At 44.0% G+C, this 72,089-nt stretch overlaps 1 protein-coding gene across 2 annotated transcripts; it reads right to left on the bottom strand.

Annotated features, from left to right (window-relative positions):
- Positions 1–22,342: 22,342 nt before the first annotated feature.
- Positions 22,343–29,002, bottom strand: EOMES (eomesodermin). 2 transcript variants are annotated; one of them, XM_019810823.3, is made up of 6 exons: positions 27,687–29,002; positions 26,517–26,671; positions 25,720–25,841; positions 25,116–25,274; positions 24,968–25,029; positions 22,343–24,143 (listed from the first exon to the last, which is right to left on the bottom strand). In XM_019810823.3, exons 1-6 carry the CDS (start codon positions 28,589–28,591, stop codon positions 23,462–23,464), a joined length of 2,085 nt encoding a protein of 694 aa, XP_019666382.2. In that variant the 5' UTR covers positions 28,592–29,002; the 3' UTR covers positions 22,343–23,461. The 2 variants fall into 2 exon arrangements, with proteins under 2 accessions (XP_019666382.2, XP_019666381.2); XM_019810822.3 differs by having other exon boundaries at positions 22,343–24,200; positions 27,687–29,001.
- Positions 29,003–72,089: the final 43,087 nt, after the last annotated feature.

Here is a 72,089-nt window from a genome sequence, read left to right on the forward strand (position 1 = left end):
CACATCATACAACTACAAAAGTCCTAGTTCCTAAGGACCTCCAGCGCCCAACGTGTTAGTAACAGCCTTTAAGGGACCTTAAAAGAGCAGCCTAAATTCCCAGCTCCCAGGACACATCCACCCGGCTCCCTGGTCCTCTCTGCACAGAACGTGCCGTGAGTCACCTGTTGTTTCCCCTGATAACTTTTGTATTTAAACAGATGAGGGTATGGGGCGGGCCATCAGACATAAAGATTTGAGCTCTGAGAAGCAGGGTGCTTGGAACAAACAGAACCAGAAGAATGTCACATACGTTCCAATGACGGAGGTGAGCCCAAGTTCCACTGCCCCAAGTAGGATGCAAATAGCACCTGTGCTTGGGAATGGAGTCACAAAGAAAGACCCATTCTTTCTACCTAGATACACAGACATTTAGTCCCAAAGACCGTGGTTTTGCTTTTGCTCTTAATTTTGTTTTTCTTAAACTGTTTCTACTTCCAGTTCTGGAGGAGAGAATGATGCCCTTGCATTCACCCTGACTGTACTTGGAGACCTTGTGGTCAAGTTCAACTATAAGCCACTTAGAAAAGCCTGTGAGAGAGAGAAGCTCCAGGCTTCCGGCACCTTCAGAAAGGCAGCTCATGTAGCTGGATCATTCCTCTCCCCTCCCCCACCCCTCCCAAATCCAAGTAGCTTATAATAGGAACCAGAGCCTGCCAGACTGACAATGACACAGACATGGGCACTTGCCTTATCCTGTTGGGGCTCGTCAGGGCTCCAGCTGCCTGTGGAGCAAGCACGCTCAGCAAGCCAGGCCATGGACGACGGCCCCACAGCTGTCCACTGGAACTTTCCTGGGAACAGATTGCATTCGTGTGCACTTGAGCACAGGTGCACAATTATAGCAGCACATTGCCTTATTATTCTCAACACCGGGCCGGAGAACTCTAAGCCAGCGGAAGAACTCACCCTGTTCCCAAGCCTTTTGTTAGTGGCTCCTGACTCCCTTGTCTCCTGGTCAAGGAGACCAGGAGTGGCCGGAGATTTCAACAGTAGAGGAAACAGGAACAGGTATTCCCAAATCATCATTTCCTTCACTTTCCGCAGAAGTAAGAAAGTGATCGCAGTGCATGAGGTGCTCTAAAACACACTTAAGACTTTTTCCTGACCTTCCATCTCATCACTTTCCTACCAAAGAGGTGAGATCACCCACATTTTCAGGGCAATGTCTGCCCTCAGCCTGTGGTTCTGCTGCTGGACTGGGCATCATGTTTCCTCTCTCAGAAGAGAAAGTAGTGACACAAATCTGCCCTCTAGTGGGTGACGAGAAGAATGTAAAGCGTGGGGAAAAAGTGAGCTCCCAGAGCAGTGGGATGCTTGAGATTTTACCGCATTCCCCCAAACTGACCAGCACATCAAGATTTTGCCAATACTGCTCAGATCGAATATGCAGAACACATCTACCAAAAGTTGACTTGTTCCTCTATAAATGGAGTGGCTTGTGGGAGAGTAAAGAAATGGCATCAAGAAGTGGGAAATCATCGGGTTTGGAGTCAGCTTTGCGGGGCACCGAAGTCGTGTGACTTTTAGGTCACTCAGTCATCGACAATCTGTCAAATTGGGATAATGGTAGCTAGCTCATGAGAATCAAGGACATTCTGGCGTACGTTATTTGTGTTACGGTTGCACTTCATGGACCCACCCCATGCATGGCACAGTGTTTAATCACGTACATTCAGCAGCCTGACTGCCTGGGTTGAAATTCAGCTCTGCCATTTGCTAGATGTATGATCTGGGCATGTTTTCTGACTCTCTGAACTTCAGTCGCTCCTGCTAGCCAAGGATAACACACTTTCCTCATGGAGTCATTTTGAGCAATTAGTGAATCAATATTTGCAATGTGGTTATAACAGTTATCTAACACAATATTTGCGAATGCTTTTTTTTAAAAAAAATTATTATAGTCTACAGTTAAACTAAAAATGTATTTTGACCACCTATTAGTGCACAGAACAGAGTTAGAGGTACAAACTGCTTATAATCGAGCCAGGGAATAACAGTAAAAATAGCAAGGATTTATTAAGCACTTACAACATGACAGGCTTAGAACTATGTATTTCCTTATCTAATATTAATGTGAAACAGAAGCTAGATACAATCAAATATACACTGTATGACTCGTGTATGTGAAATTGTGGAAAGATAAAAGGATGGGACACACATTGGCGGATACCTTGGGGCTCCACTGGTAAAAGACACAAAGAAATCTTCTGAGGTCAGAGAATGTTTCATGGGTACACATTTGCTAAGACCCATTCGACTGCATACTCAAAATGCATTCATTTTATTTATGTAAGTTTTACTTCAGTAAAGTTGGTTTTAAAAAAAGAAACATAGGGCGCCTGTGTGGCTCAGTCGGTTAAGTGTCCCACTCTTGATTTCAGCTCATGGTCATGATCTCGGTTCATAAGATTGAGCCCTGCATCAGGCTCTGTGCTGTTAGAGTCTGCTTTGGATGCTCTCTCTCCCTCTCTCTCTGTCCCTCCCCTGTTTGCTGCTCACTCTCTGTCTTCCTCAAAATAAATAAACATTTAAAAAAAATTTTTAAAAGAAACTTGAGAAACATCAACAAATTAAAATGTAAGAATTTAGCTGAGTCTAGAACAAAGCTGAAAAAATATTTAAGACAATCAGATACTTATAAAAAAATGTAACCTTAAATGCTTTTATCAGCAAAAATTAAAAACTGAAAATAAGTGAACAAAGTAGGCATTTGTATAAATTATGAATAGTATAAACCCCCAATTAGGAGAATTTAATAAAAAATAAAATTAGGACTTAATTAAATAGAGAAAAACCAAACACTGATTTTAAAAAAAAAATAGTATGTATGTAAAACTCTGAAAACCATGGGAAAACAGGGAAAAATTTAAAATACACAATATTAGAAATTATTTTAAAAAGCTATAAACACAGGCATATCTGAATATAAAATGGTTATAAGGTAATAGTGAAAGAAATGAATGGTTTTAGTAAACTATCACTAGAATAAACCCAAAGAGAGGTAGACATTTTGAAAAAATTTTTAAAAGAATAATATACAAATAAGCTGTTTGGTAAAAAGCCAGTGTCTTCCAGATGCCCCCAACTGCCACAGCCTCTTCCCTAAGGACCCCCTAGGAACACACGCACACACACACACACACACACACAGACACACACACACATAATCCATCATCAAAGGGTTAATGGCTAGCACAGCGGCATCCATCTGGTTGGTCAGCACCTCCCTTATCATATCACACTACGTGTAAGAGAACACCCTTTTTATAACAACCTGAGCCTAGGACCTAATTCCATTTTACATATAAAAATGGTGTTATCCTGATACCAAAACCAGATGAAGACTCCACTAAAAAAGAGAACTACAGGGGCGCCTGGGTGGCGCAGTCGGTTAAGCGTCCGACTTCAGCCAGGTCACGATCTCGTGGTCCGTGAGTTCGAGCCCCGCATCGGGCTCTGGGCTGATGGCTCAGAGCCTGGAGCCTGCTTCCGATTCTGTGTCTCCCTCTCTCTCTCTGCCCCTCCCCCGTTCATGCTCTGTCTCTCTCTGTCCCAAAAATAAATACATGTTGAAAAAAAAAAATTAAAAAAAAAAAAAAAAGAACTACAGGCCAATATCCCTGATGAACATGGGTGCAAAAATTCTCAATAAAATACCAGCAAGCTGAATCCACCAGTACATTTAAAAAATCATTCACCATGATCAAGTGGGATTTATTCCTGGGTTGCAGGAGTGGTTCAAATCAATCAATGTGACACACCACATTCATAAAAGAAAGGATAAGAACCATATGATCTTTTCAATGGGTTCAGAAAGAGCATTTGACAAAGCCCATCTATTCATGATAAAAATCCTCAACAAAGTAGATTTAGAGGGAACAGACCTCAACATAATAAAGGGCACATATGAAAAACCCACAGCTAACAGCATCCTCAATGGGGAAAAGCTGAGAGCTCTTCTTCTAAAGTCAGGAAGAAGACAGGGCTGTCCACTCTCACCACTGTTATTTAACACAGTACTAGAAGTCTTAGCCACAACATCAGACAACATGAAGAAATAAAAGGCATCTAAATTGGTAAGGAAGAAGTAAAAAAACTCTATTTGCAGATGACATGATACTCTGTATAGAAAACCCAAAAGACTCCACCGAAAAGTTGCTAGAACTGATACCTGAATTCAGTAGTTGCAGGATACAAAATCAATATACAGAAATCTGTTGCATTTCTATTCACCAATAATGAAGCAGCAGAAAGAGAAATTTAGGAATCACTCCCATTTACAATTGCACCAAAAACAATAAGATACCTAGGAATAAACCTAACCTAAGAAGTGAAAGACCTATACTCTGAAAACTGTAAGACATTGATGAAAGAAAGTGAAGACAATACAAAGAAATGGAAAGAAATTCATGCTCATGGATTCGAAGAACAAATATTTTTAAACTGTCTATACTACTCAAAACAATCTGCACATTTAATGCAATCCCTATCAAAATGCCACCAGCAGTTTTCACAGAGCTAGAGCAAACAATCCTAGAACTAGTAACATTTGTATGGAACCATAAAAGACACCACATGGCCAAAGCAACCTTGAAAAAAGAAAAGCAAAGCTGGAGGCTTCACAATTTCAGACTTCCAGTTATATTACAGAGTTGTAGTGATCAAAATAGTATGGTATGGGCACAAAAATAGAAACATAGATCAATAGAGCGGAATAGAAAACCCAGAAGTGAACCCATACTACACGGTCCATTAACCTTCCAAAAAGCAGGAAAGAATATCCAATGAGAGAAAGACAGCTTGTCCAACAAATGGTGTTGGAAAAACTGTACAGCAACATGGAAAAGAATGAAAGAGGACCATCATACACAAAAATTAATTCAAAATGGATTAAAGACCTAAATGTGAGACCTGAAACCATCAAAATCCTAGAGGAAAACACAGGCAGTAACCTCTTTGACACTGGCTGAAGCAATAACTTTCTAGATATGTCTTCTGAGACAAAGGAAACCAAAGCCAAAATACACTACTGGAACTTCATCAAAATAAAAGGCTTCTGCACAGCAAGGGAGGTAATCAACAAAACTGAAAGGCAACTACTGAGTGGGAGAAGATATTTGCAAATAACATATCCGGTAAAGGATTAGTATGCAAAATCCATAAAGAACTTATAAAACTCAACACCCCAAAAATGAATGATCCCATTTAAAAATGGGCAGAAGGCATGAATAGACATTTTTCCAAAGAAGACATACAGATAGTCAACAGACAAATGGAAAGATGCTCAATATCACCGATCATCAGGGAAATGGAAATCTAAACTACAGTGAGAAATCACTTCACACTTGTCAGAATGGTTAACGTGTAAACCAGAAAAGTTGGTAAGAGAGATGAGCATAAGTTACATAATGAAGAATCAAGAGCTTTTAAAATATCACTGGTAAGTTTTAAAATGAAAAATAAAACATTCCTCTTTCATGATTAATCCATATAATACATAGGAACAAATATGCAACAACATATTAGGATCTACACGGCTCTTTCTGCCTATGAGTATTGTCCCCATGCTTTAATAAAATCACGTTTAGGGGCGCCTGAGTGGCTCAGTCATTTAAGCGTCCAACTCTTGATTTAGGTTCAGGTCACGAACTCACAGTTGGTGGGATGGAGCCTCACCTCGGGCTCCATGCACTGACCTCATGGAGCCTGCTTGGGATTCTCCCTTTCTCCCCCTCTCTGCCCCTCCTCTGCTCATGCTCTGTGTTTCTCAAAACAAACAAACAAACAAACAAACAAACTTAAGGGGCGCCTCAGTGGTTCAGTCCACTAAGCGTTCGACTTATGCTCAGGTCGTGATCTCATGATCTCACAGTTCATGGGTTTGGGGTGCCAATGGGCTCTGGGCCAACAACTCAGAGCCTGGACCCTGTTTCAGATTCTGTGTCTCCTTCTTTCTCTGCCCCTCCCTGCTCATGCTCTGTCTGTCCATCTGTCTCTCTCTCTCTCAAAAATAAATATTTAAAAAAAAAACTTAAAAAAATATTTTTAAAAAACCACCTTAAAAAAAAAACAAATTAGGATCTACAAAGGAAAAGCATAACATATTATTAAAAGATACAAAATAAGATTTCAGTAAGTAGACATATCCTGGATAGAAAGCCTTAATATCTCAAAAATATAAATCTGACCCAAATTAATACAGCTAAAAATCACAACCCATTTTTTTTTTCCTGCGGAGGAGTAAGGAGAAAGGTGTAAAACTTTTAAAGATTGGTATCTCCCCCGTTCCATGGTTTGTCTTTGTATTCTCTTAACAATGCCTTTCAAAGAGCAGAAGTTCTTACTTACTTATTTTTGATAAAGTCCAATTTATCAATATTTTCTTCTACAAATAGTACATTTGATGTCAGACCTATGAAATCTTTGCTTGACCGAGATCACAAAGTTTTCTCCTACGTGTTCTTCTATAAATGTTCTAATATTAGGTTTTATAGCTAAGTCTATCACCCATTGTGGACTGACACTTGAAGACAATGTGAAGTATTTGAATACAATGCGAAGTATAGCTTGCATATGATTATCAGGTATCTTACTACCTTTTGCTAAGAAGACTACTCTTCCTCCACTGAATGGTTTTGCACTGTTGCGGAAAGTCAGGTATCGGTTGTAAGGGTCAACATTTAGACACCTTATGAGTGCCATTGGTCTGTCTTTATGCCAACTATCCCTGTACTATCTTGGTTAGTGCAGCCTTATAATAAATCTTAAAGACATTATCTTTCTTTTTCAAAATTGTTTGTTTCTTTGTTTTTTGGGGGGCTATTCTAAGTTTTTTCCATTTCCAAGGGAATTTCAGGATCAGCTTGTCAATTTCTACCAAAAAAATCCTGCTGAATGTATGTATCATTTTGGGAAGAATTGACTTCTTAACAATATTGAGCCTTTTGATCTATGAACACAATATAACTCCCTGTTTATTTAGGTCTTTAATTTTTCTCATCGACGTTTTATAGTTTTTAGAGCATTAGTCTTCTACATCTTTTGTCAGGTCTCTACCTACGAATTTCATATTTTTGACACCATTTAAAAAAAAATTTTTTTACATTTATTTATTTTTGTTAGAGAGAGACAGAGCACAAGTGGAAGAGGGGCAGAGAGAGAAGGAGACACAGAATCCGAAGCAGGCTCCAGGCTCCGAGCTGTCAGCACAGAGCCCCACGTGGGTCTCGAACCGAGGAACCGTGAGATCATGACCTGAGGTGAAGTCGACGCTTAACCAACTGAGCCACCCAGGTGCCCCTTTTTGATACCATTTTCAAGGAACAATTTTAAATTCAATTTCTGATGGTTTGTTGCTGGTATGTAAAAAATACAATAAATGTGTATGTATTGATCATTTACACTTATCCTACAATGCTACTAAAATAATTTATTTTTAATGGCTTCTTCATAGAATTTTTGTCTGTATATGATCATGTTACCTGAAAACAAAGACAGTTTTACTGTGACCTTTCTAATCTAGAACCTCTGGTATCATGTTGAGTAGAAACGAGGAAACATCCTTGCCTCGTTCCCAATCTAGAGAAGAAAGCATTCTACTTTTCATTATTTAAAAAAATTTTTTTTAATGTTTTCATTTTTTGAAGAAGAGGGAGACAGAGCATGAGCAAGGGAGAGGCAGAGAGAGAGGGAGACACAGAATCCGAAGCAGGCTTCAGGCTCTGAGCTGTCAGCACAGAACCCAATGTGGGGCTGGAACCCACGAACTGTGAGAACATGACCTGAGCCTAAGTTGGACACTTAACTGATGAGCCACCCAGGTGCCCCTACTTTTCTCTATTAAGTATGATGTTAGTTTAGGTTTTTCGTGGATGTCCTGTAGCAGGTTGAGGAAATTCAGTTCTATTTCAAGGTTGCTAAGAGGTTTTTCAGGAATAAATGTTGGAGTTTATCGAATGCTTTTTCTGCGTCTATAGAGATAATCATGGTTTTTCATTTTTGGTCATAAACCTGAGATAAATCTTTGTTATTAGATTTATAAACACTTAGGATTATTCTGACCTATTGATAAATTTATTTCATTATCTTTATGGAATAACCTGTTTTATTCTTTACTCTAAAGTCCACTTTGAGGGGCGCCTGAGTGGCTCAGTCTGTGAAACGTCCAACTTTTGTTTTGGCTCAGGTCATGATCCCAGGGTTGTGGGATCTAGCCTGGCATCCAGCTCCATGCTGAGCTTGGGGCTTTCTTAAAATTCTCTCTCTTTCTCCCTCTGCCTCTCCTTCACTCATGTTCATCTTCTCTCTCTAAAAATAAGATTTTAAAAATTAAAAAAATTAAGTCTACTTTGATATTAATATAGCCACTCTAGATTTGTTTGATTAGTGTTAGCATGTATATATTTTTAATCTTTTAAATTTTTACTTAGGTATGTCTTTATATTTCTTATAAGCGGCATATAGTTATGTCCTGCTTTTTAATCCAATATGACGATCTCTGAATTTTAACTGGGGTGGTTAAACCATTTATGTTGAATGTGATAACTGATATTTTGGATTTAAACCTACCACATTGTTATTTGTTTTCTATTTGTCCAATTTGTTCTTTGTTTCCTTTTTCTTCTTTTTGTGCCTTCTTTGGATTAATGAAATATTTTTTATGATTCCATTTTATCTCTTTTGTTGGCTTATTAGCTATAATTCTTTTTTATTTTATTTATTTATTTATTTATTTTTTGAGAGAGAGAGAGGACACAAGTGAGCAAGGGGCAGAGAAAGAGAGGGAGAGAGAGAGAGAGAGAGAGAATCCCACCAGAGGTAAAGAGACAAAGAGGGAGAGAGAGAGAAGCAGGGCTCACCCAAAGCAAAGCTTGAGCTCATGAACTGCAAGTTCATGACCTGAACTGAAGACAGGTGCTTAAATGACTGAGCCACCCAGGAGCCTGATATAATTATTTATTGTGCTATTTTTATGGTTGCTTTAGGATTTTTAGTAAATATCTTTAACTTATCACAGTTTACCCTCAAGTGATATTATATCACTTGTATGGATACTATATTATACTGTACAAATATTACGTAATTTATTTTATAGATACTATTATACTATATAGGTATTATACCACTTGTACTCATAATAATATACTTCATTTCTCTCCTCCCAGCCTTTTTTCTATAATTGTCATATATTTTACTTCTATATGTTATAAATACAATAATATCTTTTCTTTTTTTTTTTAAGTTTATTTTTTTATTTTTGAGAGGCAGAGAGAGTGTGCAGGCAGGGAGAGGCAGAGAGAGGGGGAGAGAATCCCAAACAGGCTCTGTGCTATCATCAGGCAGGCCTATGTAGGCCTCCATCTCACCAACGGTGAGATCATGACCTGAGCTGAAATCACGAGTTGGACCATTAACCGACTGAGCCAACCAGACGCCCAAATACAACAACATCATATTTTCCATTTAAACCATTGATTTTCTCTTAAAAGGACTTTAGAAATAAGGAAACAAGTATTTTAAATTTACGCAGGTATTTACCAGTGCCAAGGGTCTTACTTAATTCCTTTATTTAGATCTCAGATTTCCATCTGGTATCAGTTTCCTTCTGCCTGAAGCATTTCTTTCAACATTTTTTTCTTAATGTTTATTTATTTTGAGAGAGAGAGAGCGTGCGTGCGCGCGTGGGGGGGATGGGCAGAGAGAGGGGAAGACTGAGGATCTGCACACTGATAGCAGAGAGCCCAATGCAGGGCTTGATCTCATGAACTGTGAGATCATGACCTGAGCTGAAGTCTCAGGCTTAACCTACTGAGCCACTCAGCTACCCCTCTTAACATTTCTTCTAGTGCAGATCTGCTGGTGATGAATTCTTCAGCGCCCATGTGTCTGAAAAGTCTTCACGTCACTTATTTTTGAAAGCTTTTTCATTGGATATAGAATTCTAGGTTGATGGTTTTATCCCTTCTGTACTCTGAAGATGTTTCACTGTCATTCAGTGTACCTATTTCCTGCCGTTATTCCAATCTTTGTTCTTTTGTACATGACGTGTCTTTTCTCTTTCCCCTAGCTGCGTTTGCATTTTCCTTGTTATCATCGGTTTTAAGCAACTTGATTAACGTGAGGCTTTTTGTTTTCGTCTTCATGTTTCTGTGATTGGCCACATCGAGCCATTTGGATTGGTGGATTTAAAACTTTCATCAAATTTGAGAAATTTGATGATTATCTCTTTAAATATTTTTTTCCGTACCATTTTGTTAATTCCAATTACATGTAAGTGAGGTCGTTGAAATTTTCCAGAGTTCGCTGAAGCTCTATTCCTTTTTTTTTTTTTTTTTTGGTATTTAAAAAAAATGTTTCAGTTTTATTCATTGACAGAAAAAATTGGAAGATATTTAAAATATACGTTGTAGTAATTTGATGTGCATATACATTGTGAAAGAACCCCCCCCCATTGAGTTAGTTAACAAATCCATTTATCTTTTTGCGTGTGAGAAAACATTTAAGTTCTACTCTTTTAGCAAATCTTAATTATACAATACAGTGTCATATCAACTATAGTCACCATGCTTTACATTAGGTCCTCAGAACTTATTCATCTTACAGCTGAAAGTTTGTATCCTTTTATAAACCTCTTTCTATTTCCCCTGCCTGTCAGCCTCTGGCAACCACATTTCTACTCTCTGTTTCTATGAGATTTACTTTTTCCTTTCTCTCCTTTCCTCTCCTCTCCTCCCCCCTTCCTCCTCTTCCCCTTCTCCTTCTCCTCCTCCTTCTTCTTTTTTTTTTTCTTTTTCTTTCTTTCTTTCTTTCTTTCTTTCTTTCTTTCTTTCTTTCTTTCTTTTCTATTTTCTTTCTTTGATTCCACATTTAAGTATTGTCACATAGTAATTGTCTTTCTCTGTCTGGCTTGTTTCATTTAGCATAATGCCCTCCAGGTCCATCCATGTTGTTACAAATGACAGGATTTCCTTCTTTCTCGTGTCTAAATAAGATTCCATAGTGTGTGTGTGTGTGTGTGTGTGTGTGTGTGTGTGTGTATCTCATATCTTGTTTATCCATTAATCCATTAATGGACACATAGGTTGTTTCCATGTGTTGGCCATTGTGAATAATGCTGCAATGAACACGGGGTGTAGGTATCACTTTAGCATCTTATTTTCAGATATATACCCCAAAATGGGATTGCTGGATCATATGGTATTTCTATTTTTAATTTTTTGAGGACCCTCCAAACTGTTTTCTGTAGTAGCTCCACCAATTTAGTCTTTTTTCTTTCTGTGTTTCATTTTGTAGTTTGCGTTGCTATGCCTTCAAGTTCACTAATCTTTTCTTCTGCAAGGCATAATACACTAAATACACTAATCTCCAGTGTATTTTTCATTTTAGACACTATAGTTTTTACCTCTAGAAGTTCCATTTGGTTCTTTTTTGTATCATTTTTGTCTTTACTTGGCATGTTCAACTTTTTTTTAGCTTCTTGAACATATGGAATAAATTATAATAATAGTAATAATTAATATTCTTAACTACTAATTACATCATCTGTGTCACTTTGTGTTGGTTTTGACAGTTTTTATTTTCTCCTTCTTCTGGATCATATTTTTGGGCTACTTTGCATGTTTGGTATTTTTTCTTAGGTGCCACAATTTTTTTTTATTTTTTTATTTTAAATTTTTTTTTTAATTTTTTTCTTTTAAATCATTTACTTATTTTTTTATTAAAAATTTTTTTTTAAATCTTTATTTTTGAGAGAGAGAGAGAAAGAGTGAGAGCAGGGGAGGAACAGAGAGAGAGGGAGACACAGAATCAGAAAATCCGAAGCAGGCTCCAGGCTCCGAGCTGTTAGCACAGAGCCCAACATGGGGCTTGAACCCTCCGACTGCGAGATCATGATGGGAGCCAAAGTCAGACGCTTAACCAACTGAGCCACCCAAGCGCCCCACCACAATTTTTTTTTAAGTTTATTTATTTGTTTTGAGAGAAAGAGAGAGGGAGAGTGAGGGGAGGGGCAGAGAGAGAGAGAGAGAGAGGGAAAGGGAGAGAGAGAATTCCAAGCAGACTCTGCACTGTCAGTGTGGAGCCCCATGTGGGGCTCGAACTCACGAACCATGGGATCATGACCTGAACCGAAATCAAGAGTGGGACGCTTAACCGACTGAGCCATCCAGATGCCCCTACATGCCACAAACTTTTAATTTTTTGCTTGTTATGTGCTGGTTGTTATGTTCACTACTATAAATATAGCTGAGCTTTCTTCTGGGATGTAGTTAAGTGTCAGATTTTACTCTTTGAGTTTACTAGAAAGACCGAAGCAGCATTTAGTCTAGGGCTACTTTAGCCCACTACAGAGACAGGACCTTTTCGAGTCCTCTTCCCAACGCCTCATGAATCATGAAGTTTTGTGCTCCAGCTGGTGGGAACAGGAATTATTCCAGCTGAGGGGATGCTGAGGGCCAGTGGTTCTCAGTTGGGGGCAATACTGCCCCAGAAAGGACATTTGAAAGTGTCTGGAGACACTTTCGGTTTTCACAGCTCGGGAAGGGAGTGTTGCTGCTGACCTGTCGTCAGGAAAAGCCAAGATGCCATTAAACATCTTATCATGCAGCCCCTCAAATAAAGAAATCTCTGCCCAACGTAGCGTTAAGGTTGAGAAACCCTGCTTTATCCTCTTGGGTGGTTTTTCCCCTGGGCTTCGGGTAGTTTCTTCACATGCACGTGCTCATCAGCACTCTGAGAGCTCAGGGGGACCCTGCTCAGCTCTCGGCTGTTTCTCTGGGCGGCATTCTCCCTTCTGAAACTCTGCCCCGAGGACTCTAGCCATCTTGGTAGCCCAGCCTCACAACTCGGTGTCCTCAACTCGAGGAGACTGCTGGGCTCTGTCCGGGCCCCTAACCCTACCCTGAACTGCAGCCTGAAAACTCTCCAGGCAGTAAGTTGGAGCACTCTTAGGCCTTTCCTCATTTATTTTTAATCTTCTCTAACAGATGCTTATTCCACCCTGCCTGATGTTCAATGTCTCTGATATTTTGCCTGGTTTTCAGTTAAAAATTGTTTTTTCCAGGCATAATGATAAATCATATCCTTGTTACCCCATCTTGTCTTGGAGCAGATGCCCTGCTTTTGACATTTTTCAGATTTAATTGGAATTAAATCTTGGGGCGCTTGGGTGGCTCAATCTGTTAAGCGTCCGACTTTGGCTCAGAACTGATCTCGCAGTTCGTGGGTTCCAGGCCCATGATGGGTTCTGTGCTGACAGATCAGAGCCTGGAGCCTGCTTCAGGTTCTGTGTCTCTCTCCCTCATTCTCTAAAAAAAAAAAGAAGAAGAAGAAAGAAAGAAAGAAAGAAAGAAGAATAAACATTAAAAAGTTTTTTTGTTTTTTTTTAAATTCAGATCAGGGATCAAGAGCTAGCTGTTCCGTAGCTGAATCTTTTCCAAGAGTGTTTGGTTGTTCAGTGTTGTCAAATAAGTTGTCGATCCTGAGCAATAATGCAACTGCCATATAAGAATCCAGATTTCCAGCTCTTCTTGACATACCTTTTCTAGAAATACTGCAAATCAACTGTAGGGAATCGAGAAATGTAACTCAGTAATCAAGGCATTGTGGGTAGGTTGGGGAGGGTGAGAGCTGGGCTGCACATCTTCCTCATTGCCGCCATTTGCACTCTCCACTCTTCTCCATCCTTCCTCGTGCCCAGAAGGTTGACCTATATGACTGCATCAAAAGATTGCCCGGCTCTCTGGCTTCTCAGTGGGTTCAGCCTATTATGGACACTGGCAAGGGATCAGGGTGGAAGGACGGAAGACAAGAGACAGGCTTCCTCGTTGCTGGCTTAATGAAGTTTGACCAAGCCCCTCTTTGTAAGGCTGCAGCTTCTGACAAATGGCCTTATCCATACTGTTCTCTCTCTCTGGGTTCTAATGACCCTGCCTAAGTACAAGGGGGCTAAAAAACATAGATAAACCGATGATATACTTGGTGGACATTATTGCCCTGACTCTCTAGAGACTCCTGCAGGAACCTTTCTTCCTTAGCGCCAAACTAAATCCTTTTGGCTGAAAGGGAAAGAGTAATGGGAAGGAGTTATTTAAAGCATCCACCTCCAGATTAGGATTCAGTTGTATTCCTAGAGACCCTCTTCTGTTTACGTTCTTTCAGATGAGTATTTCATCAGTAGGACTAGGGTCACCTTCCTTGGTATAGTCTAGTTATACAATCTGTTTTGACAGCTCTGAGCAGAGGAATCCCTAAAGGAAATTTTAGATGTCACCAAATCATTCTATTCTAATCATATTTTATATTCTGTAATCTCAGCTTAATGATATTTCGCTCCGGAGCACAAATACACACTCCCACATAAAAGCACGCACGTGCATATTTTTGTACGCTACGTCAATTCACATTTCCCTGGGCTTTTCTGCAGCAGCTACGTGGTCCCTATCTGCAGCCTTCCTTTTTAAACCATTTTTTAAATGTTTATGTGTTGGGGCGCCTGGGTGGCGCAGTCGGTTAAGCGTCCGACTTCAGCCAGGTCACGATCTCGCGGTCCGTGAGTTCGAGCCCCGCGTCGGGCTCTGGGCTGATGGCTCAGAGCCTGGAGCCTGTTTCTGATTCTGTGTCTCCCTCTCTCTCTGCCCCTCGCCCGTTCATGCTCTGTCTCTCTCTGTCCCAAAAATAAAATAAAACGTTGAAAAAAAAAATAAATAAAAAAAATAAATGTTTATGTACTTACTTATTTTCAGAGAGAAAGAGAGGGAGAAGAGGGGAGGTCCAGAGAGATAGGAGAGAGAGAATCTCAAGAGCAGAACCCCACGCAGGGTCTGATCTCAAAAACCGCGAGATCATGACCTGAGCTGAAATCAAGAGTAGGACACTTAACCCACTGAGCCACCCAGGCGCTCCTCTATCTGCAGCCTGCTAAGTACTTAGTGATGAACAGTCTAACTAGTTGATCCATTATCACCTTCTCTTTGCACAGGAAAAAAACTGGAATCCTGGAAGAAGTAAAATTCCAGAGAACGTTCTTGGATTTTAGATTCATAAGATAAAGATGAAACCTGCCTGCCAAGATTAAGAACACCGGCAAATATGTAGGATAGAGGACGTAGATTCTGTGGCTTCTCTACCGCAGGCAGGGCTGAGTGTAGGTCAAAGTGCAGGAAGAAATAGATGCCATTTCATGACAGGGTCAGATTTTAGCAAAAAATAAAGAAGAAAGATTAATTATTGCTCCACTTAGATTTCAAATCTTGTTCATTCCCTGAAAAACAATAATGAAAGCTACGCTTTACAATGTTATGTTTTCATTACTAAATATTTTACATTTATGTTCCATTACTATAATATTTTATATTATTTATATAAATATTACATATTTTTATATAAAATATATATTTATAATATTTTACTGAAATATTTTATGTTTAAAGTATAGTGTCCAACTGACAGTATCCTGCAGAGCTCATGGACCCCTTAGGGGGCAGGGCATGCCCCAGAGCACTGTGACCCTTGTCCTACCTCTGTGTGATGGGATGGACAGAGCAGTCTCCAAGGTGCCTCCTAGCTCTCCAGTGCAGTGACTCGAGGACCGACGATTGGTTTGGGGACTTAGGAAGAAGTCCTATCTGACAGAAGGCCATATTCTCAGGGCATTAAAACTGGGCATTATGAAAAGAAATGGTGACAATCACAGACTGTTGGAGCCTGCCTGGTGGCCTGTGGAGTAGGCTCCAATACTGTGTCTGGGATGAGGAAGGGGACAGGATCATAGCAATGGCATCTCCATCTTAAAATCGATGCTTGTTCTTGTTAGAATCACCATGATATTCTCAGTTACCCCTTCCACCTCTGTTCCAGCGGTCCTGGGCTGGGAACTGTGAATCCTGGCAGTCCCAAGGACTCTCCCCCACCTCCTCCCTCACACCCCCTCCTCAAACCTTGCTTTCACTCCAAACGAAACGGTAGAAACCACTTTTCTTTACTTGTCATGGCTGGAATCATCACCTCCCTCGAACAACCATCAAGGTTTTTTGATAGTCCTTTTTATCACTTACGATCCGCATGTGATGCTTCACCTTATGGATTCTTGAAATATACCTGTAAGGGGATTAGGAGATTGACGGTTTGCCCTGGGAGTACAAAAGCAAATAAAAACATATTTCATCACTTTGTTATGCACTGGTTTTATGATTTCTTAGCAACTTGTGTTTAGCAAACTGTTTCAATAAAAGTATATCATCTGCTAAATTTTACCAATTTATGCACTTTGTCCATTTTCTCACTTAATTTTCTCTCTTTTGCTAATGTTTATTTTTGAGAGAGAGAGAATGCTTGGGGGAGGGGCAGAGAGAGAGGAGGACAGATGATCTGAAGCAGGCTCTGTGATAGAGGATCTGAGGTGGGCTCTGTGCTGACAGCAGAGAGCCCAATGCGGGGCTTGAACTCACGAACCGTGAGATCATGACCTGAGCTGAAGTCAAACACCGACTAAGCCACCCAGGCACCCCACTCACTCAATCTTCTATGGCCCATGTTCTCCAGAGGGCCACAGCTGTTTTCTTGTGATGATATATAAAGGGCAGAGACCTTGGCTTTTTGGTTTACTCTGCTTGTCACATTCAAAGTGTCACTGAGAATCACTATCCTGAAGAGATACTTGCACGCATGTTCATTGCAACATCATTCACAATAGCTAAAACATGGAAATAGCCTAAGTGTACGTTGATGGATGAGTGGAGATATGTATGTATATATATATGGTATAATCTATGTATCTATATATCTATATATATGGTATAATCTATCTATCTATCTATCTATCTAGTGTAATATTAAAAAATAAAATAAAATCCTGCCTTCTGTGACAACATGGATCGACCTTGAGAGTGTTATGCTAAAGGAAATAAGTCAGATAGAAAAAGACAAAGACCATATTATCTCACTTATACGTGGAATCTAGAAAAGCCGAACTCATAGAAATAGACAACAAAATGGTGTTTGCCAGGAGCTGGGTGCAGGGACACAAGAAAAATGGGGAGATGTTGGTCAAAGGGTAGAAGATTATAAAGGTCCAGTTATAAGATGAATAAGTTCTGAAGATGTAATGCATGGCATAATGACTATAGTTAACAATATGGTATCACATACCTGAAAGTTGCTAAGAGAGTAGATCTCGAATATTCTCCCCATACACAAAGAAGTGGTTACTATCTCATGTGATTGAAGTGTTAACTAACCTCACTATGGTCATCATTTCACAATATATACACGTATTAAATCATCAGGTTGTACCCCTTAAACTTACACAATGTTACATGTCGATTATATACCAATAAAAATGGGAAAAAAATACATGGTAAAAAAAAGTGTCATTGACTTACACTTTCTATGTATGTATCATTGGTGATAATAGATATGCTGAAATTTATTTCCTTTGTCAAATCCTTAATGAATTAACAGATCTAGTGGACAGTACTCAGTGGACAATGGCATGCCCCGAGGAAAGACAATCCGGACAACACAAGCCTCCTCGTGGAATGCTATCACCGATGAAATACTGTTATCAAAAAATAGAACTTGAACCAGATCCAGTCTTTCTATTTAATTACCACTTTACTGCAAATGCAAGGGTCAGAGGATCATGTTATCACCGTGAGAATGCAGCCAGCAAAATCCAGAACCTGGACAATTAGACAGAAGGAATGCTCAGACTTTTTCATTTTTCAGTACATTGTAAGGAAAACTAAAAGAAAAGAGCAAGGGGAAGACTTCTTGATTAAGAGAATCCAGTGACACATCAACCAGATGTGTGGGACTTGTTTGGATCCTGACTCAAACCAACCAACTGTAAAAAAAAAAAAAAAAAAAAAAAAAAAAAAGAACAACAAAAACTATGAGACAATAAAGGACACAAGCTTGGCTGTCTCATGATATTAAGAAATTATTGTTAATTCCGTAGGTGTGATAAATTATATATATAAACATATATTTTTTTAAGAATCCTCATGTTTTAGGGCCATGTATGGAAATCATTGTGGTTTAGGTGTCAGAATTCCTAGGATGTGTGAATGAGGTGAGGATTATAGAATGAAACAAGAACAGCCATGAGTTGATGATTGTTTGTAGCTGGAAGACAGATAAATGAGGGTCCATTGTTCTCTACTTTGGTGTACGTTTGAAATTTTCTGTAGTTTTTTTTTTTGAACTAATAAAGAATCTTTCATTTGCCAATGCATTTGGGCTCACCAACACACATCATGTATAAAGTAAGTAATTAATAATGCCTACGAATACTGGGAGTCCCTCGACAGTTTACAAAGCAGCTAATTTATAGTCTCATGTCTCCCTCCTGGGTACTACTAGGCGAGATCTGTGTTGTTTCAGTCCCCACTTGGCAGAAAAGAATGAAGAAGCTCAAGGAAGCCCAGGGCAACTGCCGCCAGGAAGCCGCGCGGACCAGAGCTAGAACGCCGCGTCTTACAAATTCCACGTTCTGGGCTCCTCCCCCCACACCGGGAAGCTTTAAAAAGGTAGAGTGGGAGTGGGATAACGGAAAGAATTGTTTACCGGACGCTTCAGGACCGTACACAACCGCGGCTTCTGGAGTGGAAGGGAGCCCTGCGCGCCCGGGCAGATACTCTCCGCGGCCACCAGATGGCGAAGGCTGCTCGCAGCCCGGGGGAGAAAGGCTCCCGCGTCTTGGCGCGGAATCTGCGGCGAGACTCCAAGGCCAAGGGCAAGGCGCTCCGCCCGTGCGCGGAAAGATGCGGCGAGCCTAAAGTGACAGAAGTTGCTATGGGAGTCCACAAGTTTATGGGAGCAAGTTTAGGGCTTTTCAAGGAGGCCGGGGCGTGAGGGGATTAAAGTGGGGGGGGGGGGTGCACGCCGTGCTGCCTAAAATAAACAGTGACTCGCGCTCCGGGGTTGGTCCACGGATCCCTCAGAAGCCCTTTGGGGACCATCGCCCAGGGCCTGCTCTGTATGTGGCGCGGCTAATCCTTCCCCCGGGGAACTTGATGCGATTCTTTGGCCAAGCTCAAAGGATTCCGAGGGCCAAGGAGAAAGGGGGGAAGGAGTAAATGAATCTCCAGGAGAGGAGGTTTATTTTTCTTTTAAGCCGTAATAACGGGAAATTCGGTGGCCATCAAGGTGAGAGTCCCCATCATGTTAAAAAAAAATGCCCATAAGTTTCAGGAGCTTTCAGGTTCCAGCGGGGGGGGGGGACCCCAACAGTGTGGGCTGGGCCCAGGCCTCTTCCAGTCGCCCGCTGGAGTGCGACCCCGACGAGAGTGGGAGCAGGTGGACAGATTCGGCGCGTCTGAGTCCACGCGGGCCGGAGCTCACCTGCTCGAAAGCTAAACTTGAGGGGTGGGGGACAGAAGGATGGGGATTTTATGGCAGGTATGGAAGGGGACTCAGTCGGGCTCACCAACCGTTTTGCAAATTGTCTTTTGAAAGCGCCTCCCGATGATGCCGGCATCTCCGCGAGTGAAAGCCAAACTTTTGGAGTCGGCGTGCAGTGGAGTGCGGGACCTTGCGGCGCGAACACGAGAAAAGGGATGCGGCCGGCGTCCAGGCCAATGGAAAATGAGTGGCTTTAATTCCTGCCCCTACTGGAGTCTCAATTTCGATTAAACTCAAGGGGCATGCGAGAACGTTCTTACTCCGGTGCGTTTTTGTGACACCTGCATTTTTTTTTTTAACTGCATCATCACCCCCCACCCGCCCCCACCCCCAGTCGTTTGGTTCAGAAAGAAGGCAGGCACTGTGGAGGAAAGGGAAAACCGTGAGTCTGCCTTTACACCCAGGTTTAAAGCTAATCAAGGGTGTCTGGAAAAGCAGGAGCCTAGGATCCAAAGCTGATCTGGAGCTTGAAAGTCTCCATTCCGGGGTCGGGAGATGCTTTGCTGCAGACTCGGAAAGGGCTCCGAACCTCGGCCCTGGTTCGGAGTTTGGCGCGCGGGTCTGCGGCTTTCCAACCCCCCCCCCCCCCGCCCCGCGCACCCCTTTTCGTACTTACTCTTCCTGCCTTTCCCAGCGGGCCGCCCCCCACCCCACCCCCAGGAAAACTACCCGAGGGGCCAGCGGAGTTCGCAGCTTCGGCACCGAGAAGGAATCTTGGGACCACGGGGAGAGAACGCGTGCCGGGGCTGAGTGGCGAGCGGAGGAAGGCCCAGCCCCGAGTTCTTCCCCAATCAGCAACCCTTCCAGGGTCTAGGAGAGAGAGGGCTGTTTGTTTGTTTGCCTTTTTTTTTTTTTTTTTTTTTTTTTAATGTGTGACTATGTAAAGGACAGCGTGGAAAATGGCAAACAACAGCATTTCCACTTCGGAGTAGGGTCCTTTAGGCCCTTCGTTTTCCTCTGGGCGTTCGTTGGGGTTTCTTCGCTTCACTGTGCGCTTTTGTCTGGGGGCAGGAACCGAGGTGAAGCGCACCCCGGCGGAGCAGCAGCCCCGCAGGCCAAGGGTCTCCACCCTGCGCCGGGAAGGCCGCCCGCCCGGGTGCACACGCGGGGACCCTGGCGGCGAATGTCAACAAACGGGGCGCCGAGCCCTTGATCTTTATTTAAATAGAGGCTTGTTTATCGGTGTCATCCCGGGAGGATTAATTAGATACATCTCTTCACAATTTGAAGTCTGACACTCCATCTTAGGAATGCCTTATCACAAGGTGTTAATTGGGGCCACTCAGCCACTTACGTTTCTATTAAACACTGTGAGGGACTTTTCACAAGTACCAGGTTCGTTTTGCCGTGCGGTGCAAAAATATACAGGACTCGAAATAGACCGGGGCCAGAGTCTGCTGCAGCCCGGCGGTGATTAGCATCTTCCGGCTTTCTAGAGGGCAGAGCGCTGTCCCTCGCCATCCCGTCGCATCTCCCAATACGTTACGGTTCCTCGGGGTGGGGCGGGGGGCGCTGACCAAGCGAGGGGGGGCTGCGAGTCCTCCCGCCAGAGTCTGACGCCGTCATCCACCATAAGCGTGCATAAAACAGATTTCAAGCTTTCGTTTCTAGCGTCGTCAAATTCCGGGGGGGCTTTGGCAAAGCGTTTGGAACAAGCACCATCGTAGACACGTGGGGCTAGTAGCGGCCGGGTCCCCAAGGCCACGGGCGGCGCGGGAAGAAGTCGGGCCCACGAAGGGTGCAGGGAATGGGAAAGTGGGGGGAGGCTCCTGGCGGCCTTAATTGGGCGCGGAAGAGGAGGAGGTCCCGGCTGATGGCTCGCCTCCCAGCGGCTAATCCTCTTAGCGGCTGCATTTCCGCGCCACGCAGTTTAGCAGAAAGACCCTCCTGGCCAGACCTTTACCCCGGGAGGGTCAGGAAGGGGCTGGAAAGGTTTGCAAGCCGGGCCAGAAGCCGTCTGCTGATAAGCCTGGCGGGACGTCTGGCAGGGGGACAAAGGGCCCTCCGCCCCACTCCTGGGTTTAACGTTTCGGCGGGCCCGAGGCTCAGCCAGGGGACGGGGTGGCCTTCGCCCTCCTGGGGAATGGGAGGCAAAGAAACGGAGCTAAACTCTGGGCGAACCGCTCCCAGGCTGCTGTTCGTCGAGCGGCACTGCACGGGACCACTGGAATCCTCATTTGTAAGCGTCGCGCGCTCCCCTAGCCCGCGCCGCAGCCCCAGCGTCCCCAGAGTCGCCGGCCAAGTTTGGCTGCCCGCAAAGCGCCCCAGCCAGCAGCGACCCAGGCGAGCCGCCCGCGGCCGGGGCTGCGCCTCGGGGCTCCGCGTAGAAAAAAAAAGCCGCAGGTCGGAGCAGAAACTGAGCCGTGGGCGGCCCCGCTTCCCGCCGCGCTTCAGGGACCAGTAACTCGTGGGCGCCCCAGGGGCCGCGGGGGTTCCCGGGGAGCCCACATGGGTCCAGGGATGGGTGGCCCCAAGAAAGCCTAGGAAAAGGCGCAGAGAACGAAGTGGTCCCTGGCCCAGGCAGGTCCGGGAACCCACGGGCTGGGGGGCTGAGGTTTTTCCAGGCTGGGGCCCAGCATAGGCAATCCAGCCTCTCTACATCCTCCCCTCCTCCCCACCCCCACGGGCCCAATACCCATTGTCCAGACTTCCCAGTGGGGCGAGGAAATAATCCCATTCATCTTCAAGAAAAAAAAAAAAAAAGAAGATAAACAAAAGCAATCCCACCCCCTCATGACTACTGTGTCCACTTACAGATTCTAGAACATGGGGGTGGGGCTGGGGGAGGTAGGGAGGTAGGGAGGGGAACAGTGTTCATGCTGGAGAAGAGTGGAGGAAGAAGCAAAATAAGGTCTTTAGAACAAAAAGTAGAACTGTACAGAAGACGGAGCTATGCCGGTTCCCTTAATGAACCACATTTATTAAAAATGACTAAGACTGTACATAAAAATCCAAGATCTCTAAAAAGCCTATAGGAGCTGTGGCATCAGGTTTTAGTTTCTTCACATTACCGAGTTGGGTAGGGGGATGGCAAGAGGGTGAAATAGTTTTCCTTAAACACGTTTCAAGTTAGTACAGAGTAGCTGGATACATTCTTAACTATCTAAGAAGTAAACAGAATATTCCCAAACATCAGGGATGATGAGAGAACCAATCCCCCTGCCCCTGCAACTGTTGTCAGGTGATCTGGAAATTCTTTACAAAGCCAAAGCACCAACGTTACATAATCTCAGACACGTATGTAGACTATTTGTACAATATATCCCACATTATTCTACGGTGTATCTAAGCACACACAAAATTGTACACTTTAAAATTCTCTCTTTTTTTTCTTTTTTGGCGACTCCCTCTTGCCTGCCCTCTCCTGAGTCCTACTGGCCACCCCGGCACGCAGCAGAGGCCTGGCAAGTGAGGCGATCCTGAACTAGGGCAAACATGGCTTGTTTCCAAAGCCTAGGAGGAATCCAAGTCAGGTAAAACCAGCACCTTCAGGAAAGTTTTTCTCACCTCCTAGGCCTAGCATCTTTTGTCCCCAGCAGAAAGTAACAGCAAAAAGTCCCTTGTTGAAGCTTAAGGCCCAGCCCTTTTCTTCCAGAAGCAAAACATCTTACCACTCTGGGATTCTCTTTGCTTACAGATTCACAAATAGAAATGAGAACCGAGGCTTTCAACTCATCGGATAGCGCTCAGCACTCAATCTTCGCAGCCCGATTCTCTGAATGTTTAGTGCCTCCAATAAATAGATCCAGAACCTCAAATAACCTTGGAATTTTAAAACACTTTAAAGTCCTTCCTTAATTTCATTTAAAAAAGAAACAAAAAATTGCCAGGCTTGTTTCAGTTACCTGCAGCAATCAAAAAGCTTTGGCACCTTCTTTTAGAGGATTGCACAAAACAGGATGCATCATGGTGGAATGCAAACGTCTTTTTGGCAAACCTAGGCAAAGAAGACAACAAAAAACACCACCAAGTCCATCTGCAAAGAGTTAGCTCATTTTTACGAAGTTGAAGTAACTCTTTAGGGAGTGGTGTAAAAAGCATAATACCCCCCCATGCCTTTTGAGGTGTCTTTGCTGTACTCTTCGGCGTTAATGTCCTCACACTTTATGGAGGGAGAATTTTCATTGCTAGAGGTGCTAGGAGACAGCCGCCTTCGCTTACAAGCACTGGTGTATACCCCAGAATCATTGGAATCGAGAGACTTGATGGAAGGGGGTGTCTCTATCCAGGAAGAGCTAATTTCTTCTTTGACTTTTTCCTTGGAGAGCTGATCTTCGGAGAACACAGGGGGGCTGGTTCTGGAGGTCCATGGGAGTCCAGCGGCCATCTTCCTCTGATAAGAACCTCGACCTCCCCACCCTGCCATGGCAGGGAAGGTTGGGTCAGGGTAATACCCCAGGGCGTGGGACGTCTGGAGGGGCAAGGATTTAATACCATATGGGAGCAAGGTGCTGGAAGTATATTCAGACTCATAGGAACCGATGTCTAGTTTGTTGGTCCCAGGTTGCTGGACAGGCGTGACAAGCCACCGCTGGGGAGGGTTGGCCACCTCTTCGCTCTGTTGGGGTGAAAGGAGGCCGTTGGTCTGTGGCACGGTTCTCTCGCCATTATAATACCGGGCTTGAGGTAAAGTGTTGACAAAGGGCTCCGGGAAGAAGGACTGAACGCCGTACCGACCTCCAGGGACAATCTGATGGGATCTAGGAGAATCCGTGGGAGATGGAGTTAACCTGTCATTTTCGGAAGCGGTGTACATGCTACAATATAAAGAGAAACACTTAAAAAAAAAAAAAAACCCTAATGTTGCCCCAAATAACCACCTCCCAGAAATCAAAAAGGCTCACTTAGTGGGTTGCACTGGGAGCACTGGTCTGCTGGAGTGGAGGGACGGAGGTAGGAGGCACATTGGCCCATTTCTGCTGGACTCTTGGCTCATGGGGGAAAAGTTTCCTGCCAAGCATTTAAGGACTGAAACTATAGAGAATCCACCTTTCTAAGTGCTGGGAGTTAAAGAAGGTGCAACTCTCCTTCGTCAATGTCAGGGGAGGGGCGCTGGTTGTGGTGTTAGAAATTCCAAATTTAAAAAGTATTGTGGGGTCTTGCTGTTTAAGGTGAAAATTACATCCTCTTAGTTTTCAGTTTTTCTTATGTAAAATGATCATAATAATAATAATAATAAAAGAAGGGGAGTAATAATACCTGTTCCTTAGAGGATAAAAAAAAAGTTGGCTCACATGAAAAGGAAGGTATATAAATGCAGATTATGAAAATTTCAAATCTCCACTCAAGTGTTAAAAAAAAAAAAAGCTCCTCATTTTTCAGCCCTTAACTTCCTTTAGAAATTAACAAAACCCTTCTGTGAAAATTCTAAAGCAAGATTAGCTGAGGGAAAACTATGCAAAAAATAAAAATAGATAAAAATCCCAAAGATGAAAGCTCTTCCTAGAATGTTCTCTGAAAGTGTCTGGTTATGTATATCCTGTTCAAAGGTGACCATGCAAATATGAACAAAAGTTGCACTTACGAATCATAGTTGTCCCTGAAGCCTTTTGCAAAGGGGTTATGGTCAATCTTTAGTTGAGTTATCTAGATAGGGGAGAAAAATAGTCGTTGAGTGCATTATCACACCGGACCTGGCTGTAGAGGTTCTTGGGACAGTGGGGGACACTCACGTCAGTGTTCTGGTAGGCAGTCACTGCAATGAACTGTGTTTCCGAGAAGGTAAAGGTCTGAGTCTTTGAGGGCTCATTCAAGTCCTCCACACCATCCTCTGTAACTTCAACAATGTGCAGCCGGGGTTGGTACTTGTGTAAAGACTGTAAGACTATCATCTGGAAATGGTATAGAAAAAGTGTCGCCAAATCCCAGAAGTCTCTTAGAGGCTCAGCAAAAGTAAATCTTGACAAACTACATAGTTTTGCGATGGGACTCCCGCTTGCTCCCCATGACCGCGACATTTTTCTATTGTCATTTTTCAGATCTTATCCTTGCTGCTTTTGAAACCTAAAAACACAGCCCGGCATGCATATTTGATAAACACTCTTTCCTCTTAGTTTATGAAGTCCCCCAAAGCTTTTAGTATTTCTTTTCCTAACGGTCAATTCACTGTTACTGACATCTAGTGAAAATGAGAAAGGTCAAAAGGAAAAAAAAAAGGTTAGAAATAGGCGAGCAAACAGGGAACAAGTGCACATATTACAAATACAGTGAAGGGTATGGAAACTCGTTAGGAAAGGGATCTATCGCCAGAAGACACCCCATCCTCTGTCACTCTACCTGGGTGTTGTTGTTGTTTGCGCCTTTGTTATTGGTGAGTTTTAATTTCCCAAAAGAAATCTCCTGTCTCATCCAGTGGGAACCAGTATTAGGAGACTCTGGGTGAACATACATTTTGTTGCCTAAGAGAAAATGAAACAAAACACAAAACCCAAGCATACAGGGCTGATTACAAATGGACACACGGGGAGGGATGTCTGTTACCTCTGGGCAAGATTTAAGAGCTACTCTTCCAGCCTAGTTTTCCCTGTGCTAGCTCTCCAACTAGACTCCACCCACAGCCCACCCAGGGCGCCTGTGCCTCCAGACTTCCCTGGACAAGGCAGTCATCTAATGCGAGCTCAAAATATAAAAATAGAACCACCAGGAGGTGTCTCTTGAAGGTCATTTTGGGGCCTTCTAAAGATGGAAGGGCAAACGTCTGCTGGAAAGTGGCTGGGTTTTCATGGGTGGATTCGACCTTGGCAAGGCTTTCTCAAGGCTTCGAAGACTGGAGCCCTTGCCCCCACCCCACCCCCACCCCAGGACAGAGGGTGGGGGGTAGGGGAGATTTAGTAGGAATTGGTAGGGGAGGGGCGGAAGGAGTAGGGCACGGTAAAAGTACCAAAGTTTATGTGGACAGGCAAGAAATCGTGGCTTGGCAATTCTCTCCCTCTCTCCAGATTCAAACAATATGAAGAAACTCATACTAACACCTCTGCAGATCAGGGGAAAGTATTTGATTTAAATGGGAGTTATCTGAGTCCAGGGTCCCCCGCTGGCCCGCTCCTCCCTGCCCGGGCCTCCTCTCTCCTCACCCTGCATGTTATTGTCCGCTTTGCCACAGGTCACCCACTTGCCCCCCTGGAATCGCCAGTGATTGGGGTCCGCCAGCACCACCTCTACGAACACGTTGTAGTGGGCAGTGGGATTGAGTCCGTTTATGTTGAAGCTCAAGAAAGGAAACATGCGCCTGCGCAAGGGAACAGAACCAGGGAAAACAATTTACATTCCGACGCCCGGGAGCAGGCCCATTCTAGGCCGGGTTTGCGGCCACCTGGGGGTAGGTCGGAGCAGGACATTTAGAAGTCTACAGAAAGAACAGAAAGCCCCCACATAACGTGGCCCTTATTCTGCAAAATATTTCTGACTTGGCAACTCTTGGAACATCTCTTTTCGGAGACAATCGACCCCAAAGTCAGTATTTCCCCAGTTCCCTCTCTCCCCACTCAAGTCCTTAATTTTTCTTCCAGGATGTGAAAAACTCTTTCATTTTTCTACGTACAAGTACCAGAGAACGACAGTCAGTTGTTCGTCTTAAAATTTTTGCAATTTTACTCGTCAGGCTCCAAGTTCCGCTTGAGCGCCCCTCTCCCAGCACCCACGCCTCGCTTTCCCCGTTAGTACCCACTATTAGCAGTTGAAAGTGTATCAGAACTTTCTCGCGCCCGGAACCCCACCAGGTCTGGCTCCAGGGCCTGCCTAACCAACCACCCCGACCAACCCACCCTCCGACGCTCATCTCCTCCAGGCGCCCCACGGAGACTGTGGCGCCTAAACTGCGGGAGCCCATCTACTGCGCTCGGGAAGCCAACCCCTGCTCCTTTTCCCCATCCGCGGCTCTTCGCCGGTATGCAGGGAACAGCTAGTAAATCCAGCTTTGTGGACAAGCCCCAATTTCCATTTCCGCCTCCTTCTCGCCAGTCCAGGTGAGAGTGACCGGAGGGGAGGGGAAGGGAGGGGTGTGTGTGGGGGGAGGGGGGAGGGTGGGGGTGGGGGTGGGGGAACAGCTGTAACGTTAGCACCCACCGCACACAAGGCGGTGCGCAGACCGGCAGGGACCCCGGCTTGGAGATGCGCGCGGAAAAACACTCTTCCAAGCCAAGCGCGGAACGAACGGGCACGGCTCCCTCACCCCCCAGCCTTCCCCAGGACCACACAGTCACTCACTTGTCATTCACCTCGGGGCCCCTCGGCGCTGCGCTCACCTGCCCTGTTTCGTAATGATCATCTCGGTTTGGTGGCGGTGGAACTTGAGCCACAGAGGCCGGTTGCACAGGTAGACGTGGGCACGGAAGCCGGAACCAGGAACCCCCAACCCCCCCAGTCCTCCGCAGGAACCCGCAGCTGCCGCCCCAGGGTACGGCCCATAGAGCGGAGCCCCCTGGCTGTACTGATAGGCGCCCGGGCCGCCTGCCCCGCCGCCGCCACCGCCGCCGCCGCCGCCGCCGCCCGCGCCACTACTCGCGCCGGCTCCCGGGCCGAACTGCGCCCTCCCAGGTGGGCACACAGCCGCGGGGAAGCCGCCGGGGGGCAGCATGGAGCCGTAGGGGTAGCGCGCCCCGTTGGGAGCAGGGTACACAGATCCGTGTGGCGCCCCGGCCGCCGCCTGGTAGGGGAAGAGCGAGCAGGGCGCGGCCAGTTCGGAGCCCTGAGGCCCGGGGGACTGGAGGTAGTAGCGCTCCGAGCTCAGGCTGTCCATGGAGTAGCGCGCGGTGGCGGCGGCGGCGGCGGCCGCGGCGGCGGCGGCGGCGGCGGCGGCGGCAGAGGGCAGCTCTTCCTCCCCGCAGGGGGAGCCCTTGCGGCCGTCCGGGGGCCCGGGCTTGGCCACTGCCGCGGCGCTGGCGAAGGCGTCCCCGGCGTCGGCGTCACTGAGCATGGCCGCGGGGGCCCCCGCGCTGGCTGCTGTGGGCTCCCCGCTCCCAGTCTCGCACGAGAGGCTGCCAGGGAACTTCTTGGGCGCTTTGTCTAAGTCCAGCCTCTGAGGCGAGGGGGCCGCGCCAGGGAGGTGGCCTGCGCTCCCGCTGCCTCCGCCTCTCGCGCTCTCTAGCGGGTAGAAGTGAGCGCCGGGCAGGTTCACCGTGCTCACCAAGAGCTGCTCCCCTAACTGCATGCTTTGCAAAGCGCAGACGGCAGCTGGCTGCTTCCTCTCCTCCCGCGGCCTTAATATAAAGGCAGGATGGGGGAGCCAGCGCCCTCTTCCGAGGGGAAGGTAACTTCCCCTTCCTCCGGTGCTGGGGCTACCCACCTGGCTGCACGCGGGCGGCTAAGGCGCGCACTCGCGCGCCCCGACCCCAGCGTGCTTGCCGCAAGGAAAACTCGCCGAGTTTGAAGGCAGGAGGTGGCAATTGACCGAAAAGCACTCTCCTTTTCCTTCTCTGTCCTCCTTGCCTCTCGGGATCCCCGTCCGCCTCCTCACTCACACCCAGGAAGAAGAGGACTAATATCTCTGCCCCATCCACCCACCAGCGCTGTCCTTTCTGCCCTTCTCGACTGCCCAACTGTCGGTCAAGTTGACCACTTGGAAACTTGCAGGCTGTCATTGGCTGCTTTATATACGTGAGGCCAGGGAGGGGCTTCGCTGCCCCACAGCCCAGGACCCTCCTATTGGCTGATGGAGGTGACACTAATTCAATTAGGCATTTACTAATTGGATCAAGTCGCCTGCGACTTTCTTTTCCTTTAGTCTTTTTTTTTTTTTTCTTCCCAGAGACTCTGTCCTACTGTGAGAATCTGTCGTTGTGTCCATATTTTGCTAGAGTTTGGGGGAACAGGATTTGGGGGTCTCCGTAGCGGGGTCCACTCTAAGCATCGAAGTCATCTCAGCAGCCTGAGCGGAGGATGCGGGGGCGGGAGCAGGTTTTAGAGGCTGGCACCAGAAAGGCAACGCAAGCTGATGGCTTGCAGGGAGGCGCCGGTCCCTGAGCGGGGGGATCTGGGACGAGTCGGAGAGAGGCCGAAGCGAGGTCTCTTTCCCCGTCAGGGGCTGTGGCTTCAGGCACACTTTCCTCCAGATAGGGGAGGGTTCCCCGGCCGTCGACACACGGGAACCACTTTTTGTTCGGTCCCACCCTTTTATTCATTGGGAAGGGTTTGTGAAGAGGAACCTTGCGCTCCGCTTTTGGGATTCCAGGGACGGCGAGAGAGAGCACATGGCCATCCTCTAGGACCAGCTTATGAACCAGAAGCCCTGGTGGGGTGGGGTCCTGGGGACACCCTCAAACGCGCGTCAAGCACTTTTACTCCCCACAATTTAAAATCCACGCAGCTCAGTTGCCCTGAATCCTGGATTCCCTCCACCATCTTCAGTTGGGCCTGGCACCGAGAAACAAAGGTTCCCCAGCAGCAGTGCGGTTGAGATTCCCTGCGCCTCTGCTCTGCGGCGCAACACAGAAGGTAGAATAATTAGTGAAATAATCAGTTTGATATTGAATTAAGCCCTTTTGCCCCAGCTGCCTGTTTCTCCCTTGCGTTTCCGCAGACAGTAGAGTCAAGAGTGGTGCCGTCTTATTTTATTGTTTTATTACCGAAAAGGGGGGAGGCACGTTTCATTGCGGAAAAGGAGAAGCATGAATATTCGCTGTTAATAAGCAATTACAGACGCGGCTTGTAATCGCTCCGGGAGCGCATTTTCCGGCTGAGATGTCGGGACGCTGCTTCCCCAACCGAACGCGATCACACGGGAAACTCTGAGCCCACAACAGATGAGGCGGCTGCAGGATTTGTGCAGCGCGCACACGCCCGTGCAGAACGGCTCGGAGCTTTCCGGCCTAGGTTCAAACCACAGCAGCCCCAACTTCGGCACGTCTGGGTTAGAGAGCGAGATGGTCCGTGATACACTCGGACGCTCCAGGGAATTTACCAGTTTTCCTTGGTGGTGAAAACCGGGGGCGTGAGAAGGTTCTCAGGGTCAGGACACAGCCAGTGGGAATGGAGCACGTGAAGCGAGTGGGCCAGCGAGGTGGCCCCGCAGGTCCCGGGCAGAGCGGCCCCGAACAGATCCCTGGAAAGCTGGCCCAGGGCGCTCTCAGGCCAGCGCGCCTGGCATTTCCTCCCGCTAGTTTTGAATTCGGGTTTGGCGTGGCTCTCGGTTCTGACCACACCGCCGTCCACTCCCACCTCCCGGCTTTTGTTTTATTTTGAGCCAGGGAAGTCTTGAAGAATTGAATTTTTCGAGCACTTTATGCTTTTTGAAGACTTGATGATTTTCAAAGTGGAGACTCCGTGAGGGGGACGCGAGAACAGGAAAGGAAGGGGCTGCGCGGTTTGGGCGGCTTGGCGACATAGCCGAGGGTTGGGGAGCCTGGTTACGGCCCCAGGGAGTCTCCGCGTCAGCCTTGGCCTTCACCTGAGCTGCAGGATGTTTGAAGGAAAAGAAGGGGTGAGATCGAATCGCACGTTATTTGGAGATAGGGTGGCTAGGGGTAGATAGCAGTTTCGCGCTTTATGACAGAGAGAAAGCGGGCCTCTGTGTCCCTTCGAGTTGCTTTCGAGGCGGCCAGGGAAGCGCTGCGCGTGGCAAAGTGCCATCGCAGGCAACAGGCATCGTTCCGACCCACTCTGGCGCAAATAACGCGGGCCAGCTGTCCCCCGCGCCACATCAGAAAGGGTTGATTTTATTCCAGCCCCAAAGCAAGCTCTTGAAAGCGCGTGGGTTCATTCTGAGTGCTACCTACCTATTAAATATATACAGGGTATGTGTGATCAAGATTAGCGTTGACTCCTGGGTCAGGAAGTTGCCGTTTATGTCTCCCCACCTCCCCAGTACATCTATTATTTTACTCAAATTTTAACACACTTTACAGATGGAGAGAGAAAGAGGAATGCAAAGAGAATCAAAATTCAGGCTCCACAAAACTGCTCTGGGACCTGGAATTTGGGGACCATGGAAAACAGATACATCATTTATATTATATTCGTAAACATATATTTCAAATTCCTTTTTAAACATAATGGAAACTGCTGTTTCAACTAAAGGTGATTTTTTTTTCTGACAACTCAGAGATCAAGAAATCTCATTGGATGGTTTTCCTGTATTGATTAACTAATGGCATTATTATTATTACACATGGAATATACTAGTCTAAATGCCTGGAGAGTTACAGATGAGCCAACCTGTGATTTCCTGACTTGGAAGGAATTTTCTTTTGCTGGTTCAATTTTACTTACAATCAGGGAAGGAGACATAGAAAATATTTTCACATATCCCAGTCAAACTTTAAAGTCCAAGCACTCTTTTCTAGCAATAGGAAGAGAAAAGAAAGCTAAAGCAGTGGCTTCAGTGAATGAGTCAGGCAACACCCTCCTTAGATTGGGTGGGCAAATAACAGCCCCTTGCAGCCTGTTTGCTGTTTGATTTCAATTACACCCCAAGCTTCATGAAATCCAAATGAGACATTTATTGAAAGGTGCCTGGTTTTATGTGGCTCAACTGACAGTGTATTGGAATACACTGAACAAAAACATCAACACTGGGGAGGAAACGTGGAGACCCCTTGGAACCCCAGACCCAAATGCCGGCTGGATTAACTCACATCTTGCCCTTTCAGCCTGAGATGGAGCACGCGCCTGACCTTTGAAGGCTACAAGGAGGCCAAGGCCGAGCCTATGTGTGAGCCTACGGAAGATCTTCCGCTCTACTGGTTCGAGCACTCATACCAATGTCGTGCCACCCTCTCTCTCATCCCGGTAACACAAAGTTATTGCCAACCTGGCCAGGGGACATCTTTACCCACTTCTCCCCCCTTAAAGGTAACCACTACCAGTTGCATTGATCTTTTAAAAGCAGCTCTGCGAAGCAGCATTTGGCCTCAAGACTGTGACACATCAAATGCATATGCGCACATAGGAATAAGTAACAGGGCTGAGTTATAGATGAGTGCAGTGATATACGGTTTTTCTCCTGCCCTGCCCCCCTCTACACACAACCGAGGGGGCCCATATAAATGTCCCAATAAATTCTATTATTTTCACCCCCACTAAAAATGTGTTATCAAAACACCGTCCGTGTTATTCAAACACTTTGTAAATTCTGGGCAGCATTGCTGCTGGATCTCCTTTTAACCCTAGGAAAACATTCCAACATTACCCGGTCACCGCGCTTTGCCTGGACTCTGGGAAAACGTCAATGGGTGTTTTGTGGTGAGCTGGTCCTTTGACTATTTATCTATGGCCTTTTCTTTGTTGATGTTACATTTTATTTCACCATCTCAGGTTAACTCTTTGGCCCTTTGTTCTCTGCTGGCCAGATCTGCCATCTCCCCCGAGCTTTTCTGAAGGGGGAGGGAGCTTTCATCACCGTAAGGTTGTGCGGGTTTCACTTTTTTTTTTTCTTTTAAAGAAAACGTCCTGGAAGATAAAACATTTTGGCGAGGACAAGTAGTTTTGGTTCTGTTGACAACAGCAAGATACCCCCACAAACACTTTCACTTTATAAGAATCTGTATTTCACCATGGTACTGAGATAGACTGATCACTTGCTTAACAACAAACAAAAAGCAAAAAAGCAAACAAAAACAAAAACAAAAACAAAACAAAACAAAAAATCACCAGGTCCACAAATGCGTGAGGCAAAGGGTTACATGAAACTCACTGTAGTTTTTCAAACAAACATGACAAATTTAAACTGTTATCTTAGCCACCAATCTATGTATGCATTTAGATTGCTAAATGCAATTGTAGTTCACTGTTACAATAGGACGAGGTAGGGGAATCCTGGAGAGGAAGGTAAGAAACATGCCCAAGGTCTCTTATTACAAAAAAAAAAAAAAAAATAAGTGATCTTTTCTTAAACATTGAATTGAGAATTTTTTATGAAAGTATTTTTTTAAACTCCAAATGAATTCCCGGATTTCAGTGCTGTTTTATTATTGTATTCATATTTATGGAATACACAGAGTCACATCAATAACAGGAAAGCCACATAGTGCAAAGTAAATAAAGTAAAATGCTCTCAGAAATAAATTAGGGGAGTGTTTGGCTAATTATTCCTTCATTAAAATATGAAAGAGTTATACAGGATTCCACCTGTCTTGCTTACTTTTGCACCTGGAAAGCCCTGACACTCAGTAGGTGCTCATCAGTTAACTGAAAGAAAAGAGTTACTAAATCTGTAAACTAGAACAGATAAAACAGCCCAAGGACAGTGCCAGGATTCAGGCTTTATAGCCACGAAGACTAAAGTGAAAATGCTTTTTCTTCTTCCTAAAGGAAAAGGGAACACAGGTCTTCCTAAATTGATGGACCTGGCATTTTCATCTTTTTAAGACCTTTGAAGGCTTAAAAAGGCTTTTCTGGAACTTTTCTAACCCAAAGTTCTTATCGCATGGCTTTTCGTGTGCACGTCAGTGTTGACATGCTTCCACAGGAAAACAGAAAAGTTAGTGCTGGAATTGCAGAACAGCTGTTTCTGGGAGCAACCCACACGTAGCCAAGGAGAAATATCCTGAAAGTCAATCACTCGCACATCACTAAGAGAGTTGGCAGAGCCTCTGGAAATTAATGTTTCTGTCGAAACACCTTCTGTTGAAGGCACCTCTGTGGTACAGGTGCGGCAGGATGTCCACACAACAGGTGGGCAGAATCCAATCCTGTTGACCAAGGTTTCAATGGGACGGGGTCAGCTGGAATCTCCTATCCAGGCCCCACGTGAGCAAAGGGGAGAGGGGACGTCTTGGTGGGGGAGACTGCAGAACGCTTTCTGCGGAAAGCATTAAGCCCCCAAGATAACCACGAATGATTGAGTGAGAGGGAGGGAGACAGGAAGGGCAACGGAATAAGGAAAGCAAAGAGATCACTCCACAAGCTGAGAGAAAAGCAGAACGTTGTGTGCAGAATTGTATGTATTTGTGGCTTTACCTTGTTGCTAGCTTTGTGAGTCTGAGCGAGCCCCTTAACCTTTCCCTCCCCAGTTCCCACTTGTAATAAATAATAGGATAGAGAATGTAAAGCAATTACAACGGCACCTGGCATATAGGAAGGTCGAAAGGCTTTCCCATTACTCCCCATCACACTTCTGCTGAGCTCACTTTTTGCCCTCTTACTACCTACTGGGGCTCAATGCGGATGCATGAACCACAGTCTTTCTCTCCCAGAGATTCCCAGTCTGACGGCTGGAGGCCAGGAACAAACAGGTCAAAGACAACGCGAACTCCAAGTGGGAAGCAGGAGTGAGTCAGTCGGAATCTGAGAGGGGAGTCCCCAGTTGTTCCTTCACCTTCTTTCAAGAACAGTGCGGGATGGAGGGGGTGGGGGAAGGCGGTGGAATCCTGCGCCCTCCCCTAGAGCGCGGCTGCAAAGGTGCACTTCAAAGGCAGGCGGCCGGGGGCGCCGGGGCAGGGGTGCGCCTTCCGCCCCCTCCAGGCCGCCATTAGCATTCTGTTTTTCCCAGGCCTCCTCGCCCTCCCGCCTCCCGCCGGGATTTTGCCGTTCGGCTGATTATTTGTCAAAGAAAAAAAAGGGAGGGGGGGGTTGTTTAGTTTAGGTAGTTTAGGTATTGTTCTCCAACACTTGGTTAAAAGTCCGACGACGGAGGATCTGAGTGAATGGTCGGATGCCTCCCGCAGGGGTCTAGCTCCTGGAGAAGGCACCCTGAACTGGGGGTTCCCAAAGAGACGGCATCTGGAGCCTCACGCTGCGGACCCCCGAGGGCCTCTGGCGGCATCTACAAATTGTGAGGACAAGGGCAAAGCAAGATCAACCATAGAGGGCTGTTGTTGAGGAGGCCCCCAAGTCCTGGTCGGCCTGGGTTGCTTAACCACCAGGCAGGGTCCGGGAAACTTCGTGAAACGCCCTCCTCCCACAGATTACAAGGGGTCCACAGGAAAGGGGTTTCTAGGGGGAGCAAAGAGCAGCCGGCATCATTTCTCCATCCATTTGGGGCTGACTTTCCTAGAGTAGTTTATCTTCCAGTCCACAGACAAAGGAGGAAAATAATAAAAGAAGCAGCAGGTGACCATAGGCCAGACTCTCTGCTTTATCCGTGCGATCTGTTAAAATCAGCACCTTAAAACGTTTTTTAACGACCCATTTTACAGAAGGGTAAAGCAATGCGTGGCGAGATGAAGGCCCTTGTCCACAGGCACACAGCTAATACTGGTAGCCCGGGAATTTGAATCCTGGCATTCTAAACTGCGGGCCTCCCAGTGGAGGAGTTACGGATGTGTGAATGGTGCCGGGTGTGGGACGTTGTTTTCTCTGAGGGGAAGGCTTCCAGGTAGGTGTTGGAATGGGGAGACTGTGTGGCTTGGGGGAAGCGAGTGGACAGCGTTCGGTGCACGCCTCAGCCGCTGAACCTATAGAATGAGTCTCTTTGGAGGAAGCTGGGCCCCATAACTCCACCCTAAATCCCAGTCCTGGGTTCAGGCTGGTCATTCTTGTTTGGGATAACCATAGCAGACATGGACCGCTCTGCAAGCTAGAGCTGGTCCAAGCCCTTGGCCGACAATATTCCATTTAACCCTAGCTACCACTCCACAGAGGTAGGTGCTTTTGTCATCCCCACTTTACAGATAGGAAAACCAAGGCAGAGAGTAGTCAAGAAAACTTGCCTGGGGGCATACAATTTGTGAGTCGCTGCTCCAGCGGACCTGGAAGCTGGGGAGGCGGTGCTTTTTCACTGGAAGTCTGAAACCTTTAATAGAAAACTGGGGTCTCTGGGCACGAGCTTTGACAGAGGTCGCTGGTTATGAGCTTTGACAGAGGGGCTATCCGCAAAGGGAGCGACGGCGAAGAAAACAGACAGTTTTCGACCCCCTGCCAGTCGCGTTTCCTTTTCCCTTCGCATTCCCAGCCGCGCGGCGCACAGCCAAGCGCTCATCCCACGCACTCCAGGGCTGAGATTTGGGGGACGCTGGGGACCTTTCTGGCCTATCTGGAGGACGCTCGAAGCGTTTCAGTTGCAGACGGGCGGGGAAGCCAGGCCGCCTCTTGGGTCTCTCTCCCTGGCGCGCCCGGCACCTGCAGCCCCCCAGCCTGGCCACGCGAAGTCCCGGGACCGAGCCCCGCCATCAGATGAAGCCGAGGGAGTCTCTTAGAGCTCGGAGCGCACGGCGAGTGCCCAGTGGTGAAGCAAGAGAGATCCCACCCACGCCCCGGTGCGTGGCCAGAGCAGGGGGGCGGGGAGCCAATTCCAGGCGCGGCCAGAAACGCAGGCTTCTGCGCCCCAGGCATGGGTTCTCAGCTTGTGCCCCGCCGCAGGCTTAGAACTCGACGCATTCAGGGTTGCGCTCGGGTAGCCGAGCGCCTCGGTTTCCCCTGTCCCTTTCCCCACAACCACCCGGGCGTCTTGCGTGAAAAGATATGGGGGGTGTCCCCTATGTTTCTGATCCTCCCTCTTTGCCTTTTCTCTCCGCGAGCCTTTTCTTTCTGTGTGTTAGCTAAGACCGAAAGGCAGAGGAAAACGTGGACTTCTTTGATTCCACCAACTGGAGATAAATGTATATGTGTATTAGATAACATATTGCATGGTGTTACCTGTAATAACATGTATTGTCTCTCACAACGATAGAATACCTTATTATACATTATATACAACACCACACAATACGTAATACAATATAAAATCAATATATATCTACTTAAACACACTTGCACAAGGCTTTTAAACAACTCGGAAAACCACCAGCTTGCAACGTCTCGCGCCTCGGCCTCACGACAACCACGACTAATTCCTTGCGTGTATCTCCGGGGCTTATTACATGTTTGCACCAGCAGGTATGTGTATGCTTCTCCATCTGCATGCTTTTGTACGCAACAACTTGCTTTTTTCACTTAAAATACGTCTTCAGCTTAGTTTCCTGGAGAGGTCAGAGTTTTTGCTAGCTCGACACGTCCCAGGGCACCACCGGCCCGAAAGGCTTAACTGAGCTTTACTGGTGCTTGGGAGGCTTTCCTTGCAGCTGCCTGCGCCAACGCCGAGCCACGCGGCGAGCCCCGCGGAGGCCGCGCGTCCGAGGCCCCGCGTTCCCGGAAGCGCGGCGGGAGGAGAGGCGGGCACCTCGGCGGGCGCAGCGCCCCCTTGCTCCGCGTGCGCGGAACCCCGCCAGGGCCTCGCTGTGGGAGTTTTCTTGCCTTTGAGACCCCCCGTTGTTCGCACTCTCAGACCCCAGAAGCGGGTAAACAAGTTCTCGGACCCTGCCGGGTGCTCCAGAAACTCAGGGGCGGGGGAGCGATCTGCTAGACTGTCCCGAAGCTGATCAAAGAGGAGGACCTGGAGGGGACCGTCCGTCCCATTAACATCCCGCTCAGCTGGGCTGCTGAGGGCGGACGCGGGCCAGGAATCGCGTGTGGCCAAAGGCCCAAGGAGGGACCCAATCTGAATTACTTCCTAAATTTCCTGAGGCTTAGCGGCCACTCTTGAGGAAGCCGAAGCTCTCAACGCTTCTCCTTAAAAGGCGCGCTATAAGGCTAAGCTCGTAGCAGGGTGCTCGGGTACCAGACTGCACAATGTTGACAAGAATAAGCTTCCGTGCCTTCAGAAGCTGGCGGAAGACACAAACAACATCAAGTAAGCAATTAAGAAATTTTCAGAAAATCATCAAACAGGGTAATGAAGTGGTTTCCAATCTTGGCGGAGTTATCTGGGGGAATTCTTAAACATCCCAGTTCCGGGGTAGCACCCCAGGAACAATTGAGTCAGAGTATCTGAGAGTGAGACCCAGGCATCACTATTACTGAAAGTTGTCTAAATGATTTCAATGCGTAGCGAAGTTGGAGAACCGCTGGGCTTATGGGTTGGGGGGGGGGGGGGTTGATGGAGGTCTTTCTGAACAACTGGCATTTGAACTCAGAAGGGAAGGGGGTGGGGGGAGACCTCAAGGAACACCTGTGCCCACGTCTTGTGCTTGCTGGTCCTCTGGGATCAGCAAAGGAGAAGGGAGAAAAGGCATTTTAAGAGGAGAAGGAAGCAAGTGATTTGCTGAGAATCTGGTCACAGTGCTCTGTGTCCCTGGGAAGCCTTTCAATTGCCCAGTTCCTAGGGAAGCTTTAGAGATCACTGGAAAATACCTCGTTCAAAATGATTGATTTTAAAACCTAACTTAAAAATCAAATAAAGCATGGAAATATTTTTAAAATAGAATAATCCCTAAACGCTTCTTCACGAGGTATTTCATAAGGACATTTCATGAAATCTAAGATGCCATCAATTAACATACACCATTGTTTTGTTGGTCACTAAGAAAGAAAAAGCGAGCTCCTAAAATTTTTATTTGTGCTTATTGAAAGAACTGTTTTGTTTCCTTTTTTTTAGGGGCGCCTGGGTGCCTCAGTCGGTTAAACTGTGACTCTTGGTTTCAGCTCAGGTCATGATCTCACGGTGCGTGAGATTGAGCCTCACACTGGGCTCTGTCTGTGCGGACAACAAGGAGCCTGCTTGGGATTCTCTCCCTCATTCTCTCTGCCCTTCCCAGCACACGCTGTCTCACTCTATCAAAATAAATAAATAAACATTAAAAAAGAGCACATATTCTCATTTCAGATGAAGATCAAAGCAGTTAATAAAGATGAATTGTCCTTGGATTAATTTTTTTTAAAACAACTGCCTTTTTAGACAAAGTGTTATTTTCGTATTTCACTCATACATACATAAAAGGAAATAAAAGCTGTAAGCCCAGACAGTGACAGCTATGTCACAACTGTCACCTGACCAACAATGATTGTAAGTCATCGTGGGTTGTAGAATGCCTTTGGATTTTGAGATTAAAAGGTGTGTCCTAGAATTTATGCAACCCAACCTCATCCAATGAGCTCCCCACTCTCAGTGCTTTATACCTTTTCTTTCTTTCTTTTTTCATGTATTTATTTTTGAGAGAGAGAGACATAGTGGGGGAGGGGCAGAGAGAGAAGGAGAGAATCCTAAGCAGGCCCCAAACCCTCAGCTCAGAGCCCGACTTGGGTCTTGAACCCACAAACTGTGAGATTATGACCTGAGCAGAAATCAAGAGTCAGATGCTTAACCAACCGAGCCACTCACGTGCTCTCATGCATCACTTCTTATAGTTCATTTAATCCTCTCAAGAACTGTATGAGCTAAGAACTATTTTTATTAACAGCATTTTATAGATGAGAAAACTGAGGTACTGAAAGGTAAGTTACTTTAAGTCAGACACCACTACCAAGTTGAAGAGATAGGACATAAACTCACTATGGTTTTAATCACCACAAAAAACTTAAAAGATTGTCCAGTTGAGTCAACTGAAACTCAGAAGGGTTAAAAGAAGGAGAATAGAGGTGAGGGGGAGAGAGAGGACTTCAGAGCTCAACTAAGTGGGAGAGTGGGATCTCCATTTCAGTTGGACTTCAGTTTTTTTGTTTGTTTGTTTTAAGTTTAAAGTTAATTTATTTATTTTTGAAAGGGGGGGGAATGTGCCTGGGTGGCTCAGCCGGTTAAGCGGCTGACTTCGGTTCAGGTCATGATCTCACGGTTTGTGGGTTCAAGCCCCGTCGGGCTCTGTGCTGACAGCTCAGAGCCTGGAGGCTGCTTCGGATTCTGTGTCTCCTTCTCTCTCTGCCCCTCATGTTCTGTCTCTCTGTCTCTCAAGAATGAATAAACATTACAAAAATTAAAAAAAAAGAGAAAGAGAGAGAAGGAGAGAGAGAGAGAGTCAAACTCTACCAACTGAGCCATCCAGGACCGGTGGACCTCAGTTTTATAACTGTTTCAGGGTAGAAAAGTCTCACCTGGCCAAACAATGCTATATACAGCCGAAAGCATTCATGTCATCCATTAAAACAACTTATAAAGAAATGGTAATCACATATTTCAGGCCATATTTTAAAAATAAACTTTAAAAATTCAAGTATAGTACCCACTGAAAGGCACACATTTCCTAAATACACAACCCAATAAAATTTCCCATATTGAACGCACTTTTTTAACCAACATCCATGTTCAGAAATCCAGTATTATTTGAACTTCAAATGTTTTAAACATTTTTATTTATTTTTGAGAGACAGAAAGAGACAGAGCATGAGCTGGGGGGAGGGGGATTGGGGGTGTGAGAATCTCACATGATTCGGAAAAGTGATACCAGACCCAATATGGGTGAGAGTCTCTTTAGTCTAAGCCAATCAGTATATGTTGTTTCTATGGAAATTGCTACTGGTCCAGGCTGAGGGGGATAAGTTGGAGTCACTGGTTACAGAGAGGTTTTTTGTTTTTGTTTTTTGTTTTTTACTTTTACAATCCTACTTATGTAGAAGAAGGAAGCAAGTAGCTTCCTGATGGCTGCTGGCACCATTTTGGGACAGTGGAGGGAATCTCTTTTAGGGAATGCAGTGCTCAAGCAACAGTTTAATTTTTTTTAATGTTTATTTATTTTTGCGAGAGAGAGAGAGAGAGAGAGAGAGAGAGAGGAGGAGTAGAGAGAGAGGGAGACACAGAATCCAACGCAGGCTCCAGGCTCTGAGCTGTCAGCACAGAGCCTGACATGGAGCTCAAACTCACAAACCTTGAGAGTTTGAATTCAACCTGAAGTTCAGTGCTTAACTGACGGAGCCACCTAGCTGCCCAATCAAGGAACAGTTTAGAGAGAGTCAAAGAAGGGGATCCTTGATGACTTCTGTGAGCTGCTGACGGTCGAGCCTGCCCTACCTTCTGAGATAATCATTAGGTTAATGCGTAAGCTAATTTGAATCAACATCCTAACTTTAACAATTGTATATCTTTCCAGATATGCCTGAACATAGTATTACACAAATATAATGCATATGTAATATGTAAATACACATTGTTCAACGTTTCCTATTATAAGCAACACCACAGTAAACATCCTTGCATAAAAATCTTTACGTACATGTCCTACTATTCCACTGGAATAAATCCCTCAAATTGGTGTTATTAGATCAAATATAGGTTTAGTTTTTTTAATGTTTATTTATTCTTGAGAGAAAGAGAGACGGAGCATGAGCAGGGGAGGGGGCAGAGACAGAGAGGGAGACACAGAATCCGAAGCAGGCTCCAGGCTCCGAGCTGTCAGCACAGAGCCCGGCGCTGGGCTTGAACTCACGGACTGTGAGATTATGGCCTGAGCTGAAATCCAGCGCTTTACCAACTGAGCCACCCACGCACCCTTAGTTCAAATATATTTGTATAAAATTTTGATATGCATTAATAGATTTTTTTGTGCCAACTTGCATTCCCAATAAAAATGTTTAAGATTGAGCATTCATTTTTCCTCATCCTCACCAACACCAGCTATAACTTATTCTTCTAGTCTTTGTCGTTCTTGTAAGGGAAAATATTACTTTGCATTTCTAAAATGGTTAACGAATTTGTGCGTCATATTTTAGTAGAGCTCTTTAGATGTCACATGTATCACATTTTGTGGAGCGTTGCAAATATTTCCCCCTATTTTATTGTAAAGCTTAGTTTATGATAACACATTCTGCGCAGAAAATTTCAATATTTTCTTTCTTTTTTTTTTTAAGTTTATTTACTTATTTTGAGGGGGGTCGGTAGGGGCGGAGAGAGAGGAAGAGAGAGAATCCCAAGCCGACTCTGTGCTGCTAGCTCGGAGCCGATGCAGGGCTTGATCTGAAGAACTGTGACATCATGAGCTGAGCTGAAATCAGGAGTTAGACGCTTAACTGACTGAGCCACCCAGGCCATCCCTTGAATAGGTTTCTTGATACATGTTGGGCTTTATGTGAAGCCGTGGGAAAGCCATACCTTCTCTAAGATTTCTTTCAATGTTATCCTATCATACTTTCTGGGATACATTCGAAATTAATTTTGAGGAAAAGAGTTTTAGAAATGTATCTTGATGTTGGAACAAGTAGCTAACCGGTCGTTTAAACACCATTTACTGATTAGCCTTTATCTGAAGTTTTAAAAAATATATATACCACATTTCCATCTATACGTGGGTATAATTTTGGACCCTACTAACTGCCATTAGAACATCTGACTGTTTCTGTTTTAGTGGCATACTATTTTACATATCTTAGCTTTATAATATAATTTCCCCCATATCTCTAAAATACACACCACTTTCTTTTTAAAGCAATTTCTTGGCTATTCTCATATTTTATTGTTTTAGATGAAACTGAGAATTGGAGTTTTTTTTTAATTAATTTGTTTTTGACATTTATTCATTATTGAGAGACAGAGAGAGACAGAGCACGAGCATGGGAGGGGCAGAGAGAGAGGGAGACACAGAATCTGAAGCAGGCTCCAGGCTCTGAGCTGTCTGCACAGAGCCCGACGCGGGGCTCGAACTCAGGAAGGAGCCGTGAGATCATGACCTGAGCCGAAGTCAGATGCTTAACCAACTGAGCCAACCAGGTTCCCCCATTATATTTTCTAATTGGATCTTATTTGTTGTAAAGCCATTGGTTTCAAAGAATAATCTTGTTATTAACTACCTTCTGAGATCCCTATGACTTTGAGTAGCTTTGCATTTGCTTATCTTTTGGGTTTCTTTTCACATCTTCCACTTGGACATGGTCATTTTCCTCTTCTTTTCTAGTAGTTTAATTCTTGAATACAGAACTGTCCCTCACAACAAATGATAAATAATAGTGTCACTGGGCTCTTGTATCTAACTTTAGTGGGAATGCTTATGTTAAATCATCCAGCCTGATGTTAAATTTTGAATATATATAACAAACATAGGAATTTAGAATACATTTGAATATGTTTTTGTAAATACACAATTTGTGCCTGTATTTTGTGGATGTGTACAAGTTAAGAAATTTGCCATCTAGTCTTATTTTATCTGAGGTAATGTCACATTTATAAAAACCAAATAAATAGCATGTTTATTCAAGTGAATTATATTTTTTAAGTTTATTTTTTTTTAGAAAAATTTTTTTTAACGTTTTATTTATTTTTGAGACAGGGGAGAGACAGAGCATGAACAGGGGAGGGTCAGAGAGAGGGAGACACAGAATCTGAAACAGGCTCCAGGCTCTGAGCTGTCAGCACAGAGCCCGACGCGGGGCTCGAACTCACGGACTGTGAGATCATGACCTGAGCCGAAGTCGGCCGCTTAACCGACTGAGCCACCCAGGCGCCCCTAAGTTTATTTATTTTAAGACAGAGAGAGAGAGAGTGAGCCAGGCGGTTGGGGAGGTGGGGGGCGTGCAGCACCCAGAGAGAGAATCCCAAGCAGTCTCCACTCTGTCAATGCAGAGCCCGACACAGGACTCGAGCTCATGAATCGTGAGATCATGACCTGAGCTGAAACCAAGAATCACTTAACCAACTGAGCCCCTCAGGTGCCCCTCAAGTGAATGATTTTTTAAAATTAATTAATTAGTTAACTAATTATTTGATAATTGGCATCCAAGTTAGTTAGCATATAGTGCAATAACGATTTCAGGAGTAGAATCCAGTGATTCATCCCCTACATACAACACCCAGTGCTCATCCCAATGAGTGTCCTCCTTAATGCCCCTTGCCCATTTAGCTCATCACGTGAATTATTTTTAAAGTCAAGTTTATTAAGGTATGCTTTATATACAATAAAAATTCATCCTTTTTAGAAGAGTGTAGTTTGAAAACTTGTAACAAATGTGTATATTTGTATAACTAATACCATAGTCAAGAGAAGGAACATTTCTACCACCCTGAAAAATTCTGAAGTGCTCCTTTGCCATCAGTCCCTTTTCCCAACCCCCTAGTCCCTGGCAACTCTGGTTTCTATGATGATTAGTTTACTTTTTCGTATTTACTTTTTCGATAATCTATCATTATGGTGAATTTTACTAAGAGATTCTCCAATATTTAATACTCTTGTCTTCCTGGAGTGAACTGGCTATGGTCATATTTTATATCCATAAAGCATTGCTAGACTCTTCATGTTAATCTATTATTTGGGAGTTTTGCATAGATAAGTAAATAAATAAATATTATTAAATATTATTTACTTATTTATTCATCTATTTGTTTATTTATTTATTTATTTATTTATTTATAGATTTGCTTTTTAAAGTAATCTCTACACCCAACTTGGGGCTCAAACTCACAACCCTGAGATCAAGAGTCATATATATGTTCCACCAACAGAGTCAGCGAGACAGCTCTGGCATAAATATTTACAAGAGAAATTGGCCTGTGTTGTTAGGTTTGTTAGGTTTGTTAGGCTTTGATCAACTTAAATACGAGTCTCAGTTTAATAAGAACTTATCCCTGAAATGAATAGGACCTGGAAATGCCCTTTAAAGCTTTTTTATTTTTATTTTCATTCACTGATTTAGTTCTTAAATTTTCAAGCGTTTTAGCAGAGTTTTACCAACTTGTATAGCTATACAATATAGCCATCTCGTTATGTAGCAATATTGTCATGTTTTGTGTTTGGTCTTCATTCTGCTATCTCATTTTAGGATTGTACTTCTTGCTTGCTGCCTTTTTTGTTTTCTGCTTTTTTGTATGGGTTGCCGTCTATGTTTTTTGTCTCCTTTTCTCCCTCTCCACACTCCATTACTATTTCAGGAAAAAACCTATCACTAGTGACTATCTTAACAAGGACTTTAAACAATACACTTGTGGTTTTTGATGCCTAAGAAATAAAACTGCTTTTACAGGCTATTGGGAATGAGGACAACCAGGTGGCATGTAAGTATCAGCACAGGGTGGGTACTCGTCTATTTCATCCACTACTTGGATTCTCAGTGCATAGCACACGTTCCATACATAGAAGAAATTGATTGGGTGAGGGAATTAAGGCAGTCACTGCCTCATACCTTTGACTTTTTGACAGCAGGCTTTGAGATGTAGGTACCAGTCCATTATATCTACATTATACCTATATTCTTGTAAGTTTGGCATTATGTTATTTTTCCTTCAAGAACTGAGAACACTTAACATTTATTGTATAATTGCAATTGTTATAATGATCTGCCACCATTTATAATTAAATGGATTCTGAGCTCATTGCCAGTCCTTACGTGCACTGCCCTCTGCGTTTCCAATCTCTTTTGCATGACTGGATTGTGTTATTATACAGATTTTCTCAGGAAAACTTTGCAGGTGCTATTTTCCTATGATCTGATCTTCTTTCCAACCTCCCTCCCTCAACCCCTGCCTCCCTCTCTTCCTCTCTCTCTTTCATTTTGTTTTCTAAGACATTTATTGTTTAAAATAAGCAATAGATTCATATATTTAAAACTCGAGAATAAAAAAGGGGTATCTTTTTCCTTTCCTTTCCCAGACGCTCAGCTGCTGTTCCCAGACACAGTCAATGTTCTCAGTTTCTTATGGATGCTTCTGGAGATATTTCATTCAACTAGAGGCATATTTATATTCTTCCCCAAGGGTAGCATATTATAGCACTGTTGCGCATCATGCTTTTTTCCTACCTCTTCACAATAAATGTTGGAAATGATTTTATGTCAATACATAAAGAACTTGCTCATTTTTTAGCCAATTGCAAGAGTATTCCTTTACATGGTCGCACCATGGTTATTTATCCATTTCCCCACTAATGGACGTTTTGGTTTTTCCAGTCATTTGCTATATAACAATACTATAATAGGTAGTCCTTTGTATTGCCAAATCCTTTCTTATCCAGCACTGACTGAATCAGAATTTCTGGGGTTGTGCCTTTTTTTTTAATAAGATACTCTTGGGTGAATTTGATGTATGGTGAACAATACCCTAAACCCTCTGAAACCTTCATTTGTATACCTTGGTACTTCTTTAGACTAAGAAGCGTCTTCCTACTGGTGATGGGAAGAGGGCTCCATCTGAGATGTTCTGATGTTCCCTTGGCCATCTTCTGTTTGACTTACTGCTCCTGTTTTGTAACAACCCAGCATTGACTCTCTGAGTCCTCTCTTAATGTGTTGCAGATCTTTCTGCCTCTGGATTATTTATTCATTCATTCATTCATTCATTCATTAGTTTTTTAGTTTTATTTATTTATTTAATTTTTTTTTGAGAGAGAGAGGGAGAGAGAGCGCTAAGGAGAGGGACCGAGGGAGAGGGAGGGAATCTTAAGCAGGTTCCACACTCAGCACGGAGTCGGACTTAGGGTTCAATCTCACAACCCTAGGGTCATGACCTGAGCCAGAATCAGGAGTCGGATGCTAAAGTGACTGAGCCACCCAGGCACCCCTGAGCTTTTTTTTTTTTAACCTCACCGTAAGAAAACACAGTTCAGGCAGGATGGTGATAATTGATGCTTACTTGGGTGTGCTTGCATTGTGTGGGGCACTGTTCTAAGTATTTCGTGTACTAAATCATTTAATCCTGTCACGAAGGTGGGTAACAGTTACTGTCTCACTTCACAAATAAGGAACCGAGGTCCAGATGACCAGCCCCGCAAGATGAGCCCTGGTCAAAAATGGTGGGATCTGCATTCAAACCCAGATAATCTGGTCCAGAGTCCATGCCGGTAGTCACTGTGCTTGACCACCTGTCTGCAGTCCAACCATCACAAATGCCGCTGACCTAGACGTTGCAGACAGAATTGGAGGTGGGGGTCTGTGACACACTGGAGAACACATGCCCCCATCCAAAGGGGCAATCATGATTCGGCCCCAGCCCACTGCCATCTGGCGAGAATTGGAGACCAACTTTGTCAGTTCTACTGGTTTTCATTCAAGAAAAGTCAGAATTTAGATATTTATTCTGATTTTTCTGGATTTCAATATTTGAAAACCATTTAGATGTCATAAAATCCAGAAAAATTTTGCCTGGGGCCAAGAAAACATGTGGGCTGAATGTGGACTATGGGATGTCTGATTGAACAGCTGGTATAGACCCTCTCTCCTGGACCCAAATCCACTTCCTAGATGGCTCATTATGAGCAAAAACCACTAAGAGATAAACTGGAGTAATTTTGTTATTTCTGTATCTTCTTCCTTTTTTTTTTTTTTCTTTTTCCCTCTCCCTTGATCCTGTTTTCCTCCTCCTTCACTGGGATTATGAAGAAACTGTTCGCAACAATGAATAGTTGGGTTTAATGAGCTTCCAGAATGGAGAGAAAACGTTAGTGGAATATCAGATAAGTCAAGGGATCTTAACAACTGCCTCCCGGTATGTGACTTACCTTGGACAGCATCATTCTTTTTCGAGGATTACATTTTTTCAGTGCCACGTACCCTCATTTAACACAAAGTTATGAAGGACTGAGTAGGTGCCCGGCTCCCTGCTAACCCGAGGATGCCAGGATTAATAAGGTTAGATTTATGTCTTTGAGGATTGTTCAATCTATTAATTCTTCAACATCGTTGCCATTATTATTATGTGAACTTACAAAGGTTACTGGTAATACAAAAGGAATCAAACAATGGCAACAGCAAAAAGGAGACAATTTAATATGGAAGAAAAAATTCTATTTTTAAGATGCTATCTAGATAGGGTGAATGTTTGAATTAAAAGACAGAATGATTACTCATGGATTGGTTGTTATGTATCGATTTTTGCACACCTAGTTCTTTAAAGATCTAGTATTACTATTGCTGAATACAATACTTAAACTTGTGATTCCCAAGAAAGGATACGGGCGTCCCTTTAATCTCTTTAGCTGTGCTTGTAAATACAGGAAGCAACACTTTTGCCAGTATCTTTGACTAAGAAGGACAGTAGTATACTTTCAATTAACTTCCTGCATTTAGGAGTTCATAGTATACCCATTAATACAAAATGATCTGCAGAAATTAGATGTAAGGAAGATAATGTGTCCCACATTTGTGAAAATGGTGCCATTCTCTAGGGGCGCCTGGGTGGCTCAGTTGGTTGAGTGTCTGATTTCGGCTCAGGTCATGATCTCACACTCCATGAGTTCGAGCCCCACGTCGGGCTCTGTGCTGACAGCTCAGAGCCTGGAGCCTGCTTCAGATTGGCTCAGAGCCTGCTCCCTTGTTCTCTGCCCCTCCCCTGCTCATGGTCTGTCTCCCTCTGTCTCAAAAATAAATAAAAACATTTTAAAAAAAGTTTGTAAAAAATGGTGCCGTTCTCCTCAGGTTTCCCCTTTCTGAACGTGAGGAAAGTGGCCAGTTCCTTTTCTGTTGACAATTCTCAGATGTTGTGTGACAGGGTGTGACAGCTCTGAAAGTGAAGCCATTTCCTCGTGAAGAATAGCTATTAAACTTCTATCCCTTTTCTCTCTCAAAAGGTTTGATGGCACCAGGCCATAGAGAACTATGGAGTAAAGATGTGGTTTTTATTCTTAGCTTCACAATATACAATGGGCAAAATCCAGCAATTAGATGATTGAAATTTAAGTTGATATTTACTTTTAAAGTTATGGGGCAGGACATTTCAAGAATTTGAAGAAGTTTTATTAAACAATTTTTTTCCAAAAAGAAATCTCATATTTACTTTTAACCTCCAAAATAGTTGAAATTGCATGATCGTATTTAAAAAATTTTTTTTAAATGTTTGTTTATTTTTGAGAGAGACGGAGACAGAATGCGAGTGGGTTAGGGGCAGTGAGAGAGGGAGACACAGAATCAGAAGCAGGCTCCAGGTTCTGAGCTGTCAGCACAGAGCCCGACGTGGGGCTCGAACTCACGAGCTGTGAGACCATGACCTGAGCCAAGGTTGGACGCTCAACCGACTGAACCACCCAGGCGCCCCAACATGATCATATTTTTTGACTGTTGCCAAAAAAATTATAAATTGACAATATAAATTTGAATGTTTAAAACTCTAACCACTTTGGAATTCACAGAAACTAAGCAGTCATTCTTTTCTAACAATATTGGGACTAAAAGAGGAATTAAGAATAGAATTAATGTATGTTTAAAAGAGTAGTGAGAACATATGTCCACATTAATAAGGAACAGCCCAAACTATAGCTGTTCCAGCTCCGTTACATTTCCATATGAATTTTAGAATTAGCTTGACAAGTATCTATAAAGCCACAGCTTTAAATGAGTTTATAAAACAAAATGAAAAGGAGGAAATACATTAACTAAGCATTTAAATTCATATTTTAGGAAAAGAAAAACCATGTATTCATGTATATCTTCATCTACCTTTGTTAATTTCTTCCTTTATTGCTTTTGCTGTGGAAGAAACCTGGCTGAGATTCTCATTGGGATCACATCAAGTCTAATTCATATCTCCATCACACGGAAGAAACAGGCGGATACTTCCCCAGAAGCCCCCCACCCCCACTTCTCCTCTAGTCTCAGGCCTGAATTAGGTATTCTATCCTGCTCATCACTGAACCAATCTCTGTGCCTCGAGACACGGGGCCACTCCTGGACCAGGGATGGCACGCGTGCACACACACACACACACACACACAGCCTCACAAACATAAGGCTGTAAGGAACAGGAAAAGGCAAAATGCATACTTGGGTGATAACAAACACTAGGTCACTGCAGAAGACATTAATCCAAGGATGGAGGTGCTGGGGAAGAGCGCCAGGGCCTCCTGATTGCCCTTTTATCCATCCACCCAGCCATCCACTCATCTGCTCAAGAAATAGTTGCTGAACACTTACTGTAACATTCATTTCTCTAAGTGCTAGGTTTATGGGAATGAAGAAGACGCACAAGATCTTTTCTTTCAAAGAATTTATAAAAGTAGAGACAGAAAACAAAATGGAAAACAAGCAGGTTAGGCAATTGCAGATCCTGATATGAGTGGGGGAGAAAGTAAAGCAGGTTGCTGTGAAACACTGACAGGAGAGCTACTCTGGACAGAGCGCTCAGGAAAGCCCGCCTTCAGGAGGTCCTGTCAGTGAGCCCCAAATGATGGACTGCAGCCTGAATGAGGAGGAAGGGCATTCTCAGCACGGGGACAGCGGGGACAGTACGTACAGCAGCTGCAAGGTGAGATCCAGTTTATAGCATTCTTAAACCTGGAAGGAGACAGTTCTGGAGACTGTGGCTAGACAGTGACATGAGATGGGATGAGAAAGGTGGTCAGGGGCCAGATCATCCAGGACCTTGTGGTCCCCCAATAAGCATTTTACATTTTAGTGTAATTGCTGTAAGAAGCATTATAAGCAGCAGCAGATTATAAGCAAGATCTGTATTTTTAAAGTATCGTTCTGGCTGCCATATAGAAATTCAAGGTTTGTGCACTGGTCCAAGCAAGAGATGCTGGTAGCCTGAGCAGGTGCTACCATCAATGTGGAGACCACGGGTGTCAAGGATGCTTTGGATTAGAGGCTGCTGGGCTTGTTGATGAGGTAAATGACAAATATTTGGATTTGGGATAGGACAGGAACCACAGATGGAATTTGAACTTGATTCCGTGAAAATTCTGATGAAATCTGCAGGAATTTGGGGATATAAGAATATACGACGAGACAGCCACCACAAATGAATACAGAAAACAACTCTTCATTAAATGATATTGGCGACTCAGCTCAGTAATTGTGAGGGATGGGAAACTTCCTTTTATTGTATCTATTTACTTTTTTATTTAAAACACTTTTTTCATGTTTATTTATTTTTGAGAGAGACAGAGTGTGAGCAGGGGAGGGGCAGAGAGAGAGAGGGAGACACAGAATCCTAAACAGGCTCCAGGCTCTGACCTGTTGGCACAGAGCCTGATGTGGGGCTCGAACTCACAAACCATGAGATCATGACCTGAGCCAAAAAGCTGGATGCTTAACCAACTGAGCCACCCAGCTGCTGCTGGAAACTTCATTTTAAATCGAAACCTTAAGTAACATGTCAAAATTAATTCCCAGTGACTTTAGGATGAAAAAATTTTCGGATAAGAAACACCCCCAAATACCACGTTTTTGGAGCAAACTTAATTTTCTAAGCAAAAATGTTTTTATAATTACTGAGGAAAAGAGAGATGAAATTGACTACAGAGAAGGTACAATTCAAAAAGCATCAAACCAAAATGAAATAGAACAATAGAGGCAGGAATGTTCACAGCAAATACTGTATGTCAAATGAGGGAATAATATAAGCGATAATGAGCAAAAATGTTCACAGAAAAAGACTGCTTCTAGAAAACAAAGATGTAAATTACTAGTAATTCACACGATTGAAAACGACAACAAAAGCAAACCCACAGTCCCTTTTTTGCCTAATGAACATTTTTAAAACAATAAACATTGCTGAAAGTATCAACCGTGGTGGTGTAAATGGCTTTAATCCTTTGGGAACCAAACTTACCCATAGGAATCAAGGACCACAAAAATGTTAGTATCTTTTACCATAAACTCAGGTTTGTTTCAGTAACTCTTCTGACCTTTTCTCTTCAAGATTTCCTCTCCGGCCAATCCAATGGAAATGTCTGCAGATTTGAAATTCTTTGCATTTCTGACTTTATCATTTTAAAGTGAATATCTAGGGGCGCCTGGGTGGCTCAGTCGGTTGAGCGTCCGACTTCGGCTCAGGTCACGATCTCGCGGTCCGTGAGTTTGAGCCCCGCGTCAGGCTCTGTGCTGATGGCTCAGAGCCTGGAGCCTGCTTCCGATTCTGTGTCTCCCTCTCTCTCTGCCCCTCCCCCATTCATGCTCTGTCTCTCTCTGTCCCAAAAATAAATAAACGTTAAAAAAAATTTAACGTAAAATCAGGAGAGGAATACATAACTTTGAGAAAGACTGTTATTTCAGTCTGATAGGTTAAACCATGGTATGTTGCCTTGATTTGCATTTTAAAAATTAATTAAGGACTGAAGTGGGGCTTTTTTTCATGTTCTTTACCATCTGCATTTCTTTTTAAAAATCAACTATTCATTTAGACTGGGTATTTAAAATGGATAAAACCTTATTGTCAGTTACTAAGAACTTTACTATTGAGCACTGATCTTTTGTGATACACATTTTACTACATTCGTTTTGCTTAAAATGAGCCTTCGCAACTGCTATAGATAGCTTCTTAAATTGATAGCTGGGACAGGTCAATCACTGAGGTACAGGAGACATCTTCAGCGTTCTGATTAGCTGAATTTGCTTACGATTTGACTTGTCCTCACATCTGCCAGTGACACACTCAAAGGAGACTGAAGATTTTTTTTTCTTTACATAGAACATAACAGCGTTCATTTGTTTTTGCCAGATCGCTGATGATCTCCAGTTTAGTGGATTTTGCAGATGAAATGCTCTAATGTTCCATAAACGTATGGCTGAAAACACACATATTTATATTGTAGAATTGACCAAATCCTCACTCGTGTGAATAAAGTGGGAACTGACTGTTTCCCAATGTTTCCTGTTTGACATTACCGCGTCGGCCTGAGAGGTTGTGGGCTTGGGGTCTTGTAGCCCTTGGTTTATCTATTAACTAGGATGCCTTTGACCAAGATGACAACCCAAGATCCAGCTGAAAGAGCCAAGCCCACTTGCTTCCCTACCTATCAAAGAACAAGCTAAGAAGGAAAGAATAACGAGTAAAGGTCAAGGTGGGAATGAGGCAAGACCATCTGGGTCTCTTCCTATGACTGCTTGGGTTGTCTTGTGTTTTTCTTCCTGGATGTTGGCCAAATGTCTGGAGACTGAACTGGCATAGCTCTGGTGAAAGCAAGAGTTGGGTCAGACACTGCATGACTTGGTTTCACATGGATATAGAAGACATGATCTGTGTAGGGTCTGAACACGGTGCTAGGAATCCTTTTCTCTCGGGAGGAGTTCTCTCAGGACTGGCACAGGGTGTGTGCAAAGGGGACGAGTGGCGGCAAAAGGCAGTCAGGAAACCTAATTGCGACACCAGAATGCAATGAAAAGAGAAATTCTCTATGCAGCAGCATTTACTGGCTGAGTGGCTCAGAAAATTTTATAATTTCTCTGTGCCTCAGTTTCTGGGAGGTAATTAATAATTCCTACTGCATAGGTTTATTGTGAAGATTCAGAGAGTTCATTCATGAAAAGTGTTTTTAAAAGTAGTGGGCACTAGGGGCACCTGGGTGGCTCAGTTGGTTGAGCATCTGACTTCGGCTCAGGTCATGATCTCATGGTCCGTGAGTTCGAGCCCCGCGTTGGGCTCTGTGCTGACAGCTCAGAGCCTGGAGCCTGCTTCTGATTCTGTGTCTCCCTCTCTCTCTGCCCCTCCCCCACTCATGCTCTGTCTCTCTCTCTCTCTGTCAAAAATAAATAAACACTAAAAAAATTTAAACGTAGTGGGCACTAGTATGTGGCCGATAAATAATAACATCATCAGGATGATCGTCTCTGAGAGGTTCACTCAGGTCCATCTGTGACAACTCTCTTTCCCCTCAGTTGAAATCCTTGAAGGTGGATGTTAGAAATTCTGTTTTAAAGGGAGAGTGAGACTTTCCCAAGGATTGGATGTGAGAAGAGAAGAGAAAAGGGGAAGGAGAGACATTTTAAATTCTTTCCAAAAGGAGGGCCAGCTGTAGGGGCAATTAGGCCACAAGCGGGTGTGGAGTGGACTGCTGGAAAATTCCAAATAGCAGAGCGGAGAATGGCCAAAGCGAGAAAATCCTTCACCCTTGTCACAGGAAGTGCGTGGTGGTCCCACTTATGGTCTCTGAACAAACTATGAAAGCTCCCAAGAAGGGGGACCAACTTTCATCATTGGCTGGATCACATGTCATCATAGGGCAATGACAGGACCAGTCCAGTGACATTTTTCTGCTCATTTTCACCATCTTCTCTCCCAGCTGCTTTGACTTTCCTAGTGAGTCAGCAACCCTGATCAGGGGAGTAAGGAAGGACGGATGGGGATGAAGGGCAAGAAAGAGCAGGCTCACGCCACTGTCTCCAGCTTCCTGCTCTCCAGAAGGCTTCGGAATGAGGAAAGGAGAATGTTTGCCTTAAAATCACTGCCAAATTTTGTAATTTTTTTTTTTTAATTTTTTTTTCAACGTTTATTTATTTTTGGGACAGAGAGAGACAGAACATGAACGGGGGAGGGGCAGAGAGAGAGGGAGACACAGAATCGGAAACAGGCTCCAGGCTCCAAGCCATCAGCCCAGAGCCTGACGCGGGGCTCATACTCACGGGGCTCGAACTCACGGACCGCGAGATCGTGACCTGGCTGAAGTCGGACGCTTAACCGACTGCGCCACCCAGGCGCCCCTTGTAATTTTTTTAAAGTTTATTTTTTTCCTTCCTCCTTCCTTCTTTCCTCCTTCCTTCCTCCCTTCCTTCCGGAATTATTAGAAAAATCACAGGATTTTTTCTTTTTCTCTTTCTTTCTTTCTTTCTTTTCTTTTTTCTTTTCTTTTCTTTCTTTTCTTTCTTCTTCTTCTTTTTCTCCCTCTCTCTCTTTCTCTCTCTCTTCCTTCCTTCCATCCTTCCTCCCTCCCTCCCTCCCTCCCTCCCTTCCTTCCAGAATTATTAGAAAAATCACAGGATTTTCTTTCTTTCTTTCTTTCTTTCTTTCTTTCTTTCTTTCTTTCTTTCCTTCTTTTTTCTTTTCCTTTCTTTCTTTTTCTTTTTTTCCCTCTCTTTCTCTCTCTCTCTATCTTTCTTCCTTCCTTCCTCCCATAGTTACTAGAAAAACCACAGGACTGCCTAAATTTTCATCCTGGGGCAGAGGGCAAGTTTCCACATTGAATGCATTTTTACAGAACAGGAGGCCTAAACATAACTTCTCTTTGTTTAACATACTGGCTAATTTTTATGCCATATTTAGTTGGAGTTCTATGGCTTATAACTAAAACCACCCCATTTTGATATATTAGTTTTCCCCCAGACGTACATAGTGAAGAAAGCAACCATATTGCAATCCACACCACTGTTTTTGAGTTCCCAATGTTGAATTATTATTTGATGAGGCTTGAGGCATGTATCAGAAAATAGTTATAAAGTTTTCAAAGCATGTTAATCCTAATAACCCCTCACAGGAAGTAGTGGGATACATAGAAGGGCATGAAATTTTTTAATGTCACTAAAAAGTGAGGATAATAAACCATGTGAAGACAGCTTCTGTTAACAGGATTATGCACGTAAGACAAATTGTCCACATTTACACCATGTTATTTTATTCTGGTGTCACTGCTAGTTTTGAAGGATTTCTATTTGACAGATGGTACCTAATGCAGCTTCCCCCCCCTCGCCTATTGTGAAGAGGAAATTGCTGCCAAGATTTCACAATATGAAAATTGCTCTTGATTCCTAAAGGGCAAAAATGAATCACTTTCTTTCTGGATTCCGAACAAGTTAGGATGGCTCGGAAAGACACTGACACGGTTTACTTGCCAGAGTGCTGACATTCAGTGCTGCACATATTTCTGGGAGCAGATTTCTTGCCGTCTCCCTAGAAGAGCCAGTTCCCAATGTCAAAGTGTTAAAGTTAGAATCAGGGCATTTTATACTGGGTAGATCTCCTCGCGTGGAGTTACAAAAATTTAAAGCATCTTTCAAAATAAAGCATTTTGCCATGTGTACCTGTTATTCTTCTTCTGCTCTGATCTTATCGTTGTTAAGGAGTTCTTAGTTCATCTCCTGGTAGTTGAAGAAAGTGACAACTCGTTTTGAAATGAGAGATTAAAACATCAACACAGCTCGTTCTGATTTTATCTAAACTTTCCTTATTTTTTTTTAATTTTCTTTTAATCTTTATTTTTTTGAGAGAGAGAGACGAAGTGTGAGCAGGGGAGGGGCAGAGAGAGAGGGAGACACAGAGTCCGAAGCAGGCTCCAGGCTCTGAGCTGTCAGCACAGAGCCCGACGCAGGGCTCGAACTCACGAACCGCGAGATCATGACCTGAGCCGAAGTCAGATGCTCAACCGACTGAGCCACCCAGGCGCCCCTAAATTCTCCTTATTTTTTAAGACCCATACAAAGTCCCACTTCCTCCAGAAGGCTTTCCTAAAATTTTCACTTTTAGCCACACACACTGCATTGGTGCTGACCTTTATTTTCTCTCTAATCTATTTTGTTCTCTTTGTTTAATTCATGCAGCATTGCCTCCTCAACATGTTGATGTGCTTCATAATTTAGACTTAGATATTTACGATGCATCTACAATACAGATACTTATGTCAATCTCTGATATATATCCTCATAACCCAGTATCATACCATACCAGGCATTTGGTAGGACCTCAGTGAGTCTGATTACAAGGGTAACCACTTTCTAGGGAATTAGCTTTAATGAGGTAATAGTTATTTTTTTTATTATTTTTTTAAAATATTTATTTATTTTTGAGACACAGAGAGACAGAGCATGAACGGGGGAGGGGCAGAGAGAGAGGGAGACACAGAATCGGAAGCAGGCTCCAGGCTCTGAGCCATCAGCCCAGAGCCTGACGCGGGGCTCGAACTCACAGACCGCGAGATCGTGACCTGGCTGAAGTCGGACGCTTAACCGACTGCGCCACCCAGGCGCCCCTAATGAGGTAATAGTTATTAATTAAATAGTTAGGCAAGGAAATATTTCCTAAGGAGTCATGAGTTGCTATTCTTGCCCTCCACTTCTGTGAAAGGGACCCTCCCTGCCTCAATCTTGCCCCTTTCAATTCATCCACTTTGTGATGGCAGAGAGCTCTTTTAAAGTACACATCTGATTATGCCAAGCCTCTGATTCCGTGGCCTCCCATGATCTTCAGGATAGAGTCAAGGTGTTTGGTGGGCCCCCAGGACCCTCTCCCAGTTTCCTTCCACTCTTTCCAGCACACAGTTAAGCCCCACCTTGGAGCCTTCCCTCACTGACTGTACGGGAACTTACCTGGCCTGGTTTGCTTACCCCCCTCTATTATAGGTTGGAATGTGTCTCTCACCTCCACTTATGTGTTTAAGCCCTAACCCCATGACCTTCAGAATGTGACTTTACTTGAAAATAGTCTCATTACAGATGTAATTAAGAGATGAAATCAGACCTGAGTACGATGGCCCCTAATCCAGTATGACTCGTGTCCTTGGACAAAGGGGAAATTTGGACACACACACACACACACACGCGCACACACACAGAGCCAGAGCATTGCAGGAAGACTGAGTGACATAGCCACAAGTCAAGGAAGCACCAGAAGCAAGGAGACAGGCCTCGGACAGAGCCTCCCCCAGGGCCCCCAGAGGGAGCATGGCCATGCTGGCACTGTGCACCTTCCAGAACTGTGAGACAATGAATTTCTATTGTTCCAAGCCACCTGGTTTGTGGTACTTCAGTATGGCAGCCCTAGCATCTTCTTTACGCTTGGTGAGTATCTGGTTTGGCTGTCTCCTCATTTGGAAGCTTCTTCTGACACCCCAGCCCTCTCCCACAGCTGAATTAGGAGTCCCCTGTGTCTCTTTCCTCACATCTTTTGCGTTTTGATCACTGATTTCTTTGCTTTTCTCTCACCATGATCTGTGCTTTGTTCATCTCTTTATTACAGTTCCTTACTTCAGTGTCTCAATACATGTTATTGAGCACATGGATTTTTACCTTTTGATGACTTTAGCAGCATCTCTATGGAGAAATATTTGTCGCAGGGGTATGGGGTGACACTCATTTTATAGAAGGTAATCCAGAGGTGTAAAAAGCTGGAGTGAAAAATAATGAAGTTTGCCTAGCATCTCTATGGCACAGCCAAGAGCGATCTTCTCCATTTGGGATTTAATATCAAAACATTTTGGAGACTTCCAAAGCCTCCTTTTGCAGATGGAAAAGCTGAGATCCATTTTGTTGGCTAGAAATGGCTCTTCGTGGGAAGACCCAGCAAACAATGAATGAAGTTCATTCCCTTGGATGCATATGCAATTATTAATAAAGTTAGGGAATTTTGAGAAATTTAAATGAAGATTCAGAATTTAGACTTATCTTCTGATGTAAACTCTTTTTAAAGAAGTTTATGTTAAAGACAGAGTGAGTGAGCGGGGTGAGGGGCAGAGGGAGAGAGAGAGAATCCCAAGCAGTCTCCACGCTCAATGCTGAGCCCAGCACCGGTTTTGATCCCACGACCCTCGGATCATGACCTGAGCCGGAATCAAGAGTCAGACGCTCAACCGACTGAGCCACTCATATGCCCCAAATTGTAATTTTTATCCCATCCCAAGAAACTCAAGCATGTCTAAGTTCATTTAGAATGCACACGTTTGTATGCTTTCCCCCCCAGCTCTCACTCATCTGAATTTAGTCAACAAATCTTTGTATACAGAAGAAAGTTCATTTTAAAATGGTAGCTAAAATTTGACAGTCCTAAGTGGTCCAGTTGAAGGGTCTATTGACAATAATATTGATAGGTATTCTGAGTCACAATTCTAGTGCCATCTCTTAATACAAATGAGTAAAGATTCCATGGCTAGCACTGGGTACCTATGCATTTTCTGCTGTTGGTCTGCTGGCCTCAGGAAATTCACTGTGGACCCAGTTGAAAAACAAAATGGAAAAGAGTGGAAGGATCACATTTGTGTCATAAGCAAATCCTTTATAAATCATCAAGAGACTGCAGAGATGGCCACAAAGAGATTTTGTCAAGGGTTTTATACAACTAAAATCAATACATCCACTTTATCTGTTTTGAGCATCCTGGGGACACAACTGGAGATGTCACTAAGAGTTAGAGCTGCTCGGAGACCTTTAAGGTGTCAATTGACCATATTTTTAGGTGCAGAAATGTTACATGGACACACCACAGATTCACCAGTGATTTACTTTTAAAATCTGCAACAAATGGACCCAGGAATCTACAAGGGAATAAAAATATCATGAGAGCAAAGCTGAGTTGAAGCAGGGTAACTCAAAATCAATATTTTGCTTTTAAACTCTTAAGGGGAGACCCAGGAGGGCTGCACTCATTTTGTCCTCCTTACTTATTATCCTCAGAGGATGGAGTAAAAAGTGACAAGCCTGCTCCTTAGTTCAGTCAGGACATTCTCCGCTAACAAGCCACTTGTTAGAATCCTTAGCTGCAATTTCCTCCTGGATGGCTCTTTGATAGCTAAGCTATCAGATGCTGGTTTAAAAAAAAAAGTCAAACTTACTTTCCATATTATATAAGTGAGATTGTATTTGGGGAAGCAGGCAAAGAATGGTCAATGTCAAACTTGACCTTGGGATCCTCTTGTTAGCTGCACCTGTGCAGTAAAGGGAGTTGCCACACCACCCACTGCCGTTTGACTGAATTTCCTGCCACGAATCAGAACCCCTCCTGGTATTAACTCAAACTACTTTCTGTCCTTGTTCACCGACAAGCAAAACCGCATTTCCGTTACTTTGCCGATGGCTTCAATAAGTGCAAACAGTAAAGTGAGGAGTAGGTAGGGATTTTCTTTAAGGAACAGCCTGGGACTAGGTTTTATTGTGAGTGGATGACATCATGTAAGTTTTCTCCTTAAGGAGCCTACTTTTTAGAACAAACCGGAATGATGTTTGATGATTTCAGGGGTTGGAACTATTTGGAAATCAAAGGCACAGGTCTTGGGTCGGTGTGACATGTCCCCTCAACACCCGGCTCCTTGGCTTCTTTGCACTCAATTCATAAGCATTGCTGCCTTGAGCAATTTTCTTCATAGAAAAGGCAGGAAGAGATGACTTCAGTGGCTTACATTTTCATTGTGTCATGAAAGAGTGGGAGAAATATAAGGCAAAATGAGTGAGGGAGAGATTAAGTTCCATTCACTCACGTATAAAAATATTTCTTGGTATAGTTTTTAGGGTTCAAATAGGGAGACAGGAACTGCAGTGGTTATGTTGGTAAAGAGAATTTATTTTTTTTAACCTCTTTTTTTTTTTTTTTTTTTTTTTTTACAGAGGCTCTACACCCAACGTGGGGCTTGAACTTACAACCCCAAGATCAAGAGTCGCCTGTTCCACCGACTGAACCAGCCAGGAGCCCCGAGGGAATTTAATATGAGGAATTAGTTTAACAGATTGGTAATCCTGGAAAAACTAAACAGGAGTTGTTGAGGTAACCCAGAGATAGTAACTCCAGGAGGCAATTATGACCAGAAAATTACCGAACCACAAAGGGTGAAACCAAGATTTATTTTTCTTTTAGAAAAGAGTATTAGATTATATTGCTCTCACCAAGCGCAAAAATCTTTTTTTGTTTCTTTTCCGGTTTCATTTATTTATTTTTCAGTTTTTCAATAAACTTAAAAAAATTCTTTTCAATGTTTATTTATTTTTGAGAGAGAGAGAGAGAGAGAGAGTGAGCAGGGGAGGGGCAGAGAGAGAAGGAGACACAGACTCTAGAGCAGGCTCCAGGCTCTGGGCTGTGGGCACAGAGCCCACAAACTGTGTGATCATGACCTGAACGGAAGTTGGACGCTCAACCGACTGAGCCACGCAGGCGCCCCATTTTTTTCAATAAACTTAAATCTAATCGCACATTCTTGGGAATGTGAAGTTCAATGTAGTTACTGGGTTGGATGTGAGAGGAAAGTATTTGGAGAGAGCGGATCTAAAGAGAAATGAACACGCAAAGGAACACCTCACCCTGTAGACTCCGTGAGGGCAGGAAACACGTCTCCTTCATTCACCCCACTTTATCCGCAGCGGCTTGTGTCTGGCAGGAGGGCACGTCGTGGATGCTTCCGTACAAGTTGCTCTGGCCCCTCAATGTCGTAAGTGCTAAGGGCATGAAAGTTGCTCCTGATAAGAGCACTGGAAGGACACCAGGCTGTAGAGGCGGGGCAGGAATGGGAGAAGAAAAGGATGAGGTAGTGAGGTACGGTCGGTGCTGCATTCGGGATTCAACCCCTTTCCGGGTTAACCCACAATTTATTTTTTCCTGGGGAGTGATTGATATGACTGAGAAGCGAAGTAATATTTACTACACCATACTCCTAAGATATACATACAAGTCAAAGTATTTCCAGATAGGAAGTGTTGAGTGAAACATGATAGGAATAGAATAATAAAGTGGGGATTTAGAAAAGGGCAAACTTCTTACCAGCTCTGGGATCAGATTGTATGTCTAAGGCATAATCAATATAGATACATACACAGATTCTGTAGGAATTTCTTTTTTCTTTTCTTTTCTTTTCTTTTCTTTTCTTTTGAGAGAGAGAGAGAGAGAGAGGGCTGGGGAGAGGAGCAGAGGGAGTGAGAGAAAATCTTAAGCAGGTTCCATGCTGTGGAGCCTGACAAGGGGCTGATCCCATGACTTGGGATCATAACCCGAGCAGAGATCAAGAGTCTGCTGCTCAGCCAACTGAACCACCTAAACACTCCTCTGTAGGAATTTAAAGCAAATAAGGTATTTGTCCATTTTAAACTATGTAAGTGAATTCGTTTCTGTAAAAATGTAAATAGTACAGACAAAACTAAGGTTCTTTAACTACCCCACATTAAAATCCCCTATTTTTTTAAAAGTCTTTTTTATAAGTTTATGTATTTATTTTGAGAGAGAGAGACAAAAAGAGAGAGAGCCTGCAAGCAGGGGAGAGGCAGAGAGAGAGAGGGAGACAGAATGTGAAGCAGGTTCCAGGCTCTGAGCTGTCAGCACAGAGCCTGATGTGGGGCCTGAACCTAGGAACTGTGAGGTCATAACTTGAGCTGAAGTCAGATGCTTAACTGACTGAGCCACCCAGAGCCCCTCCATTTAACATTGATTCTTAAACAGCATTTTCTGTTAGTTATCTAGATCTAATTTAATGTTTTTGTTGTAAAATATTTTCCAGTCTGGAAGTGGTTCCAATATTTCCAAATAGTTTCCAAATATAGGCATGCCATCATTTCTTCCATTCTCCTACTCATAGAAATCTAAGATGCTTCAAATTTTTAGCTATTACCAACAATGTCACAATGAACAAACTTATGCCCTCATGGAATTTACTCTAAATTTTTTTTAATCTTTATTTATTTTTGAGAGAGTGACAGAGTGTGAGCAAGGGAGAGGCAGAGAGAGAGGGAGACAAAGAATCCAAAGCAGTCTCCAGGCTCTGAGCTGTCAGCACAGAGCCCGATGCTGGGCTCGAACTCACCAACCGAGAGATCATGACCTGAGCCGAAGTCGGACGCTTAACCGACTGAGCCACCCAGGCGCCCCACCCCTTTAAAATTTTTTTTTTTTTAATCATGGAATTTAATTGGGAAAGAGTTTCATCTTAAAAAAAATTTTTTTTTTAATTTGTATTTATTTTTGAGAGAGAGAGAGAGAGAGAGCAAGTGGGGGAGCAACAGAGAGAGAAGGAAACACAGGATCCAAAGCAGACTCCAGGCTCTGAGCTGTTAGCACAGAACTTGATGCGGGCCTCGAATTCATGATCCACGAGTTCATGAACTGAGCCGAAGTCGGATGCTCAACCGACTGAGCTACCCAGGCGCCTTGGGAAAGAGTTTCATCTTGATGAAATGTAAAATACATAGGATATTAGAAAATAATAAATTGTCAGGAAAAAAAAATCAGAAGGCTACACAATGTCAAATGGGAGGTAGTTGTATTTTAGGTGAGGAAAAGCTTTATTATGAAGATGATTTCTTTATGACTTGAGGGAAGTGGGAAGGGACAAAAGGACATGTAAGTGACACATTGCATGTCTGTGCTACTCAAATGGGAATCCTCAGAATTTTTGAAATCCCATCAACAACACTAGAATGATTTGTAACTTATAAGAGCCAATTTAAGTATTTTTTTAAATACTACTCTACTGTAATAAACATGGTCTCAATGTTTGCCAAATTGTATTTCCTACGACTGTAATTTTTCCATTTTCTGCATTGGTTAGCCACCCTTTATCAGTACATTCATTCATTCATTCATTCATTAAATACACTTCCTCAATTTTGCTAAGTATAGTGAACTTTTGGATTCCCAGTTGAGACACTCTATCAGGTGCTTTTATTTCATAGCTTTTTCTATCCATATGAGATTGACCAGACTGAATCATTTCTACTTGCAGCATATGTATTCTATCCATTCCTCCAGGAAAGTGGGTCTGGATGTATGGGGTCACAGACTCCAGAGAGAATCTGATGATTCTCTATGGAATATCGCCCAAAATACATGTATTTTTGTCCTCCTCTTTCCATAAGATTTTGTATCTGACAATAGCGGATCCAGAGATATCCAGAAACCCAAGCATAGACTGGGGTCCAGGGACCCAATGATAAAACAAAACAGAACAGAACAAAACATGAAAGGAATTTTTTTTTAAACTCTAAAATCTGTCCTAATATTGAAATGACAATTGGAGAATGTGGTAGCTGAATCACATATTAAAATTTTTTTAATGTTTATTTATTTTTGAGAGAGAGAGAGAGAGAGAGAGAGAGCAGGGGAGGAGCAGAGAGAGACACACACACAGAATCCAAAGCAGGCTCCAGGCTCTGAGCTGTTAGCACAGAGCCCGATTCAGGGCTCAAACCCACGAATCATGAGATCATGACTTGAGCTGAAGTCAGACGCTCAACCGACTGAGCCACCCAGGTACCCCTGAATCATATATTATAGAGTCCTGAAGGACTGCCTTGTTCTACCTGTGCTTCAGCATAAAACTGGAGCCCATAATGAGGAGTGAGATTTAAAAAACCCACCTTTATAGCTCACTATTGTATTTATTATAAAGTCATTTAGTTCATTGCGTTTCTTTGTTGAGGTCCATAGGAGAAAGTTCTTTGTCTAGGTTTAGATTCAGGAAAAAAACGTTTATACTTTTCTGGACCAATGGATTTGTTCTAATTTTCAGTGTCCACTGTAAATCCTACAATCCTGGTGGGTGCTAGAAAGCTTAAATCCTACGTGGGGGCTTCCTTTAGCATGTAAGTGGGTTACAATAGGAGGCCTCATTTTCCAGGCCGTTTGACAAACAATGGGATAAACACCCTAGGAAAAATGTTCTCTGGATTCCTCATAACAGAACTAGGTAGTAAGTGCTCTTTTCAATCTCCATCTTCTTGAGGAGGAAACTGAGACTTGTTAAGTGGACTTGTTCAAGGTCACAGAAGAATGGCAGAGGAGGAGCACAGAGCCAGTTTTGTCTGACAGCAAAATGCTCTCAGCCACTCTGTGACACTCCCTTGCACGGCAGGCGTTTGGACACCCACCTTTGGATACTAACCTCTTCCCTCTCTCTGTCTTGCCTTCCTACTTTTTGTCCCAGTTTAATTTTTTTCCCATGTTTTAAACTGGTTTTATCTTAACGTATTTTATACTTTCTTACAAGTTGCCTCAACTTATTTTTGGAAAAGGGAGAGTGTAAATAAATAAATATAGATATTTCCAGGTAGTAATTGTGCTCTGAGCAGACTTAGATAAACATTTATACCCTCCCTTTCCCTCTCTCCTAATTTATTTTCCCCTGCTTCAGAGTGCTATTAATACTTGGATGCTTTCAAAATCTTATCTAATTAAGACACTGAATATTTTATTTTGTTTGAAAATTTCCATGTCCCAGTTTTTTCTTTCTTTTTCCAAACATGTCATTTTTGCCACTATTTCCTCCCCTTTGAGATAGTATAGTTATAATTTCCATTTTCAAGTTATTGCTAAAGCTCTTACCGCCCTCACCCATCCTGTATGAATTAGCAGAGCTTTTTCTGAGACATTGAACCATTCTTTATGGAAAGATGGTCTTGCAGAAGGGCAATAAGTTGGGATTTTAAATGGGTTGTTCAGCATTTCTTGGGAATCACTGATGTATTGGGTATATTTGTGTCAAATTGCTTAATTTCTCAGAGCCTCAGCTTTCACATCTAGGGAATGGTAAGACATTCACTCTATTTTTCTCACAGGGAAGTAGTAGTTAAAGATCAATGAAACTTTCTGAATGAGCAGGAAGAGGTGATGGGCACCCAGGGGAGTGGGGCTCAGCGCTGTCTCTGGAAGATCAAAGAGCTGGGCTATCTCCTAAAGCCTCATCTTCCTTCTGTTATTGCACAGACCTGGATGGATGGAGGCCATGGGTGGGCTGAGAAGGGACAGTGGAGGAGGTAGGGGAGGGCCACAGGGTAGCATCTATATGTTTTCAAAGAAAAAGGACGTATGGTGAATGAAGAGTATATGGAGGTGATTCCCCTCTTGGCCGTGAGTCAGAAAGGATCTGAATGTGCTTTACCCCTCCCCGCCCCCCACCCCCTACCCTGAGAACGGTAATGATGGCCTCTGGATGCCTTTTTCTCCTTGTTTCCCAAGACTACCGAACTGAGTTCCTACCCTTCTCCTTATTATTCTTCTCTTTTCTCCTTGTACGATGCTCCTCATTCTTCACTGTGGAAACGTCAACCTCCAGGCAAAACCCATTCAGCAGACATTTCCTGCAGCTCTTGTTTGCTGTCTGTTCTTTGCATTACAAACCTACTCAGAGGACGTCATAGAACTTTTACTCTTAGAACGTTTTCCTTTTCTCGTCGTTTGTGACCCTGCCAGGCGTTTCTCTCCCACTCAGGAAAGCTTCATCAGCCCCCACTGCTCTTCCTACAGAAACTCTTCTCTTGGCCTTGTTTGAACAGAAAAGCATGACTTGTTAGCACAAGTTCACTTTGGGAGACAAGCATAAAATGCAGCAGGTGGAAAAGTCAACTTTGTAAAGAAGGCAAGCGCACATCTCTTATTTCTTGTCTGGTGCGTGAAACTCTGGAAGTAACCATACGGCCCCCTTCTTAGGTGGCCTTGCCTCTTTCTGCTCCCGTCAACCTGGGACTTCTGTCTCTGCTCTGTGGTCCTCTCTTGGTGACTGCTTCAGCCAGTGGTGTGCCAAGAGGTTGATCCACTTTGCTTTGGTTTCTTTTTAACGACGCCAGGTCTACTGTCTCTAGGAACTATGACTTATGGAGATTTGGGGATTAGCATCTTCTCCCTCATGGCAGTCACACTCCCTACCCCACCCCCCCCCCCCTTAAATTGGCTTGCCAGTTTCTCATCTCCAAGTGGTGGGGGAACCTGTGCCAGCTTCTCTTCCACGTGGTGCGTGTGCACCCAGACCCCAATCCCTCCTCCAACTGCTTAGAACTACAATAATTACTGTATTTTCTTTCACCTTAAATCTTGTATGGAAGAAGTTTGCAAGATTTACTGAGTAAATAGTAAATAAATAAACTGAAAGACAGGCTAGCCAGGAGGAGCAGGGGAGGGGCAGAGAGAGGGAGACACAGAATCCAAAGCAGGCTCCAGGCTCTGGGCTGTCAGCACAGAGAGCTTGGCGCAGGGCTTGAACCCATAAACGTGAGATCATGACCTGAGCCAAAGTTGGAAGCTCAACTGACTGAATCACTCAGGCTCGCCCAGCAGAGCTACTATAAAAAAGTAAATGAGTAAACAAAAGATGTTTTCTTTCTCCAATACCACAAGGAGCTACCGGACCTCAAGGGCTCCCAGGTTCTCACTTCTTGACTTCCTCCAATTTGGATCAAGAAAGTGAGTACTTTGTGTATTTAGGTGTATTCAGGTTTCTTGGCAGTTATGTTTCATTAGTTTGCAGCCCAGGGCTGGGTGAGTCTGGATCTACAGGAAGAAAAGACCAGCTAGAGATAGGGCATCATGAACTGGATTCCAAACTGGTGGACGCCTGGGGCGAGAGTAGGGAGTGGTGGACATCAGTGACTGCATGCAGAGTTGTGACCTTCAGGCACTTGGAGACAAACTGGGCACTGAGCATGTCTGTTGCCTGCGTGAGCAGGTAAGAGCAGAACTTGAGGGGCGCTGGGTGGATCAGTAGGTTGATCGTCCAGCTCTTGACTTCAGCTCAAGTCATGATCTCAAGGTTCTTGGGTTCGAACGCCGCATCGGGCTCTGCACTGGTGGTGCAGAGCCTCCTTGGGATTCTCTCTCTCTCTCTAAAAGTAAATAAACTTAAAATAAAAAGAGCTGAACTTGAGGCCAGTTGATTTTTTTACTTATTGAACCACCACAATATCAGAAGATAACTCTTTGGGGAAGGGTCTCTGTTTCATTGTTTGATGTTGGGTGGGTGGGAAAAGACACCATGTTTTTCTCATGGTGATATCGATTCTGCTTCCACAACTTCAAAGCTTCTCATTATGCCTCCTTTCTTTTTCTGATCATCATCCTTTTTTCCCCTCCCATTCTATGTTTATTTTTTAAGTATGAGGTAGAGACAGGGGGAAAGCATGGTCAAGACAGATAGGCCAGAGTAAAGGAGTAAGTCTGTTTTTAAGCCAGTGTGGAGTCACTTTCTCATACTTGTCTTTCTTCCTGCACATTTGGACAAAGATCTCTGGGGTCCTGCGATGTGATCTTAAGAAATTTGGATCAACACATCCGCTGGCCCACAGTCTCCTTGCCCCCTGAGGAGATGTATGGCGGAGGAGGGCCAGGCAGGGTCCTGTAAAACAATGCATCTCAAACTATATTTGGTGAAGATCTGTTTCTTTAAAATTTATAGTGATATTAGAAAAAGTATGTCATACTGGAGACCAACAATTTTGCAAAATTTAAAGTCATGTGCTTAGATGTTGTGGCAATATCAAGTTGTTATAAAAGTTTCTGAATACTTAGGCTTACTTTCTGTGTTTCCCTTGCTGCATACAAGTAACTATTAGTTCCTGGGCTGTGGACCACACAGCCTGTGGACACAGGGTGTGGAGCTCTGCTTGCAAGCCTTCTTCCCCGGCTTTAAGAGTGGGCATTGCCATCTGTTGTTCTGATAATAAATTCTTTGGGGCACCTGGGTGGCTCAGTCAGTTAAGCATCTGACCCTTAGTTTCAGCTCAGGTCATGATCTCATAGTTTGTGGATTCAAGCCCCGCATCAGGCTATGTGCTGACAGCACAGAGCCTGGTTGGGATTCTCTCTCCCTCTTTCTTAGCTCCTACCCTGCTCGTGCTCTCTCTCTCTCTCTCTCCCTCTCAATAAATAAACTTAAGAAAATGATAAATTCCTCTTTTCACTCAAGCTGATACAGTTTCTACTAGTTACAACCAACATAATATATTAACTTATGTGGAAAGTAGGCAGCTCTTTGTTCTATTTTAGAGGACTCATAGAGGTAATTCACCTGCCCCACCCTTTTATACACGACACATTTCTGAAACTGTGGACTCTCATCAAATGATGTGTTTGCATGTTATAATGCGTGTTTTTGTTTCCAGAGAGGTGAGATATGTTATATCTTTAATTATACCTCATGTTGTAGGTGGTCTTCAACAAGATATTTCTAGACACTATGCGTATTCTTTAATTGCATTCTGGTTTTTTCTTTTTACAAGTTCGTTTTTTTTTTTTTTAAGTAGTCCATGCCCAATGTGGGGCTAACACCCCCGTAGAACTTTATTTCTCATTCATGTAACACTCCAATGAGGTTTTCTTCCAAGCAGTCAATCAGAGACCAACTATGGCAAAATCTCTGCCGTTGGCAATAGTATGTAACTTCTAGGGCTTTTCTGGGGATAATCTCCACCCCAGTTAGTGAGAAGGAGAAAAAGGCATGAGGAAGAGTGCTCATAAAAGAGTGTGTATTTCTTCTAAGCAGTAGTGTACATTATGCTTCTCTTCCACATTCTCCTCCAACGAAATGCAGTCACAAGGTCAAATCCAAATGAAAGGGAGACTGAAAAATGTGTTCTGTGTGGGAACACGAGGACATGGATTTTGTTGTACAACCTTCTTTGTCAAAAAGGACATATTAATTGAACTGATGGGCAAAACAAAAAATAAATACACCATCAGGGGGCAGGAAATGGTGTCTGTCTGGCCCATCATTGTACGCTCAGTGGCTTGCACAGTGTTTGACACGTGCAAGGCAATAAATATTTGTGGATTGAATTATGCATGTCTCACCAATTCCTCCCTGGGGATGTGTGATGGGTCTCCATCCGTCTTTTATTTTCAGGGTTCCCTCTGAGCTTACTTACCTTGGGGTCTGAATTCAGATGGCGGTGTCTGGGGAGCTGAGTAATTTGTGTGCTGAGGGAGGGTACAGAATCGTGCCATCCCAAGGGAGAGAGACTTTTTTTCATTTTCCGGGTTTTGGAGTTTCAAGTAGGTTTCTCATTTAGAATGGAAAGTCATGTTCAAAAATGTTTAAAAAAAATGAAGGAAACTGTTTATCTCCCAATAAATGCTATGTGTGCCTCCATTTTCATGGATGTGGAATATCAACAAAGCTCCTCCTCATGACAGCTGAGATAGTATCTTAAAATCACAACAAGGGGTACCTGGCTGGCTCCGTTGGGAGAGCATGTGATTCTCAATCTCAGGGTTGTGAGTTCGAGCCCCATGTCAGGTGTAGAGATTACTAAAATGAATAAATAAATAAATAAACATTAAAAAAAAAAAGCTTCCCCACCCACTTCCTTCTAAGGGGTAAGTTATGACTTTTATTAGCTTAGCCTAGAATTGCCTGTTTTTGTCCTCAGATGAGTTCAATAATACCGTATGCACTCTTTTCTATCTGGCATCATGCACTCAAAGTATCCTTGGGAAATTCGCTCATTTAAGTAGTAAGTCCTCATGGCTGTATTATTCAATTATACCATTATTCAAATATACCACCATTTAGTATCCATTCTATTGTTGTTGTTGTTTTTTAAGTTTATTTATTTATTTTGAGAGAGGAGGGGGAGAGCGCGTGAGCAGGGAACGAGCAGAGAGAGAGTAGAGAGAATCCCAAGCAGGCACCACACTGTCAGCACAGAACCTGACATGGGGCTTGAACCCAAGAACCATGAGATCACGACCTGAGTGGAAGTAAAGAGTCAGACACTTAACTGACTGAGCCACCCAGGCACCCCTTATTATCTATTCTATTGTTAATGAACTTTTGGGAGGTCTTCTTTTTGGCTACTGTCGGCACTGATGAATTTTTTAAAATTCATTGTAATGAAGTCACTCAACCAGTGATCTGGTCGCCAGGCCCTATTAACAGAGTTCTGTTATTATAAATTATTCCTTTTGATTGATTGATTGATTGATTCATTGGTTGATTTTAAGTAGGCTTCATGTCCAGCATGGAACCCAACATAGGGTTTGAACTCACAACGTTGAGATCAAGACCTGAGCTGAGATCGAGAGCCAGATGTTTAACTGACTGAGCCATTCAGGCACCCTTGCATTTATTTTCTATTAGTAAAATCAGGGATGGGTGTAGTAGGGAGTTAGGAGAGGGGACTAAAAAAGCCTGTTATCTAGGGCTGCACAATAAAGAACCCCAAAATTTAGTGGCTTAAAAAACAAGTTCTATTATTTCTCATAATTTTGTGGGTTGATTGGGATTAGCTGAGCAGTCCTTCTGCCCTGAGTCATGCAACTGGAATCCTCATGGGGTTGCCATTCAGCCTGGGAGTATCCGAGGTGGTTTCACCCACACATCTAGAAATGTGTCTGGTTCCAGAATGGCTGGAAGGCTGCGGGCGACCTGCACCTCCCTCCCTTCTTCTCTCTCTCTATTGATATCAAAATCTCCCATCCCTTATGAATCTAGCCCAAGTTTCTTTATGTGGTGGTTGGATCCTAAGAAAGGGAAAATGGAAGCTGCATGGCCTCTTGAGGCTAAGGCTCTAGAACTCACAGGACATCACTTGTATTCTATTAGTCAAAGCAAATCACAGGGCCAACCTGAGATTCAAGAGGAGAGCGGTTAGTCTCCCCGAGTTGATGGGAGAAGCAGTGTGCTTTTTCACAAGGATGAAAAGAATCGTTGGTAGCCATCTTTACAGTCAAGCTACCACAGTAACCTGTCTTGTTTCCAGTCACAAGTTGGGGGAGGGAGGAAGACTGCAAAGTTTTTATGTGGAGAAATGAATAGATAATGGCATGGAAAAGGGGTAAAGCTGCTGGAGGAGGAGGGATTGCTGCATAGAGCTGAAAGTGTAATGGAGAGTCAGGATAAATATATTATCTCCCACCCTTCACTGCTGTGGGTGTGTTCATTCATCTAGCAAATATTTAATGCAGGAGACATGAGGCAGTGTAGTAGACTGATAGATCATTTCTGGGAGGTGCGTTATCCTTCAAGGCTGCCTCTTGAGAGGGCAGCAGACATTTAGAAATCAGATTGTTCAAAGGACAGAGAAAGGGACTAAGGTAGGGACTCAAGGGAAAATAGGACATCTAAGAATCAGAGAGTAAAGATTGGTACAGAAGCTGGGGAGCAAAGGGCCTGAGGTAATTTCTGAGGTTCTCTGTGGCCTGCACATGACCGGCAGGTACCCACAAACTTTCATATTGGTTTAATTTAAGAAACTAATCAGTGTGGGAAGTTTCAGTATTGTTGAGGAAGTCTGTGAAGATGCTCAGTCAGCATGTTGACTTTAGGTGATGGTTCTAGAAGACTGCAAAGGCTTTGGCCATGTTTGACTAGCCACTGGAGAAGGAAGGACTGGAGATGAGGAGAACCTGGATCACCATGGATTTTTGCAATTGGTTGAAGAGCAGTCACATTTTGGAGTTTTTAGGCCCTAAAGTTTAAGGCAACTCCAGCTGACATCCCTGACGGTTTTAGTGACCCAAAAAAGATGTCAAGGTTTAGGGGTCCAAAGGGAACGCTGGTGAGTAGGGCAGCAGCACTTTATCTGTGCCATTTCAGCAACTGATTTTCTTTGCCTCAGAGCTGTCTCTTGTCATCGGAGCCAGCTTTGCCACTAGAAGAGACAGGGTTTGGCGTGTAAATCTCCCAGTTCTCTTGTTCCTCAAGGGACAATCTTGAGGTGTGTGTTCCACACTGGTTCCAAATGGGATTAGGCTTACAGTCTGTAGTTGGCTTAATAACATGCTTTAATGACTGCCTTCACTTTCAACTGTTTTAGAATACAGTGTATTAACAGACCAACCGGACCAGGCAATAATTGCCATTTGAAAGGTAGTTTGTTACTCGTAGTTCCCAAGAGGAGGGGCACACCCATCCCAGGGGGTTGGTGGGACAAGGGGAAAGCAGTGGGGTTGGTCAGGAGGCAGAAGGAGAGGAGAAACTGGGAAAGAGCCCTTATTGTGGTTTCCTCAAGAAGGAACAGAA

This window comes from Felis catus, chromosome C2 (assembly GCF_018350175.1).
Source record: "Felis catus isolate Fca126 chromosome C2, F.catus_Fca126_mat1.0, whole genome shotgun sequence".
Classification (NCBI taxonomy): Eukaryota; Metazoa; Chordata; class Mammalia; order Carnivora; family Felidae; genus Felis; species Felis catus.

What these genes read in the sequence shown, in the direction of transcription:
- EOMES (XM_019810822.3), bottom strand. Translation starts at nt 28,591, where the DNA reads ATGCAGTTAGGGGAGCAGCTCTTGGTGAGCACGGTGAACCTGCCCGGC. An exon ending in ATCATTACGAAACAGGGCAG is followed by an intron (nt 26,672 to 27,686) that starts GTGAGCGCAGCG and finishes TCCCTTGCGCAG; the next exon opens with GCGCATGTTTCCTTTCTTGA. An exon ending in CAAACAACAACAACACCCAG is followed by an intron (nt 25,275 to 25,719) that starts GTAGAGTGACAG and finishes TACCATTTCCAG; the next exon opens with ATGATAGTCTTACAGTCTTT.